This window comes from Hakea prostrata, chromosome 2, assembly GCF_041222555.1.
Source record: "Hakea prostrata isolate BN-2017 chromosome 2, UWA_Hpros_2, whole genome shotgun sequence".
Taxonomy (NCBI): domain Eukaryota; kingdom Viridiplantae; phylum Streptophyta; class Magnoliopsida; order Proteales; family Proteaceae; genus Hakea; species Hakea prostrata.
Window position 1 is genome coordinate 9,961,114 of NC_142601.1, and position 72,089 is coordinate 10,033,202.

General features: G+C 39.3%; 3 protein-coding genes across 3 annotated transcripts; all 3 read right to left on the reverse strand.

The window, feature by feature from the left end:
• Window positions 1-1,468: 1,468 nt before the first annotated feature.
• On the reverse strand, window positions 1,469-17,787 carry LOC149023670 (uncharacterized). The gene is made up of 5 exons (XM_089143347.1): window positions 17,488-17,787; window positions 3,706-3,837; window positions 3,190-3,554; window positions 2,608-3,125; window positions 1,469-2,495 (listed from the first exon to the last, which is right to left on the reverse strand). Exons 1-5 carry the CDS (start codon window positions 17,785-17,787, stop codon window positions 1,723-1,725), a joined length of 2,088 nt encoding a protein of 695 aa, XP_088999473.1. The 3' UTR covers window positions 1,469-1,722.
• Window positions 17,788-28,388: 10,601 nt separating this feature from the next.
• On the reverse strand, window positions 28,389-30,299 carry LOC149023671 (uncharacterized). Its single transcript, XM_089142832.1, has 2 exons — window positions 29,494-30,299; window positions 28,389-29,380 (listed from the first exon to the last, which is right to left on the reverse strand). Exons 1-2 carry the CDS (start codon window positions 30,260-30,262, stop codon window positions 28,608-28,610), a joined length of 1,542 nt encoding a protein of 513 aa, XP_088998958.1. The 5' UTR covers window positions 30,263-30,299; the 3' UTR covers window positions 28,389-28,607.
• A 7,982-nt stretch (window positions 30,300-38,281) lies between these two features.
• LOC149023672 (ATP-dependent Clp protease ATP-binding subunit ClpA homolog CD4B, chloroplastic-like) lies at window positions 38,282-54,300 on the reverse strand. Its single transcript, XM_089144198.1, has 10 exons — window positions 54,169-54,300; window positions 53,153-53,779; window positions 52,497-52,612; window positions 52,269-52,391; window positions 51,973-52,158; window positions 51,137-51,352; window positions 43,550-43,767; window positions 40,197-40,272; window positions 40,034-40,123; window positions 38,282-39,762 (listed from the first exon to the last, which is right to left on the reverse strand). The coding sequence occupies exons 2-10, from the start codon at window positions 53,715-53,717 to the stop codon at window positions 38,593-38,595; spliced, it is 2,760 nt and encodes a 919-aa protein (XP_089000324.1). The 5' UTR covers window positions 53,718-53,779; window positions 54,169-54,300; the 3' UTR covers window positions 38,282-38,592.
• Window positions 54,301-72,089: the final 17,789 nt, after the last annotated feature.

The following is a 72,089-nucleotide window of genomic DNA, read 5'->3' on the forward strand; positions in this document are numbered from 1 at the left end:
TTAACTTCATGTTAACAAGCTTTCTCATCAGAAAAGCTTTATTCCCAACTGTTTTCCTTTCATAGAGACTCGCTAACTTCTTCCAAAGTTCTTCCACCGATGTCTCATTTGCAACATGATGGAAAACACTAATGTCCAACCATTGTCGGATCGTGCCAATAGTTTTCCTATTTAATTTGGTCAACTCAGCTTCAGACATCTCTGATGGTCGATTAATATTACCTTCAACAGGTTCATATAAATCTCTACAAAATAATAGATCTTCCATTATAGGCTTCCAAATCAACCAAATTTGATCCATTAAGCTTAATCATAGTACTTGAGGTACTTTCCATTTTAATTTACACAAATATCAACCAAGCTCTGATACCACTTTGATGGGGCTAAACAATATGCTAGTGTAAATTAAAGAAACAAACACAACTGTAATGGATCAAGCATTTAACACACAAGCCACAATAGACACACAAGAATTTTAAAGTGGAAAAACCCGCAAGGGAAAAAACCATAGGACCGTTATCGGAGTACACGCAAAACTTCCACTATCACTAAATGATAATAACAATGGGTACACAATCAATATCCCATCTCTAAATAACACTAGAGGAACTCAAAATCACAAGCACATCATCAAATAAATGGAAACCAGATAGAATGGAGAAAAGTCACAAGAGAGGCTTCCCGAGAACTGTGGTAGAATGATATTCTGACCGTTGGATATGAAGAGCTAAGTGCCAAGACCATTCCCTTCAAATCTCACTTCATTCCGGCAACGTATCACCGTCGGATTCGCCGAAGAAACCAGAAAATCCCTTCTTCCTTTTCTTCTCTCGCTTCTGCTCTTTCTCTCTCCTGTTTTCTCTCTTTTCTTTTATTTTTCTTTCTCTCTCCTCTTATGCAGCTTTTTCTTTTTTCTTTTTTCGTTTCTGTTGTGTGGCAAATATATAGGTGAGGCGGCAGTAGGGTTTCTTTTGAAACCCTATTGCTTCACTTAAAGTTGGGCCCCACATGGCTTTAATGGGCCATGGGCCGGACCTAACAAAACTGTGAAAAGGCAGAAGGCGCAAGAAAGAGAAAGAGAGAGCAAGGTTTACATGGTTCGGTCGCAATGTGCCAGCTTATGTCCATGGAATAAAAGACTCTTTTCACCATATGATTCGTTTAATTAAACCATCTTTTATATAGCTTAGTTCACATCCTCTACAATTCCCACGCTGTGCAATTTCCTGTAATTCCTATGTTTGATTATGACGCATAGCAAATAATTATCCAATGGTCAGAATTACAATCCAACTAAGAATTCAATCTAATAAATCCCTAAATTTTCTCACAATTTCGTCTCTCCTCTTTTCTTTAGGCTTAATTTTAGGGATTTATTAGATTCAGATCCTAATTGGGTTCTAATTCTGACCCTTAGATAATTAAGTATTGCTATGTGTTACAATCTTATATAGGAATTACAGGAAACTGCACAGGTGAAAATTGTAGAGGATGTGAACCCGCTTGAGTCGTGTTGTGCACTGTTAATAGGACTCAAAAGTTCAAAAGCCAAAAAAAACAATCCAGTATGCTTACAAATCAGGGGAACTTATTTTATTTCTTATCATCCTGACATAGTCGAGAAACAATTCCAAACAAACCGGGTGAGAGTCATGGACATAACACATAGTCAACACAGAAGATCCATAGGCATTAAAGGAGGTCAAAAGATAGACTATCCGTTTACTTCTTGCAGACAATTCCATGGCCAGTTATGCCACTCCTGCAGTCCATGTTAGCATATTCGGATGAAGCTCTAGAGATTGAAAGTCCTCCTTGGCGGAAGCGAGCCACAGAGCAATCAATGGAGAACAGATCCGAGGAGAAGAACTCACGAACCCCACCCATCACCGGCATTGCCGCCGATATCTTAACCCTGCTGGTGTAGTCATTTCTATATGTCTGACCTAACACGCCATGCACGTCATTGCTCAAAGTGAAGAATTTGAAGCCTAACTCTAGATGAGCAAAGCAGTCATCATTAGTGATGCCATAGTTGTGAACCCTTGACTCTTCCTCTGTGATTGGGACAACCGTGGCCGTGATCCTGAAGTTTCCTTGAACTTCGAAGGTGATGGAGTTGGTGGAGCGTGTCCTGACAATTGAAACTGCTGGAGTGGTGGTGGATTGCCAAGATGCACCCTCGGACTGAGCAAGGAAGATGGGCTCGCCATCGAAAGTAAGGGTGAGGCGGTCGACAGAGTCATCCCAAGTGGAGGTCTTGAGAGCACCTAGGTAGAGACGGTGGGAGTCAAAGAGAACCCCTAAAGCCTGGACCCATGTGAAGTCCCTTCGCATGTTTTGGTTGCGACGGCCGATGAAGTGTGCATTAATGTGGACATTAGAGTCGGAGATGAGGCAGAAGTCGCGGTCCTTCTTGCCGTGGAAGTAGAAGGTGATGCCGTCACCACCTATGAATCTCGGATCTTGGCAAACTGCACCCGGCATGTCGCACTCTGTTTTAAGAAATACAGTCAAGTCATCAGTGAAAAGTGAGACGTTACAAGCTTGATCTAAAAACTAACACTGGAGGAAGAGTGAAATTAAGCATGAGAGAAATGAACTCACTGCATACGGGCTTGCAGGATACGCAATCGACTACACAATCTCCTTGGCAATTCGAAGGACAAGTGAACTCTTGATCATAACAACTGCTGTACTTCTTGACTTTGCATTTCACTTTCTTCTCTTTCTTAGGTGGAGCAGGCGTAGAAGGTGTAGGAGGTGGAGGTGGAGATGGAGTCTCTCCTTGCTGCGGAGGAGGAGGTGGAATCTCTCCTTGCTGTGGCGGTGGTGGTGGTGTCACTACAAGTGGTGGAGATGGAGTCTCTCCTTGCTGCGGAGGAGGAGGTGGAATCTCTCCTTGCTGTGGCGGAGGTGGTGGTGTCACTACAGGTGGTGGAGATGGAGTCTCTCCTTGCTGCGGAGGAGGTGGAGTCTCTCCTTGCTGTGGAGGAGGAGGTGGAATCTCTCCTTGTTGTGGCGGAGGTGGTGGTGTCACTACAGGTGGTGGAGGTGAAGGCACAATTTCCTGTGGTGGTGGCGGAGGTTGACTTGCTTCTTTGGGTGGAGGAGGTGGAGTCTCTCTGCGGGAGGGGAGGTGGAATCTCTCCTGGCGGGGGGGGAGGGGCCACGGGTGGCGGGGTGCGCTTCGGGGGGGGGGGTCTCTCCCGGAGGGGAGGTGGAATCTCTCCTTGCTGTGGCGGAGGTGGTGGTGTCACTACAGGTGGTGGAGGTGAAGGCACAATTTCCTGCGGTGGTGGTGGAGGTGGACTTGCTTCTTTGGGTGGAGGAGATGGAGTCTCTTGCGGAGGTGGAGGTGGAATCTCCCCATGTTGTGGCGGAGGTGGTGATGTCACTACAGGTGGTGGAGGTGAAGGCACAATTTCCTGCGGTGGTGGCGGAGGTGGACTTGCTCCTTTGGGTGGAGGAGATGGAGTCTCTTGCGGAGGTGGAGGTGGAATCGCTCCATGCTGTGGCGGAGGTGGTGGTGTCACTACGGTGGCGGAGGTGGACTTGCTCCTTTAGGTGGTGGAGGTGAAGGCACAATTTTCTGCGGTGGTGGCGGAGGTGGGCTTGCCCCTTTGTGTGGAGGAGGTGGAGTTTCTCGTTTGTGCGGAGGAGGTGGAGGTGGATGATGCTTGCCTTCTTTGTCCCCCCCATGACCGTTATCGTCTCCTCCATTGTTGTCTCCTCCATTGTTATTATCATCTCCTCCATTGTTGTCTCCTCCATTGTTATTATCACCTCCTCCATTATCATCCCCCCATTGTCATCCCTTGTTCTGGTTCTGATCAGCTGCAACAGCCACAAAAAGCATGGCCAGAAGAAGAACACAAGCAACCTGGCGCATCACTACCCTCCCCATTTTTTTTCTTTTCTCTGGCAACTCTATTTATTGCAGAGTTGCTTTGATTTGTATTGGAGGTTGTGAGTCCGGGACTTCCTTTTATACTAGTGTTTGATGGCCAATGACTACCTGGATAGAATGCAAAATGTAATACTACTCACGTGGCACAACTGCAAAACCTAAACAGCAAGCAAAATTTCACTGGACCTTCAAAACCTTGCTTCACTTAGGACCTTAATGAACTCTTTACGTGCATATGTTGGGAACTTTTAGCAAATTGGAACGGTGGTGATAGATTGGTTATATGGTACGAAAATAATGCTCTATTCGAAAATCAAGTTGGAAGGGATCTGACCACCACTCAAAGAAGCATTAGGTCTTAAAGTCAACTGCATACACACTTGTGGCCATAAAATCATATGCACTTGGTGCCACTTACATTGGGGGTCTTCGTTAGGTGCTCCTTAATTAATACACAACAATTAATTAATCTAAAGTATACAGTTTAGATTTTTGTTAGATTTGATCTTGACCGTATGCATCAACCAAATAATTTCCTTTACATTATTGTGGGTGTTAAAAATATTTTTCATAAGTGAATGCTTCTCATCTACTCTAGATATGACCTAGTCTATGGGGTTATAAGCTCAATATGGACCCATTGGATTATCCTCTTACACGAAAAAAAATAAGATATGGTACGTTGATTCAATCACCAGACATGCATGTAAATGGCATAGAAATGGTAAAAAAACGGTACGGTATGATTTTGGTATGTAGATGGTATAAAATTATACAGAAATGATTTATATATGGTAAATATCGTCAATACCGAATCTTTTTTTTTATATATATTTTTTTATGGTAAGAATCGATACCGCATCTAGAAACCAAATTTACATACCATACTGTACTGTGCTTTAAATGATTTGAGATGGTACAATTCTAAACGGGCATTTTCAATTTCGACATACAATTTTGGTACTAAATTGAAACCCTTACTAGAGGGTTCAGCCTTAAAATCTTGAAAGGTCACCAACCAATTGAAGGCTGTGAATAAACCCTCTAATCAACCACAAACTTCAATTATAGACGTAAAAAAATGCAAGTTCTTTTCTGGTCTACTGTGACATGCATGTTACTCATTAATTAAGATAACTAATACGTTTAATCTCCCTAAAGAGTGTCTGTTAGCCTAAGCCACGGAGAAGAATCCTTTATTTTTTATTTTTTTCTCTTCTTATTTCTTTTTCCTCCGTAAGTAAGATTTTCATCTTCTCTGAACTTGGAGTACAGAGCTTAGGCTGATGGGCTCATCTTTACAACCATGCAAAAAATTATGCGCCTAAAGAAATCTGCAACAATATTTTGTCAATTAATGGCTATCATCAATCAAAATACTATTGGAGATCTGTGCCAACTAAATCTAGTTTGGATCGTTTAGACCAAGTTCACTTTTAACCATGGTAGCGAGAACTATAGCTAAGAAGAAATGAAGGGCAGACCGATGTCCGGCTTGTTCTTATTAGAAGGTCGTAAACAAGGATACGGACAACCAAATATTCACAAAGAATCATAATCAAGTTGTACCTTGAATAGTTTAAAATAAGGAGAAACATTCTTGAGCACTGAAAAAGGCAATCTATTGATAAGAAAGATAACAGTCTCAAACACATGAAACCAAAAGTGTTTAGGGCAAGAGGAATAGGCCAAAAGAGTCAAGCCGGTTTCCACAATGTGTCGACCACAACGCTCAACAGCCCCATTAACCCAATGGTCAATTCAATTTCCATGTAGGAAAGTAGACACAGTTCTATACTCTCCACCCTAGTCACTATGAAAATGTTTTATACGCTAAGAAAAGAGGTTCTCAACAAGCAACTTGAACCTCATAAAAATGCCAACAAACCTCAGATTTAACACTCATAGGATAAAACCAAATAAATTTGTTAAAATCATCTACAAAGATAACATAATAGCAATAACCATCAAGAGATTCAACAAGGGAAGGTCCCCACACGTCCAAAAAATCAAGTCTAATGGTCCAGCAGAAACAAACTTGCAAGGGTAAAGAGGAAGTTCATGAATCTTCCCCATTTTGGCAAGCATCACACACATAAAGAAAATTTTCTAAGGTAATAGGTAAATCAAAACTACAAATTCAATTCTTAACAACTTTTGCGGCAGGATGCCCAAATGTGAGTGCCAATTTAAAAAAGAGGTCTTTTCTCCAAGTAGAGCTTTTGGAGAGGAATGAGTGCCTAAACTCAATTGATAAAGACCATATCCTTAACGCTGCCCTGAAGAAGACATCTCCCTGTTTTACGATCCTTTCCATAATACATGCCAGGATGAAATTCAAAGAGAACATTATTATCTTTGGTGAATTGAGATAGTGATAACAAATTCTTGCAAATAGATGATAAATGAAGAACATAATTCAACTACACCGGAGATGATGAAGAACTAATAGAGATATTACCAGTGTTATTTATAGGTAGACCAACACCATTCCCAACTTGAACACGATCGGAACCAGTGTATAGTTGAGCAACATGTAGGTTTTCAAGAGCATTTGTGATGTCGTGAGAAGCACCTGTGAAATCCCCCGGATTTCTAAACCTTTAACCCATGATTTCAAGACCGCAAACCCAGGCCTAGAGTCGGCGACAACTGTGGGCCATTCAAGTCTATCCCAAAGATTCTAAAGTGGACCCAATGCAAGTGGATAAACCTTGTGACGACTCAACATCTCTCCTAGAGTTTAAGAGGAGAAAGAAGATCAACCACAACGGTGTTAAAAGACAATTTTGACACGTCCATAGACTGAGGTTGGATAGTCCGATTGACGAGGTAAATATACACAAACGAAGATAATCAAAAGACCTTTATTTCAAGCCATAAATCACTGGATTCGGACCTTGGTCGAGGGGTCAACAAGGGCTAATCAATTGGACCGCTCGACCGCCCTCCCCAATGACGGGGCAGAATCTGGATTTTGTGTTTTAAAACGCTATTTTAAACTCCTATTCACTCCTACACATATTTTATAATGCTACTGTGAGGTTGAAGCTAGGGAAAGAGGAGAAACTAACTAGAAGAGTGGATTCCATCCACCCAAAGGCACGTAGTGACCTGGATCATCGCGAGAACATTGAAAAATGTAAGAATCTTTCAAACCCTCTTCTCTAAACCTAAGTTTGTGGGTTTTTCATCACGTACAATAAATGTGGGATTGCTGTAGTTGAAGCATGTTAGGTATAATGAATGCTCATAAATGTTGTATTTATGCTTCCCTCTAGTTTGTGAGTAGTTTGTGCAAATCGTTGCAAACGATTTCGCATTTTAGCTCTCAAAGACGCCCACGGGCACTCACGAGAGCCAAATTTTGGGCTTTTTGATTTAGAAAGAATTGGGTCAAATTGATGGTACCATTAGGACCCTATTGCTGCCAATTAGACATTACCAAAGTTTCGATTCGACTTTGAAATCAATGGTGAAATAATGACGTTTCGTCGAAACTAGGTTGAGAACGGCAAGTTTGAACCCATATGACAGATTGGGTTTTTGTGGGATGATTTTGGGATACTTTATGAAACCCATTTGAATTTTAATTAACATCTATTAATTCTCTTACATGATTTGGTTTATTGTGAGTACAACCACCGATTCTTGTGAGCAAAATTGTGACTTTGAGGAATGAAATCAAGTTGGAAGGTGATGAATGACTAACTAGGTCCTGTATGCTTAAGCATTCTTATTTTCATTCTATTGATGATATAAATTGCTTTAAATTAATATCTATCATGATATGCTTGTGTGTGACTTTGCGCGAACGGAAGGTAAGGTTACATGATTGTGTATTATTCTTTCTTTTAAATCTTATATTATCAATATGAGAATGATATGAGAATATATGAGAATGAAAGACATTGAATGAGATTATTCCTCTTATTCTATTTTACTAGTTGGGGTTGTGGGTTCGCCCATTACCCTAGTGACCTCATGGGATTGCATCTAGACCTAAGTACATGAATGTTAGGTGTCTAGAAGTGTTGGGCTAGGTATCCTTATGAGTGCTACTACCCTTCCGGTAGGGGTATTGAAGCCGGTTAATCCGTGATGTCAATGGTTGGGTCCTATGTGTCAAGCAGACCCACTATAATCATAAATTAGTAGGGTTGCATATAATAGATAAGGGCTCATGGGTGCTCAAGACCAGTAACCAACCCGTGAGAGGACATGGAGAGCATCTTGTCCATTATATGTGGATGTTCATTGGGTGAAGGAATGGAATCCAACATATGCCTCCCATTGAGGATACCATTCATAGGTGGGAATGTATCGAACCAAAAGGGCACTAAGCATGAGGGGAGATATCCGGACCATATGTAATACGAGACCATATGACCTTGCATTGGGCCTAGGTATAATCTTAACACGCACCAAATCTCATACCAAATGGTGATGTGAGAGAGTGGTGACTTATAACCCCAACCATGGCTTGACAGACTTTACCCAACAACCACAGAGAACCCAATAGACGTCTCTTGTTGAGGGAGAGTAATTAAGACCACCCAAAGGAGATTGGTGTTTTACTTAATACGTGTGTACCATAAATACCTCACGATAAAGTTAGTAGCATAATATCATAATCATGCATTTATTATATTAATTATTTACTTACATTATCATCTTGTGGACATGATGTGGAAATTGTGGTTGAATGCATGACATGAGTGTTAGTTAACCTCACTAAGGTATATGGAACTCATTCCTTTATTTGTATGTGTTCTTTAGACTTTTCTACATGTTATGGGGACCCCACTCCCATGGAGGATCCATTGCCTGTAGATTACCATGAGGGAGCAACCGGAGAAGAAGTGGATGCGCATGACACTTCATTCCCCTGTTAGGATTGCTCTTATGGATTTGGCTCCTAGTAGGGAAATCCTTAGATTATTTCGCTGCGAACAAACTATCCTCTTTTCTTTTCAAAACTCTGATTTTTATGTCTTTTGGATTCGAATCTTGGATAATTGTAATTGATATTTCAGATTTTTGGAATTGGATAATTGAACTTGATTTATTCTTGTCCTATTGATTATGCTGTATCATATATTTGTATGAAATTGTCACTAAACCTAGGTCTTGTCGTGTATCACCCCCAACGGGTATTCGAGTATGACCGGATCTGGCTAGGTGGGGTGTGACAGCACCATAATCAGGATACCAATTCTCGTCTGTAATAGAGGTACCAGAAAATTCTGAAACATTCACGGAAGGAGGAATGAAAACGGTACTTTGAATGGCATGATTGAAGCGTTGATAACAGTTTCTAACTCTATGTCCTAGCCGATCACAGATCTGATAGACAATTCTAGATCCAACATTACCAATATGAGGAGAGTGCTAACTTTGATGAGGAGAGCGATGGTGAGTGAAATGCCCTTGACCAGATCTGCCCCTTGGTGAAAGATGTCCTCTAGGGGCCTATCTTAGAGGCCGAATAGGAGAGGGTTGGCTGCTGGCCAGATTGGCCAGTGGTGAAACAAGAATCACGAGTAATAACTTCATCACATAAGCTAATTTCATGAGTCAAAGGCATACCTCTTAATTCATCATATGAAATAGGTGAAGTCCATGTAGTAATAGCACTCACAAAGGGAGAATAGTCGGTTCCCAAACCATTCAAAATACAGAGGCATAATTCTTCATCAATTATGGGCTTTCCCGCAGATGCAAGGTTCAGAAATAGTTCTAACACTAAGAGGATAATCGTGTATACTACTGTTACCTCGTCTAATAATTTGGAGCTGAAATGGGAGTTGCATAATTTGAGCAAAAGAAGCAATAGAATAGATCCGTTCAAGCTTCAACCAAACTTTATGAGAGGTAGTGCAGCCAACAACTTAGGCGTGAACAAATTCAGTGAGTGAAGCAATAATCCAACACATGAGAAGTTGATCCTGACGATTCCAATTCTAAAAATCTAGATTTGGCCAGAAGATGGTTGCATCATCTTTATCAGGGATGGTAGGGGATGGGTGAACAAAAGATCCATCCACAATATCCAATAAATCATAAGTCTTCAAAAGAGGTACGATCTACATTTTTCCATGATACTATGTTGAAGGTTGTTGCTTGTGTACCAAGATGTTACACAAGTGCACATGTCGCAATCAAGTAATAAATGATAAGTAGAGTATCGATCCCACGGAGAATTCTACCCTTAATGTTCAATGTAAAAGTAAAATTGAATTAAACAAGATTAAAAGGATTGATTTGTGATTAACTAACTAAATGACCAAATGATAGTTAATTAAACTAACGAACTAAATTGGAGATTGAGCAATAGAAGGAACTTAGTGAGTGAAAAGCGTATTGGGAGTCAAGTTTCCCCTCCCCTGAATTTTGTAATGCAAATACCAAAGTAATACTACAGCCCAAAATATGTCAAGAACCTGGAATGAAATGGCACAAAGGTATTTTCCAATACACATATGCTTAGCATCCTAATTCAACATCTACATATTCCTATGAAGAATTGAAATATGAATGCAATTTAAACCCAATCCCAATCATGGCAATGTGAGGTAATTGGGTATTCCTACCCAACCTACTAATTAACACAAACTAATTAAAGATTATGCTAACTCACACAATTCAGCAAGCATCTAGATTGCATTAACTTTCCAGTTAACTCAATCATAACAATCGTTCATGAAAGATTCATCAAGAACCGAAATTAATCAATATATATCATGCTGAATTCATTGACAACAAGTTGTATTGCAGTAAAACTAAATAGCACATAATAGTTACATCTCAAAATGCAGGTTTAGGTACTACTATCATCCCAACACAGTTCAAGTTTAGCCCATAATAGAATTCCAAAACACAGTAGTAGTTATAGTTAACATTAAGCTAGAAGATAAGAAGATAAAGTTATAAGAATGAAAAGAAACTAAAGCCTCAATGCTTCCACATGAGCTCCAGCCTTCTTCTCCAGCAGCCTTCCATGCTTCCGCACGAGTCCAGCTCTGGTTCTTCCTCTTGCTTCAGCCATGTATTCTTTCCTTAGCCGTGTCTTGCAATGTCCCTCCTTTCTCTTGCCTCTCTTCTCTTTCTTCCATAAGTGCATTCAATCATTAGGTTAGAATCTGGCCAAAGGATTAGAACTTTCCTCCTCAAATCAAGGGCTGAGAACAATCATGCATTTACAAGAGTAATGTCCTCTTAAGTTATCCCCTTCTGGTCATTTCCACTTGAATTGGATCTAAGAATATTCTGCTCCGTATTGCTGCAGCAAACTCTACAGCAAAGTTAGAGGACAGATTCTTCTCCTATGATGGATCTTCACCTACATTTTTCAATAGAAAGAAAAACAATCAAATTCATCCATAAATCTGAAGAGAAATTCATGTAAGAGTGACAATAATGACCTATACAAGATGCAACATGTTAAGACTCAATAAGATAATATCTAATGAATACTAACACTAAAACAAAGATAAAATACTCCTAAAGCAAGCCATCTCAAGTATAAAGTTACCAATCTTAACTCTATTTCATAGAGTTATCAAAGGCCATGATTTGTGCATGAATAGGAGAGAGAGAGAGAGAGAGAGAGAGAGAGAGAGAGGGAGAGAGAAGATCAAAGAGAGAGACGCAAGAAGAGAGAATTTACGTGGTTCAATACGTGTGACCTACGTCCATGGGATAATAGTTATTCTTCACTATTGTATCTCTAAATTACATGATTACAATTTATAAATATAAGAGTCCTTGTTCACCAGTAGTGTCACATCCCCCCCCCCCCCCCAATTAGTACCCTACCTGAATACTCGGAGGTGTGATCCACAACCCCGAAGATCAAACCTCAGACAATCATCCAACCATTCCACACAATAGTACAATCATGAACAAAAATTAATCAATGTATTAACATAATTAAAGAATTAAATCAAAAGTATGGATCTCAAAAGGATTTCAAAACAAATATCATAGTGCAGAAATGACATCAAATAATCAGAGTAACAGAGTGCAAAAGAATAATCAAATCCAAGGTATACAACTTAAAGGATAACAAAAGACCAAAATTGTTTTAAATATTACAAAAGTATGCATCCTTATGTAAAATGTAGTTTCTAAACACAAAAATCTTTGTATTGAGTACAGGCCGGGTAGACCAGCTCATGAGTCAAGCTAATCCTGGTACGCGCAATTGAGACACGAACATTCTTCACCGTGAATGTCATTGTCGCTAACACCTTGTACACCATATGAATAACTCATCGGGGTCTCGTATTCCTTGATCTCGGTATAACTACAAGAAAAGGGATCAACAACGGCACTTTGAGTAAGGATATAACGGTGTTTTTAGAAAACGTTGTAGTATGTTAAGATATAGCGACGTTTTCATAAAAATGTCGTTGTATGGTAATATATAGTGGTGTTTGCATAAGGTGCCGTTGTAAGTCATTTTATCACGGCGTTTTTTATAAACGTAAACGCCGTCATATATTGTCACTTTGTCATGTCATTTTTTAAGCGTTTTAAAGCTTTGTCACGGCTTTTTTTTTATAAATGCCGTCGTATATCGCTTTGTCACGGCGTTTTTTATAAACACTGTCGTATATCGCTTTGTCACAAATTTTTTTATAAACGCCGTTGTATGTCGTCACTTTGTCGCAGCATTTCACATTTCATTTTTTTTAGCGCCAAACTTTTTTGTTTTGTTGGTTTGTTTTGGTTTTCCTTAAAACCTGTTTTTTTCTTTTTTGCAAGACAAACACAGAGGAAGTCATCTCTGTTTTGGTCCTCTTGCAGAGTAAAGCCCAAGTATAGTGCCGGCATTTTGATGAAACACCCTCATATAACCCAAATTTCCTCCATCACAGTAGCTCTGCCCTTTTTTGGCTACCAAAACACCGCGCTTTTTTCAGTTCGGAAGACGAAGGTTTTTTCTTCTCAGATCGTCTCTCTTGCTCCCTCGGTTTAGGGTTTCTTCTTCTCATCTCACGCTCCCTATTGTAGTCATTCGCTGCCTCCCTCACTGCAAAAACTACTCGTCTTTCGCTGCAGAAGCTGCTCAACTCTCCACCTTCGGTCAAGCTGTTCATCAAAAGCTAGATTTGTTGTAGAGGCGAAAAAACGATTGCCAACTTCACAGGAACCACGCCTCTCCTCTCCGGCATTTGCAGGGAGTGAATGTTATAGTTTTAGGAATTAATCCTTGAAGTCAAGCAGAAGAATCAACCATCTATAATCGCATCTTACTTACATTTTTTCCTCTTCCCCTAAGCAATAATGACAAGCTATTCATGTATCTCAGGGAATTAAGATTTAGATTTTTTATTTCTATATTTTCCATTTTTAATCCATCCAGTTATCTGTCTATTTGTCTTACTCCTGTCTCTGAAGCATATTTTTGCTATTCCATCTTATCCTCGTAATCAATGTCTTACAAGAAATTATATTCTTCCCTACCAAAAAGTTGAACACTCAACCGAAATACAGATAGATCAGGCATGATTTTTGTTTTTCTTTTCTTGGAAATCTGATTTTTGCTCCTATCTTCTGTAATTCTGGTTGTTTTTGAGGGATTTCTGAATCCCAATACCTCAGATTATATAGAACCCCCCCCCCCCCCCCCAAAAAATAAACTACCTGTATGCTTGCTGGCTTCTTTCATCACGACAGCCTCTCCTACAATACAACGTATATGAGCGGCTGACTTTGCCTTCTCATTGCCAATGGCTAGCTACCAATTAAGAATGGATGATTAAAGCGTCATTCTATGTGTAATTGCTGACAATACTCTTTCGTCCATATCTCTCTCTCTCTCTCTCTCTCCAGCCACTAGAGAGAGATGTACTGGTATGTCCTTGTTTGTTCTCTCTCTCATTCTCATTTGGAAAGTAAGCATGGCATCTTCGTTGACAATGAAGAGATAAGAATCATGGTGGAGTAATTAGCCCTAATCTGTCCATTGAGCTCTTTAAGAATGTTTTAGGTAGAAAAGATGATCGCTGAACGACAAGTGAGATAGCCATATCACCACCACAAATGCACTCAACAATCATGGAGATAATAGATTGATGTATTTATTTACCAGAAAAGCTCTCTACTAGGTCTATACATGATCACCTTTTTTTATACGTATTTTGTATGTTCTCTTCTTTGAGTTTTTCCCCAAAATTAACCTCTCCCCCAAAACCACCACCACAGAAGAACAAATAAAACTCATCTTTCAACTTCAACTTCGAGTTCTGAACTTTCTTTGGCAGGATATTTTGTATCTCTGGTGTGATCTGCTAAACTTGTCTAACTTGGTTGACTTTCCAACATTCAAAGTATAACTAAGTTGGTTTACCTTGTCTTGTCTCTTTTTTGAGTTTTTTCCTCAAAATTAAGCAATGAAGTATCCTTATATATTGATATCCCTTTTCTGGAAAATTCTTGGATTGCTGGGCTTAACTCATGCAACTTCGGTTCAAATTTGAGTTATACAGAGTTATTAATGACTGTTTTGACATTGTGGGGCCTCTTTCTTATATTTTACATATTCTAAGAGAAGAGGGATATGAATGAATAAAAATCTCAAGATATTTAAGGGAAATGAAGGAATAAAAATCTCAAGACACTTTCTCTCCCAAAAACTTTTGAATATTATGAATTTGAGTTGATATTTAAAACTTATGAAGAAGATGAATGAACAAGGACAACCAATAGTTGGTGATGAGTCTGCTATTGAAATTTTTTGGCTTCGTTGTATCTATGTAATTCAATGATGACCCTCAGCCTTGTTACTTGGTTTTGTAAGAATGAAAAATTTGGAAGAATGCACAGATGGTAGGCAAATTCTAGGAAGAATGAAATTTGGAACTGCATTCACGACAAGCAAATGCCCAATCTCCAAATACTCAACTCTTTCACTGAATGTAAGAGATTTTTCTTTTATCAGGTGCAGTCACGGTAAAACATTTTGCCGAAATTTGGCGAGTTTTGGCTGGTTCGAATACAATCGAAATAGAAAATTCACTATTGGTGCAACCTAGATCGGGGTGAATGAGTTGCAACTAGTGGACTGCCCCAATTTTCCGGTTTGATTGGAAATATAAGGTAAATTGAAAATTCAAATGAAAATAAACAATACAATCAACCACAAGACAAGTATTTTATAGTGGTTCGACTTTGCAAGTCTACGTCCACTCCTCTCTTGACCTCAAGAAATTATTCCACTAGTGATTCTCTTTCAATACAATGGGTAGAGAACAAAACCTTTACAATCTTTGTTACGGGGCAAGAGCACCCTTTACAATCTTTGTTTATCCTAGGGCAAAAGCACCCTCTTCAATCTTTGTTCACGGACAAGAGCACCCAAAAGCAATTCTAGTCTACCTAGACTTAGAATTGAAAACAAGCAATTACAATGGATGGTTAGAGATTACCTAACAAGAGGTATGACACTTTACCTCTTGTGTGAGTGTGATGCAATGAGAGTTGTAAGCTCAATTGTAAAATGAATGCACCACCAACGCCTTCAATCACCTCAAGCTTGACTTCCACAAGCTTACTTAACACCTTAGTATGTTCTTCAAGGTTGAGTGAGGATGAGAGGCAAAGCACAATTGCTTTCTTGTTATTTGAGAGCTTAAGATTACTTGGGGAGTAGTTGATCAAATGTGAGGTTCAACCCTCTCAAAAGGGGTGAGTTGGGCTTATATAGATGGTCTTTGAGTGCTTTAGCCTAATCCCCAACGGATAGAAAACGGACATAATTTTGGTCCAGATTTCAGTCCAGATGGACGTCCGTCTAGAAAGTGACCGTTTAAAAATTAGCCGTTGAAGCTTAAGTCAAAATCAGACGGACGTCCGTCTGGTCAGATGGACGTCTGTCTGGCTTTAGCAAGCCAGACGGAATTCCGTCTTGCTCTCTGTGACCAGACGGAATTCCGTCTGAAGCATAGATTGCACAATTTAGGTGCAAATAGGGACTTGATTGGGTTTTTGGTATTTCTAGCCAACCCTAAGCCTCATACACTTTCCTAACATATCCTAGGTCAATCTAATGACATGATATGTGTATACTTGAGTGCAATTACATATGAGTGTACATGAAATGACTTAAGTCCTAATTTGCTAAGTCTTCTTGCTTGAGATTGAGTTGATGATCATTGATGTTCTTGAGTCTTCTTGTACTCCATTCTTCATGCTCATCTTGATTTAGACTTCATGTCCATCTTGGCTTGGTCTTGGCCTTGACTTTAGACATCCAGTGAGTTTGATCCAATGAGTTGGGTTTGGTCCACTTGCTTTCATAATAATTGGACAATCACAACTTGATATGGATATTAGTAATTTCATGTTAGTTATCATCAAAACTAATGAAGGCTGATGTGGCAATGCGGACATGGCATTTCCCAACACTCACCAAAATTGAATTTCTAGAAACCAATTTTTTTTTTAATTAAAAAAACTTATCATGGCGTTTCATAAACGCCGGCAATAAAATGAACTCTTAAAAACCACTAATAATGGCGTTTATAAAAATGCCGGCAATAAAATGAACTCTTATGTCTATTGAGGCATTTCAAAAACGCTGCAAAAAGCACTAATAACGACATTTATAAAAGCTGCTGGCAAAAAATGAACGCTAAAGTCTACACTAAAACGCCGTAACAAATCACTTTTAATGGAGTTTCTAAAAACACCAGCAATATAATGGCACTTTCCTTTTCAGCAGGGCGGTTAATAAACGCCACAAATATGGAAATTAGAACACTATAACGGCATTTCCTAAATGCCGGTAAATGTGTTGTCGTAAGTCACCATCACCGGCGTTTGCATTTAGTGCCACTGTTACAATCGGCTACAGTGCTTTTGCCAGCGTTTTTTGCTGCATTTTTTAAGCGCCGAGAAAGGTTTATAGCGGCATTTTTAGACTTATGGCGGCATTTCCAAAACGCCGCCGTAGGCCTATTTTCTTGTAGTGTCATCTGATTCTACAGCAACAAAGTCTAAAGCAATATTGTCCCCGAAGGGTGAGCTTAAAAGAACTAAGCCAGTAGTTCACATACAAATAACAAATTATAATCCAATTCAAGAACAAAGCATGATGCAATATGATATGAGACAAAATGCAAGAATGCAACTATACACTAATGGATGCTAGTCTCTAATGGCAGACACACATTAAGATAGAACACCAGCCTCCTCTGGGAAGGTATCCTCACTCTAATCTCTCACGGGTTGGTTACCGGTCTTGAGATCCTTAGCAAGGGGTCAAAGCATCCCTCTCGGACTATCACCATGGCTGGAGTTTAGGTCACCGCTCTCTCACTACCATTGGTATGAGTACTGGTGCGTGTCAGGATTATGCCTAGCCCAATGCAAGTCATGTATTGAGTCACATCAACCTCATGTCCTCTCATGGATTGTCTACCAGTCTTGAGCGCCCATGAGCCCAAGTCTATTATGATGTGACCCTACCAATGAATGGCCCTCACAATGTGGTTGTGTCCTCTCATGCAGAGCTAGGCTTGGACTATATGAGTTTGAGTCTGAAGAACCTTGGTAAAAATGTCAGCTACCTGATCTTTAGAGTTACAGAACTTTAGAGAAACATCATTTCTTGCAACTAACTCTCTAATAAAATGATGCTTTATTTCAATATGTTTAGCCCTCCCATGGAATACTGGATTCTTTGTCATGGCTATCATTGAACTACTATCAGCAAAGATTTCAGTTGCTCTAGATTGTTTCATCCCCAAATCGGTCAACAACTTCTTCATCCAAATTGCTTCGCATGCTGCTGCAGCCCCTGCCACATACTCTACTTCACAGGAGGATAAAGCCACTGTAGTTTGTTTCTTAGATCCCCATGTCACCATTCTAGACCCAAGGCTAAAGCAAAAACGTGTTGTACTCTTCCCATCATCCAACCCAATAACTGGTCGAGTACCCCCATCAACTTAAGGTTTCTTGTTTTACAAAAATAAATCCCCCAATTTAGAGTTCCTACAACATATTTTAGAACCCTTTTTGCTTCTCCATAATGGTGTTCCGTAGGGTTATGCATAAACCTAGATATCAAGCTTACTACAAAAACAATGTCGGGTTTGGTGTGACTTAAGTAGATAAGACCCCCAACCAAACTCCTAAACATTTTACCATTTGCAACTTCTGCCCCATCTTCTCCTCGCAACTTCTCATTGAATTCAGAGTGTGTCAATCTCCTTGCTGCTGCTCCCTGTATACTTCCTTAGAAAATTAGTAGCATATTTTCTTTGTGAGATGAAGATTCCATTACTGCACTACTTCACTTATGTACCCAAAAAATAATGGAGTTTACCTAGATCTGTCATCTCAAACCTCTCCATAATTTGAATTTTGAGATCTACAAGCAGTAAATCAATAGATGCCAAATAAATCATATCATCGACATACAAACAAACTAAGAGGAAGTCATCATTCCCACATCGTTTCACATATATTGTTGGCTCATTCTCACTCCTTTTGACCCAAACTGCAGGAAATAAGAGTCTATTTTCAAGTACCAGGCTCTGGGTGCCTGTTTTAATTCATATAATGCCTTCTTGAGCTTGTAAACCTTATTTGGACTTCTTTGGTTTGTGAACCCTTCAAGTTGAACTACATACACCTCTTCACTTAGATCACCATTTAAAAATGCTGACTTGGCATCAAACTGGTACACAACCAGCTCCAAATGTGCTACAATTGAGAGTAGAATACGAATGTGTTGGGAAATGTCATGTCAGCATTGCCACATCAGCCTCCATTAGTTTTGATGATAACAAACACGAATTACTAATGTTTATATTAAGTTGTGATTGTCCAACTCAATACGAAGGCAAGTGAACCAAATCCAACTCATTGGATGCTCAAGCCCAAGTCACAGTCATGTCAATTTGGACAAGTAACCTAAGTCAAGATGAGCATCAAGATCAAAGCACAAGAAGACACAAAAATCAAGTCAAGTTCAAGACTTAGATAAATTCAGGACTTAAGACACCTCCAAATGTATTCATATGTAATTGCACTCAATTATACACATATCATGTCATTAGATTGACCTATGACATATTAAGAGAGTGTATGAGGCTTAGGCTTGGCTAGAAATACCTAGAAACCCAATCAAGTCCCTGAATGCACATTACTGTGCACTCTGTGTTGCAAACGGACGTCCATCTAAACTAGACGATTGTCCGTCTGAGCCAAACAATTGTCCATCTAGTCACAGAGTGCCAAACGAAAATTCCTCTAGCAATAGCAAGCCAGACGGATATCCGTCTAGGTTTAAAGTATGCCTTAACGGCTACTTTGTAACGGCTTCCCAGACAAAGCTTCGTCTGATTCAGAAGGACGGTCGTTTGGACTAAAAACTAGGAGAAAATTCTATCATTTGGGAGGTTGAGCCAAGCAATTGAATGACATCTTTATAAGCCCAACCACCCCCATTTGAGAGCTTCTACCTTGCCTATTGAGTTATTATTACCTTACAACTCTCAAGCTCTCTTTGTGAAGAAGCATTGATTACCTGCCTTCCAACCACACTCAACTTTGAAAAACATTCCAAAGTTTTTAAGCAAGCTTATTAGAGTAAAGCTTGAACTGATTGAAGGCTATTGGTATTTCATTAGTGGTGCATTCATTCCTCATTTGAGCACTCATCATCATTGCATCACACTCACACAAGGTGTAAAGTGTCACACCCCTTGTTAGGTAATATCCTCCATCTCTTATATTGTGTTGTTGCTCAATTCTAGTCTAGGTTGATTAGAGTTGATAGAGGGTGCTCTTGCCCCATTTAGAACAAAGATTGTAAAGGGTGTTCTTGCCCTATTGAATATAGATTGTAAGGGTTTGAGCTCTACCCACCATATTGAAAGAGAATCACTAGTGGAATACTCTCTTGAGGCCAAGAGAGGGAGTAGACATAGACTTGCAAAATCGAACCACTATAAAATCCTTGTCTTGTGGTTGATTGCACTATCTTAATTACATTTGAAATTTATAATTTATCTTGTATTTGCAATTAAGCCAAAAAAATTTGGCAAATCCACTAATTGCAACCTATTCACCCCCCCCCCCCCTAGGTTGCTTAAACAAAATGGTTTCAAATCTTGCTACTAGAGAAAATGTTTCCTCAAAATCAATACCTTGTTTTTGTGAATACCCATTTACAACCAACCTTGCCTTGTGTTTTTGTAATGTTCCATCTGAGTTGTATTTGGTCTTGAATATCCCCTTCAAGCCAATTGTTTTTTGTTTTGAGGTAGATCAACCAAATCCCATATTCCATTCTTCTCTATAGCTGCAATTTCCTCTTTCATAGCATGCCTGCACTCCAACTTGTTTTCTGCCTCGTTATAACTATGAGAGTCTGATGCATAGAAAGCAAAGTGGAAGTGAAGATGAGGTAGAAACAAGTTACCGACCTACTATAACGTGAAAGTGAAGATGAGGAAGTACCTACCTAGGGATCTAGTCCTATGTCGAATAACAGCATCTGACCCGACCAACCAAGGCAAATTAGCCCCAAACTGGGAAGGCCCCTATATAGTCATCCAACAAGTCTAACCAAGAGCATATCACTCGGGTGACCTTGGACCAAAGAGGTAATTCCTTGGTCCCGGAACTCGAGCAATCTCAGAAAGTATTATCAGTAATGTAGACATTCTCCAATTTTGGTTCTTTTCCCTACATCTTTGTGAAGGGCTATGCCCTAATTATGACCTTTTATGATTTAATTACCTTAGACAATTTCTCTCAAAGGTGTTATGTTGCAAAACTTGAAATTCATCTCCAGTCGTTAATTGGTCGTGGCAACTAAGTTCTGGGTTGATCAAATAATAACTTCTCGGACTTTAAGCAAATACTTGTGGACAAGATGGTCCTCGTCCTTAAAGAGTAAATAATATCTGGAAAAGAAATCTAGAGATGCTTGAAATCCAAGTTATCATGCTCGGGGGGGGGGGGAGGAGAATGCACAACACTAGGCATTTAACCATGGCAACTTGGAAAGGTGCCTAAGTCAACAAGTTTAAACTTCAAACAGGATACCTCAACCAGAGGGTCTCGAGAAAATGCTGAAACAAGTTCGAGCAGACAAATGTTCAGTAAACAAGCTATCTACTCCAAATCAATTGAGAAATCAAGGCATTAAGCAAAGGAACGAGTATTATAAGTTACAAAGTTTATAGAAGTTCCTCGGATTATGATTGAGCAAATCAAGTTCAAAAGACTAATAAACACAATTAAGAAAGTTAAGAATATTACAAATTCAAATATCGACAAAACATTATCAACAACAATTCTAGACCATACTAGCCACAATAATTTAGATAAAAATCAGAAAATTTCAATCAGTCAGATCGTCGTTGTTCTCACCCTCATCACAACCTCTCTCCCCTAGCTGCTCCACGCCTTGGGCCCTTTCTTCGTCTGTGTCCCCAGCCTCATCTACTTGCTCATTGGTATCCACTGTCTAGTCACTCTTGGCTCTTGATGAAGTGCCAACTTTCAATCCCTCCTCAGGATCCGGCTCCCAATCGGAGTCAAGGAAATCCTGAACATCCACCTCCTTTGGTACAGGGAAGGGTGGAAGATCGAACACCCAGCCAAGACTAGGAATCTTTAAAATCATCAAAGATGCTTGAGCCAATAAAAATTTTGAATTTCTAGAGGTTGAGCCCTCACAACTCCCCAATGATTCCAAAAAAGGTGCACGCTAGCCAGAGTTGAAGGCTGACGCAACCACCTTGGAAATGAAAGCCCTACATTCGGCAGTCCAAACCCATCAACGGATGACCTTGCGACATAAGTCATTTGAAAGATCCTCGAAATTCATCGAGGACCTCCGGGAAAATTCCCCCTTCAACTCTTCTACCTCTGTTTTCACCATCAAGCTCTGCCCCACTGCCGCCTCCAGCTCCTTCGTCTTCTCCGCCTAAGCTCTCTCTTTTTTCTTCAGCTCCAATTTTAGTTTTGTCACTTTGTCCTCAGCCGCCTTAGATCAACCCTCCAAGGATGCAACCTTCCCAACCAACACAACCCCCTTATTTATCATTTGGTTGTTGGTCAACCAAAGGCTGGCCAACTAAGCTTCTTTCTCTGTCAGGTTGTTGGTTAGGTAGTGCACAACCAGGTGATCTTCACGTTCAGCCTCTAAACTCTCACCCAAATCTTGTGTCATACTGCAAAGCAACCTTGAAGTTGCAGAGAAAGATTAGTCAGGAATTTCATAAGTTCAGGAAAAAAATAAGGAAAACATTGTAACTTACTTAGTCATGACATTATGAGTCCTTTGAGATCCCCAATCTCGCACAAAAACTATTGGTTGGCGAGGAGAAGGACTCCTAAGAGCCAACCCCTAGAAAAGGCAGTCCCACTCTACTGGTTGTTGATCACGTATGATTCGGAGTTTAACAACCAAGAAGAACGAAGTATAGGAAGCTCGGTGGATCTAGCCATCGAGAGATCCATGCTCGGCAAAATGCGGACTTGGAGGCAGTTGGCTAGGGAGCTCGAAGTCAACCTCCTCAACCTACACCCTTGACAAATGGTCGGGCTACTTCTTCTTTTCTAGCCAGGGTGAAAGATCTATTGGGGGCTTGGATGAATTCCCCTTCTTGTGCCTTAGAAGTTTGACCAGGGGGAGGGGCATGTCTTCCTCTCAACGAAGTTGACCTTTGAGGTTTGGTCGGGCAACAAGCTTCAGCCTCTTTTATCTCTTCATTAGCCTATCGAGCACACTCCGCTGGACTGAGTAGCACTAGAGAATTCAAGACAAAACCCAGACCAATGCTAGATAAAGTACACAAGCTCAAAAAGAAAAATAACATAATCACAGGGGGGACACGTTAGGAAGAAACCCCCAGTGACGCAGGGGGCGCTGTTAATGGCATATTGGTTATTGTTCTCAATCGATAGCTTAAGGATTCACCCCTTGGCATTCTCCTCAGCATCACTCAGATCTAGAAAGTCATTGGATCATTTGGCCAATCTACGTGTCTTGGAAATTGGGAGAGGGTTGGTCAGTGGACGGAGAAAGAAAACTTGTGAACGCCATCCCTTGGTGTTCAATGGGAGTGGGTCATTCCCGACCAAGTTTCCATCCCAGCTACACTGGAAGGATGTGTGCTTTGACACACAAAACCACCCCGTCCTACTCCTGCTTCTTGGCCATAAAAAATGAAAAAAGAGTGCAAGAGATTGTCTCACTTTAACGTCTTTCCCTTGGCAGAACCTCCAAAAAAAATCACGCTCCACCAGCTTTTCGATGCCAAGTCCCTAGACATTTGGAAGTAGTTAAGGATCTCGATGAAGAGGGGTTGAGGGGGGAGTCGAGAACCGCTCTTTAAGGAATCTTCATAAATTGCAAACTCCCCTGGTCGAGGAGTGCATACTCCTTCGTGACTGGCCGGGACACGGAGGATGTAATTGGGAGGGATCTCATACTTTTCCTAGATATACTCTAGTCGGCCCTCGATCATATAGGAAGGTTGAAACTCAAGATTGGAGGTGGAGAGTTATAGTCAATGTGGTCCGGAGTAAGACCTTTGCTTTGTTCAACCGCATCCTCCTCAGGGGTTAGGCTATCTCTCCGTCATTTCCTTTCTACTTTAAACCTTGCTCGAGCACTCAAAATGGACTTACCACGGTCATGGATTTGGACTGGTCGAGGATGTGAGTCATGCTCAGATTCCTCCTTAGCATTGCCTAATGATTCTTGAGCAGACACAAATGCGCTTGACTGCTCAAATTGACCACTGGACGCCTGAGCCGTTTGACCTAACCACTCACTTTCAGCACCGCTAGTGGTCGGCAAGTCAAAGTGTTTCACTAGGAGTTCTATGGGGTTTAGAGACCATCATCTTGAACCTCTTAACCAATACCATCCCTACACTATAGCAAAGGTTAGGCAACCTAAGGGCCTGTTTGGTTACATGAGTCTGGAGATTTCAAATATCTAGAGATTTCAAATCTATAAAGTCGTAATTTATAAAATTAAATATTTGGTTGTGGAATGAAATCTGTGGATTCATCTTAAAAAAATTTTTGATCGACGTGATTTTTGTGAATGTGCAAATGTATAGCTTTTTTGAAATCTCTGGATTTCACCCCTTACCCATAAATCTACAAATTCACATTTTTAGTGTAAAAAGGTGAATCTCTAGATTTCGTGAATCTAGAGATTTTTACAACCAAACGGGTATAATTTCAAATTCATGAATCCAGAGATTTGAAATCTTTGGATTCATTAACCAAACTGGCCCTAAAAGTCTCTAGGCTTAGGGGCATCGGGATGAATAGAGACCCGAAAACGAAGATACAAAATGAAGAAAGAATCACAGCAAAATCCAAACAACAACAATCACAAAATAGACAAGATGGCCATGGTAAGCACTGTCGATGGCAGCAAAGAAACAAAGAAGTAAGGGGAGTAGGGACTTACTTGTTGAAGACCAAGAAGGAGCATAGCGCTGACAAAAATGAAAATTGTCAAAGGCCTTAAGAGTTCTCTAGTAACCAATGGACTATACGCACAAGAGAGAAGACAGAGAATAGAGAAACAAAATTGAAGAAAATGAAATAAAGAGAGGCGCTTTTTTATGTCCTCAAGGTTCTGATCCTATGGATCAAGATAAGCAATATTGGACGGCCCTTATATTGTGTCCTTTTGGATTCTACAGATGCCAATCTCACGATGTGGATAGGACCCATTTGAATGGTTGAGATTAAGGGCCCTTTCGAATTTCAAAAATCATTATGACACGATGGGACAACACAGCCACGTGGCGCATGCAACAGAAGCCTTGGAAAATGTGTGTCATCACACATGTGTAACGGTTGATTCACCATCAACGCACCTCTTCGTTACTCAAGGCACTGGTTAGGCATTAACGCAACAATTTAGACTTTTTCAATCAAAGTGTGACCTACTCGCTCAAACAGTAAGTTGGTCGGCCAAAGTTGAGTCCCTAGGTCTATGCATAAGGATACCGTGACCAAGTGACTGGGGGGCTAGTGACATGGTTGGACCAAACAAAAGACCAAGTTGGTCAAACCAAACAGCATGTCGTGGCCAGTAAGTAACGTGCACGGGTAGAATTGCTACCAACTCTCCCTAGATCTTCAGAAGGGACTCCCATATGAGCAAGGAAGGTGGAACCAGTGTTGGAGACCATGAAGGACTCTGCCACTAAGTACGCTAGGAATGCCTTTCATCGGATTTCCAAGAAGGTTTTGGGAAGAACAATTGTATGACCACGGTAACAGTTGAGCACTTATATAAACTACTACTTATTATTAGGCATGTACACTCTAGTCCACATTCTAGTATTCAAAACTATGCAACTTGCATTCTTCTCCTAAAGCTATGAGTATTCACTTACTTGATCGTAGGAGGCGTTCCTCCGTTAACCAGGTTGAGCACGTTGTTTTGCTGGTCAATTCGGTTTGCATTAACGAACAGGTTTTTTGAGCAACAGGGAAGATGATGGAAAATATTTTCCAATTATTTAACAAAATGATAGCATTTTTTTTTCCCAATGCAGGGTTGGTAGAGTGGTAAAGACTCACACTTCTTAGTGAAGAGGCTATCGGTTCGACCCTTGTGGATGACATATGTAATACCCTCATCCCCTATATATAAAAACTCTCCTGCTTTAGAAGAAGAAAAAAATGATGGCATTTTGGTCTAAAAACATTGTAAACTCTTCCATAGGCTCTTCGTCGCCTTCTTCTTCAATCTTCATCTTCTTCGCCTTGGGTTTATGTACCTACAACTTTGGATCAACATCTAACTCAAGATCCCAACGGCGAATGAGACGATGTCTGCTACCATCAATAGGGGCCATCAAAGTGGTCCACACTGGTGATTTCTGGGGATCATAGGGGATTTCACAGCCTCCAGGTGTTTGGAGTGAGTTGGCTGGAGTAGAGTTCATAGTGGTCAACCACAACTTGTGCCCAGAGACGTAAGGGGATTCTAAATCTACCCTCTAAGGGATTGGTTTAGATGGCAATCTCACCATGGCCGGTTTGGAAGGCGTGCTCTGCAGGTCCTGGAATCTGGGACCTGACATTTGAAGGAAACCTAAACCCTTGGAGGAAGGGTTCAGGAGTAGTGGTCTTAATTTTGCAGGGTTGTAAGCATCAACTTCTTTGTCATGGGCATAAGGAATGGGCACCAATTAGAAATATGAGCAGAAGCACTAGGACCTTGGTTGCTGGTGCTAGGACTAGGATCATCAGGCCTGCTTTACATGAAAGAGCTTGAGTTCCAGGAGGAACAAAATCAGGATGGTCAGCCTTTAAGGAGGATGAAGAGTCAACACAATCGTAAGATTGAAACAAGAATGGAAGTTTTTATATCCTGGAGGGAAGAACTAAACTTTTCGATTCAATGGTTAGGATTAAATAAAGACAAACGATCATGATAAAGGAAGACAATCATGAAGGAGGAATTAACCATTCGCACTCGTTCGAACTTCTGAGCTTCAATTAAATAAATTTTTCCTACCGAAGTGACAGAATCAAGGCCAAACATAAGAATGGATTGAAAATGGAGAACTCTATCTCTCAAAAGTTTCTTCAGAAAGAACAATATTCAGCTGCTTTAAAAAGACATAGAAAACACGATTTTATAGTGCCAAGAAACCCTAAAACAGAAAAGGAAATTATGAAATGCCACTAAAAATAGTTAAATACCCTCAAAATGATCCCAAAACGCGGAAAAAAACGACGTTTTGGATCAACATGACGAATTTCATCTCATTTCGAGTCCAAGACCCTGACTTACCCCATGTACCACTGCATATACATCAAGTTCTATTTGGAACACACAGATTTGTTTCAAGGGAGAATAGAGAGTCACTCCCCACAGAAATAAGCATTTCGGATCCTAACAACCAACGAGTGATAGAGATAAATGGCAAATCAAATGGGACTCCAATGACAATGAGGTGATGGTTGGGCAACGGATGAGCTTTCAGCATGTTCCCAGGTGACAATTATGGTGAAGAAGGAAGGTCGTATTTCAGAAAATAAACTTGAATACCAGCCATACGAAGCCATTAGATGAACAACTTCGAATTTCTAACCAATATCAATCAAGAGCTGAAGAAGATCAGGCATTGGGGATTTTTGTGGAGCACCTCACGTAAAGATACCCTCAAGTAACTCCTGATTAAGTCACGTGAAGGTATCTAAAACAAACCTGATTGGATTGCCTAAGCTGGACCATACGTAGAGAGTTAAGAGGTACTAGGCACTTAGAACCATCTACCAAAATGTAATCCTGCTGACCAAGGTTTTCGGTAGCTTTCAACTTGGTAAACAAGCTTGGGGGCTTGTGTTAGGGATAAATCATCCCATTACCGGTCCTACCCGGTTCAGCCAGTTGTTCACCCGTCTGGCCAACAAAACTAGAGAATCAATCATATGACAAAACAAATCTAGACCATACAAGGGCAAGGTAGATCCGACGGAAGAGAGCAAACCAACATACAAACCAAACAATATAACTAGGGTAAGTGCGGAAACCAAGGTAAAGCTAGGAATTCATTGAAGCTCTGAGCTACATTTTCTTTGAACCTTCATTGACTTGATCATCTGAGGCAGATTGCCAATCCCACTGATTGACCCGCCGCTAATGACTGGTGTTTGAGTGGATACAGGCGCAAATCCATTTTGGTGGAGATCTAGGTGCAACTCTCAAATCGAACCAACTCATTTGCTCGCATGTTGATCCGGCTGAATCAGACCTCCAAGGAAAATTTGGCAGCAACAAAGGTTGTCTTTCACATGAGATGTAGAAGAGGATTTGGTTGTGACAGGGAGGGTTGTGGGTGGGAATTGAGAAAGTACGATCCACAAATTTGGGAAGACCATGACTTGAATGCAAGAATCACAGTAGATGGTTGTTTCCACATAATTTAATGGTGATGAAGTTGTTGAGGGTCGGGAATGAATCAGAGGTAGGTTCAAAACCTGGGCTCCAAACGCCATGCTAAAACTTGTTGTTCATTTGAAATTAATGTTAAACTATGAGAGGCAGAAGGCACAAGAAAGAGAAAGAGAGAGCAAGGTTTACATGGTTTGGTCGCTTGCCATCTTATGTCCATGGAATAAAGACTCTTTTCACCATATGATTCGTTTAATTAAACCACCTCTTATACAGCTCGATTCACATCCTCTACAATTCCTACCCCCTGTAATTCCTATCTAGGATTATGATGCATGGCAATTAATTATCCAATGGCTAGAATTAGAATCCAGCTAAGAATTGAATCTAATAAATCCCGAAATTTTCTCACAATTTTAGGCTTAGTTTTAGGGATTTATTAGATTCAAATCCTAATTGGGTTCTAATTATGACCCTTAGATTATTAACCGCTATGCGTCACAATCTTGATAGGAATTACAAGAAATTGTAATGGTGACAATTGTGGAAGATGTGAACCCGCTTGAGTCGTGTTGTGCACCGTTATTAGGACTCAAAAGTTCAAAAGCCAAAAAAAGCATCCAGTATGCTTACAAATCAGGGGAACTTATTTTATTTCTTATCATCCTGACATAGTCAAGAAACAATTCCAAACAAACTAGATGAGAGTCATGGATAGAACACACAGTCAACACACAAGATCCATCGGGATTAAAGGAGGTCAAAAGATATACTATCCGTTTACTTCTTGCAGACAATTCCATGGCCAGTCATGCCACTCCTGCAGTCCATGTCAGCATATTCGGACGAAGCTCTAGAGATTGAAAGTCCTCCTGGGCGGAAGCGAGCCACAGAGCAATCAATGGAGAACAGATCCGACGAGGAGAACTCACGAACCCCACCCATCACCGGCATTGCCGCCGATATCTTAACCCTGCTGGTGTAGTCATTTCTGTATGTCTGACCTAACACGCCATGCACGTCATTGCTCAAAGTGAAGAATTTGAAGCCCAACTCTAGATGAGCAAAGCAGTCATCGTTAGTGATGCCATAGTTGTGAACCCTTGACTCTTCCTCTGTGATTGGGACAACCGTGGCCGTGATCCTGAAGTTTCCTTGAACTTCGAAGGTGATGGAGTTGGTGGAGCGTGTCCTAACAATGGAAACTGCTGGAGTGGTGGTGGATTGCCAAGATGCACCTTCGGACTGAGCAAGGAAGATGGGCTCGCCGTCAAAAGTAAGGGTAAGGCGGTCGACAGAGTCATCCCAGGTGGAGGTCTTGAGAGCACCTAGGTAGAGACGGTGGGAGTCAAAGAGAACTCCTAAAGCCTGGACCCATGTGAAGTCCCTCTGCATGTTCTGGTTGCGACGGCCGATGAAGTGTGCATTAATGTGGACATTAGAGTCGGAGATGAGGCAGAAGTCGCGGTCCTTCTTGCCGTGGAAGTAGAAGGTGATGCCGTCACCACCTATGAATCTCGGATCTTGGCAAACTGCACCCGGCATGTCGCACTCTGTTTTAAGAAATACAGTCAAAGTCATCAGTGAAAAGTGAGACGTTACAAGCTTGATCTAAAAACTAACACTGGAGGTAGAGTGAAATTAAGCATGAGAGAAATGAACTCACTGCATACGGGCTTGCAAGATACGCAATCGACTACACAATCTCCTTGGCAATTCGAAGGACAAGTGAACTCTTGATCATAACAACTGCTGTACTTCTTGACTTTGCATTTCACTTTCTTCTCTTTCTTAGGTGGAGCAGGCGTAGAAGGTGTAGGAGGTGGTGGTGGAGATGGAGTCTCTCCTTGCTGCGGAGGAGGAGGTGGAATCTCTCCTTGTTGTGGTGGAGGTGGTGGTGTCACTACAGGTGGTGGAGGTGAAGGCACAATTTCCTGCGGTGGTGGCGGAGGTGGACTTTCTCCTTTGGGTGGAGGAGATGGAGTCTCTTGCGGAGGTGGAGGTGGATTCTCTCCATGCTGTGGCGGAGGTGGTGGTGTCACTACAGGTGGTGGAGGTGAAGGCACAATGTTCTGCGGTGGTGGCGGAGGTGGACTTGATCTTTTGGGTGGTGGAGGTGAAGGCACAATTTTCTGTGGTGGTGGTGGAGGTGGGCTTGCTCCTTTGTGTGGAGGAGGTGGAGTTTCTCTTTTGTGCGGAGGAGGAGGAGGTGGATGATGCTGGCCTTCATTGTCCCCCCCTTGACCGTTATCGTCTCCTCCATTGTTGTCTCCTCCATTGTTATTATCATCTCCTCCATTGTTATTGTCATCTCCTCCCTTATTGTTTCCTCCATTATCATCCCCCTGGTTCTGGTTCTGATCAGCTGCAACAGCCACAAAAAGCATGGCCAGAAGAAGAACACAAGCAACCTGGCGCATCACTACTCTCCCCATTTTTTTCTTTTCTCTGGCAACTCTATTTATTGCAGAGTTGTTTTGATTTGTATTGAAGGTTGTGAGTCCGGGACTTCCTTTTATACTAGTGTTTGATGGCCAATGACTCCCTGGATAGAGTGCAAAATATAATACTACTCACGTGGTACAACTGCAAAACCTAAACAGCAAGCAAATTTTCACTGGACCTCAAAAACCTTGCTTCACTTGGGATCCTTACTGAACTCTTTACGTGCATATGTTGGGAACTCTTAGCAAATTGGAACGGTGCTGATAGGTTCACCCAAAGAAGCATTAGGTCTTAAAGTCAACTCCATACACACTTCTGGCCATAAAGTCATGCACTTGGGGCCACTTAGGTGCTCCTTAATTAATGCACAATACTTAATTAATGCAAAGTATATAGTTTAGATTTTTGTTAGATTTCGATCTGGATCTTAAGCAGCACCCAAATAATTTTCCTTACATTGTGGGTGTTAAAGATATTTTTCATAACTGAATGCTTCTCATCTACTCTAGGTAAGACCAAGTCCATGGGGTTGTAAGCTCAATATGGACCCATTGGATTATCCTCTTACACGAAAAAATAAGATATGGTATGTTGATTCAATCACAAGACATGAATGTAAACAGTGTAGAAATGGTAAAAAACGGTACGATATGATTTTGGTATATAGATGGTATAAAATGATATAGAAATGATTTATAAATGGTAAATATCGTTGATACCGCATCTTTTTTTTATAGATATTTTTTTATGGTAAGAATTGATACCGCATCTAGAAACCATATTTACATACCGTATTGTACTGTGCTTTAAATGATTTGAGATGGTACAATTCTAAACGGGCATTTTCAATTTCGATATACAATTTTGGTACTAAATTGACACCCTTACTAGAGAGTTCAGCCTTAAAATCTTGAAAGGTCACCAACCAATTGAAGCCTGTGAATAAACCCTCTAATTTGAAGTAAATCAACCAATGGGGTTGGCCCCAATCAACCAGAAACTTCAATTATAGACGTAAACATATACAAATTCTTTTCTGGTCTACTGTGACATGCATGTTACTCATTCATAAGATAACTAATACGTTTAATCTCCCTAAAGAGTGTCTGTTAGCCTAAGCCACGGAGAAGAATCCTTTATTTTATTTTTGGGTAATTTTCATCTAGACCCCCTAAGGTTGATCTATGTCATTTTTAGTCCAAATAAATGGACACTTTATATCTGCCTCCCCTGAGGTATCCAATAAGATCAATTAAGGGAGATACTAATGACTTTCTAAAATTCCTTCACCTTTGGGTAATAAGAAACTTATGAATCACACCATACCAAACATGCATGCAAAAAGCGTAAACCTTAGCCAACCAAGTAATATTTCAACCTTTGGGTTAGAATATACAAGGTCTCATATGTAACTTGCAAATACCATGAGACAACAATAACTTTCGAAAATTCCTTTCACCTTTGGGTGATAAAGAACTTCTAAATTATGCTTTCCAAAACATCATAATGTATTAACCCACATTTAAAAAAATTGAATGCAACAATAATCCTCGAAAATCTCATTACCTTTGAGTTAATGGAATTTCTTAAATTATTATTCATTCACACTTGAGTGCAAATATTAATATTACTTAGATAACATCACCTTTGGGCAAGTGTCACCAAACTTTGACTACTGTGGCAAACAATAAAAAGATGGGGGAGATGCCACTTTGGTGGATTACATTCCTCCTTTTATTATCTCCATCCAAAATTTGTAGTCGATAAGCAAAATATGCACAATATATTAATATAAAGCACAATCAGTAAGGGGTTAATATAAAATTAAATCTTTCTTTTCTTTCCTTTCCTTTCCTTTCTTCCTTTTCTCCCTTTTCTTTTCTTTTTTTTTTTTTTTTTTTTTTTTGGTCCAAAGCGAGACTGGGTGAAATTTTTTCTCCAAAACGAACCCAAAGCACCCACACAAGATAGGATTCAAGATCTTATCATCCCATATTATCAAAAACTTTACGAAAAAGAAAAAAAAACTTAAAAATTTCACGGATTAACAAGTCACGCAAAATATTACCATCCGCCCATTTAGATCCAATAGAAAACCGAATCAATAGAATCTAATTCCATAAAGATTTAGGATTTTAACTAAACCCTAAATCCTCCCATTGGATCTAATTCAAAATCAAATCAATATAATTTAGGGTTTTAATTAAATATTAGATCCTCACATTGGATCCAATCCAAAATCAAATCAACATAATTTAGGGTTTCAATTAAACCCTGGATCCAATCCAAAATCAAATCAACATAATTTAGGATTTCAATTAAACCATGGATCCTCACATTAGATCCAATCCAAAATCAAATCAACATAATTTAGGGTTTCAATTAAACCCTAGATCCTCCAATTAGATCCAATCCAAAACTAAACAACATAATTGGATATCTCTTTTCTTAAAAAAATCCTTTTAAACCATATGATCTATAAAAAAATTTGATCAAAACGAACAATCGATTCTAGTTTTGTAGGAAAGGCTCTGATGCCAATTGTTAGGCCTTCTAGTGTTTTCCTCAAAACCCTAATCAATAATAAAATCATGCAAGAACTAGAATATGATATTAAATTTAGAAAGTATTGGGCATACCTTACACCAGACGTATATTGAAGAAGATTGATGCAAACCTTGAATGCCAAATCTGCAGAGTGACGAAGCCTTCTCTAATCTCCACGTCTTTCTACCGTACCTCTTTCTTGTGAAGAGAGAAGAGAACAAAAGAACTTGAGAGATTGGAGGACCCCATCATAGCTATTTATAATAGCAATTCCAAATCCTAGTCTACTTTCACAATGAACCGGTTTGGCCCATCTCAAACCTAATGGCAGTGCATCGGCCCGATGTGTTGAGACCTCATCAATTATTAACCCCAGTAATTAATCAAAGCCCATAAATTGCCTAGGATAAACCTAACGGTCAAAGCTCAAAGCTCAGGGATGAAGAGAAGGGAATCAAGGAAGAGAGCTGCATTGACCCAATCACGGAAACCTTAATTGTAATAATCTCCTGATATTTCTAAAATAATGGTCTTGTCTTGTCTTGAAAAAAATCAGGTGAGAAGGGAATTGTGTTCGCAAACCCGAGGAGGAGGCGCAACCGCGGGGAGGTGTGTTCCGGCAAAACAGCTTGATCCAATCGATCGCCACCAACAGCTTGATCCAGTCTTGTAGGGAAGCATATGATTCGTTTGGTACGGAATGAACTGAACGGTCCGAGTTAAAGCCACTTAAATCGAGTCATAGCCACTTAAAATAACTTTTGTTGCACATGTTGATAATCAACGGTAGAGATCTAATCCAAGCTTTAAATTGAAATCGACCGTTCACTTGCTTGGAACAGTGCCACGTAGGAACTGCTCTCAAGCAAAATCCCCATTCTAATGGCAGATGGCATGGAAGAACTAGTGCAAATAAAATTGGATAACATCTACAGTTGATTTTTGGATCGAACTTCACTAATGCACAGGACCGTTCAGTAAGAAAAGAAATCATCTGATCGAAATCTCGAACAAGATTTCAATCTCGATCACTATTTTTCAACTGTCTACATCAAAAATTGCTTGAGATCCCAACCCAACAAAATGCTTGATTTTCCTCCGGTTTCAAGAGTTTGACAGTTAAATTAAGAATCTGATGGCCGGTTGAAGATAGTGCTTTCTCAGCATCGATGACACCAGTATCTAGATAATATATTAATACATTTTTTTACATATTTTATTCTTATCCAAAAGAAAAATATTGTTTGTTATTTAGAATGAAATAGGGTGGACAAAAAGAGTACTAATAATATATTATTTCCCATGAAAGTCCAAATAATTGAGTTTACCGGGAAGAGAATGGAAAATCATAAGAGAATCACCCGGAAAAGAGAAAGGAAAAAGAGGGAAAAAGAGGAGAGAAACGATTAGGGGTATTGAACTAATCTCAGTCATTTGATCTCAAATAGGACATGTAATGCAAAACTGTGAGAAAATGAATGGAAATTGGCACAGATAAAACTCTCACTTTCTGCATCTCATGAGTAAAAAAATCTCAAAGTCACTCTCAATTGGTTTGGTAAACTTCATGTCCCAGGTTCGAATCCCCTTTGCTCCTCTGTTTATTTTATTGGACAGTTATGTGTTATTTGATCTGGGCATGAGTCATACCGGCTTCTGTGCACTATACTAAGCCTCCAGTGGGGCTCGGCTGACAGGGCCAATGCTTGCGCTGGTCGTTCACAGGACTAATGCTTGCATAGGTTGCACTCAATAAAAAGTCAGAACATTGCGTAACAGGGGGCGCTAGGTCGCCGCTACAACATCCCCTCTTTTTCTTACCAAAAAAAAAAAAGAGAGTAAAAAAAATCCCATCATTTAAAGGTGAGTTTTTTAGACTCTGTATTTTGCTTTTCTCTATATTTTCATTTTTACTTTCTAGTCCATCATCTTACTTCACGTGAATTCCACAGTTTTAATCATCTCACCCTATTTTTTTCATGCAAATAAATCGTTGTGGGCCTATTTGGTTACTTGAGTCTGAAAATTTAAAAAATCTAGAGATTTCAAATCTATAGACTTCAAATCTGTGGAGTCAAGGTTCATAAAATTAATTGTTTGGTTAGCCTAAATTTTTTGAATGAAATCTATAGATTCATCCTAAAAAAATATTTTTGGAGTCATGGTTCAAATGTTTTAACACTTTTATAGTAGGGATGAAATCTCTAGATTTCACCTTATACCCATAAATCTACAGATTCACGTTTTTAGTGTAAAAAGGTGAATCTCTAGATTTCATGAATCCAAAGAATCACACAACCAAACAGGTATAAATCTCTCATTTATGAATCCAGATATTTCAAATCTCTGGATTCATGTAACCAAACAGGCCCAGCTTTATCTTTACGCCTATAATGCCACGGGGAAAACCAGGAACCGAATCAAATGTGATGAGAGGTTCCAAACGAAACCCTAGAATCAAGTTTCATACTGTCATCGTATGAGATGTAGAGGAGTATAATCCTCCACCCTAAGTGTTCAAATCTACTTGATGCCTCTGACCCAAGAACCCTAAGTGTTCAAATCTACTAGATGCCTCTGACCCAAGAATATTATTTTGTTTCTAGGGTTAAAAACCAAAGCAAATCAGGCTCAGAAAACCCACCAAGTTAGCTTTTGGGTTTAGAATTCTCAAACCCTATCATGATAGGATTGAATAGATTGGGTTGAGGTTGAAGTCCCTAGAATTCTAGGGTTGAGTTTAGCCTAGCCTGACCCCAACTCGGCCCATTGACACCACCAGCTATTCTATACTCAAATTACAATGGGCAGAAACCAGGACCAGAAAACTAGAGGCAGTTGAGTAGTTTTGGGAACAAATCTAGGTGCAAACAAAACTATGAACTCAAACTCAACTGCAACTCATGCTCTTACTCCTTGGGTCCTGTCGCAGTCATATATTTCTCTTTCAGATATTTCAGATATTTTATACGGATATGGATGCAAACCGAATTTTATCCGTTTGCTGAGCCACGAAATGCTGCAGCTGTGTCTTTCTCGAACTTGTCAATGAACATATAATTGGAGTTGCAGAAGCAGAACAAAGGGTTCTGAGAACAGTGTAAGAAAATTCTACCGAATTCTGTATTGATGAAACACCACAAGCGAAGAATTCTTGAAGACATCGATGCCTCACCAGCACCATTTAGTTCCTTTATGTTCAGTTCTCCGGCACAGATTCATCTTTCCACTGCGAACAACTTAAATGACAATTTGTCATCTCTCATTGAGACAACTGATCAAACACCATCAGGGCAACCCAACACGAGCATCGATTCCACCTCATTTGTTTTCGGAGGGGTGGTACTCCTCCTTGCGGTTTGCTTCGTGATTTTCCTCTCAATCTACGTCCACTGCTTCGCCGACGATAACCCACCTGACGGTATCCGAGGCCACCAAACACTCAGAGGTTCATGTTTTGGCATCGACCCTAAAATCATCCAATCTCTTCCTTTGTTTGCCTGCGACAGCAACGTCAAGGAGCTCGATGATTGTCCAATTTGCCTCACTGAATTCGAAGAGAAAGAATTGGTGAAGATGATTCCCTTCTGCGGCCACTTCTTTCATCCACAATGTATAGACATGTGGTTGTCCGCTCAGGGTTCCTGTCCTCTCTGTCGATCTACCCAGCTCTTCCGCCCTCTTCCTTCTCCTCCTCAGTTGAAGGCTATATGCGATGCTACATCTCTTCCGGGTAGCAGCAGAGATGTTTCCCTTTCAATCAGCATGGAGAGTGATGCTCAGCAGCGACAGGTGTTTCGACCAGTACCAACGCCATCATCATCAGCAAGTGTAACGAGGGCTAATAGCTTCTCTTCTTCAACTTCTTCCAGCGTAGGAGTAGGAGACGGAGATGGAGATGGCGTGTTTTCGCTGCGAAGGAGCACCAGCTTCTAGGAAGTCGCCGCCGAGATGCAACACTCTGTTCTACAAACGACAAAATCTCAACATTGTACAAATGCTATAAGAAGACATTCGAATCTCAACATTGTACAAATTCCTCAGTTCTGCTAGAAGAATTGTTTCTTTCTCTGTAAGTCCTCTGCCATGCACAGATGAAAGAAACATCCAGGTACTTCTACTTTAGACTGGAAAATGGCAATATCAAGCATGTTTTGAGCCGAATGGCACATCCAACATCACAAATGATCACTATTTTCCCTATCCTGGCATGAAGCCCTACCCACAAACCTAACAGCAAACAAAACCCATGTCCTAAGAAGTGTTTTCAATTACGAGGCTTTACACCCTACCTATGGTGATTTGGAGTTGATGTCACAATCTATAGAGGCATTACACTCAGTAGAGGACCAGCAGGGACCAGAGTAAAGTAAAGCTCAGTTGAGCAACAACTCATAAGATAGCATTAGACCCACCAACAAACTTAAATCAATGCATTTCAAATCTATATAGAAGCTTCGTGGGAATCCTCTACGTATAAAGGAGGATGTGGCTGCTTGATATGGGACCCAGTAGGGAAGTTCTTGGCTGCACTTCACTTGGCTTCGGCTATAGTGTTATATTCAAATTGTTAGGCTGCAGTTTGGACTCTAAATGGGGCTTACTAATTCCTTGGTTGCTTATGTAGCAGCATTTCTGAAGTCATACACTCACTCACTTTACTTTTTGGGTTTTTAGAGATTAGGCATGTAGCAGCATATCTGAAGTCATGCACACACTTTGTGTTTTGGGTTTTTTGAGATTAGGTACATTAGCAGACATGACAATTTCTTTGCAGAATTTTTGGCTAGAGGTTCTAAGTTACATGGTTTATCTAGTGTTTGGTGGTTGTCTCTACCCTCTTTCGTTGTAGACTTTCTTTACTTTGCCTCCTGGAGGATTTCTCTAGAGTGTTTAATATAAATTTTTTATTGACGAAAAAAATGAGTGCAGCTGATGGAAAGAATAATTTGTCAATGAATTAAATATGTATATTATTGTGAGATTAGAAATGGCTCACTGTTAAAGAATTTTTTGGTTTCGGATGTCTCTTTTCCTTCCAGTTTCTCATCTCCACTGGCTGGGAAAAGCCATCATCTGATGTTCCAGACTGAAAGGCCATACTAATTTTCTTGAGGTTGACTGAAAGAAACAAGCAGAAGAAACCACAAAGAAGCAATTTCCAGTAATCAGCTATAAGATCATAGAACTGGAGAGTCAGGATTGAGCTGATTGCTACTCTTCTCCCATTAAACAAAGAACAGGAAAACCTCGGTAAAAAAGGAAATGCCTCAGCAATCATAAGAACGAGTGAACAACACACAAGCAAGAAAACGTCCCCCCTCTAAGTTTGTCATGTCCAGAGTAAATATAAAAAAAAAACACAGCACAGAAGATATGCTCCCTTTTCTGCCAATCCCATCAACAAGAGGATTTGAGTTGCTTGAGAAGTAACAACATTAAGGTCCACATTCCAGAGAATAAAATGCAAAAAATATAAAGCTCAAGTTGACAACATTAGAAACTAAATCCAAAATGTGTCAGTGACTTGTGTACTGTTCATCCCCAGCTAAGCAACACTGTAAGTTGAAGTATAGTTTTTTCTCCAATGCCTATGAAAACAAAAACAACCATAAAAAGTAAAAATAAAAAAAAGGGCCAGTGCTTGGGGTGATGGTACAACTCTAAAATTTTGGCATCTACGAATCTACTTTCATCTGATCACCAATGCGTTTCTTTAATCGAAGAAAAAAACAAATAAATCAATACTGTTGGGTGATCAGTGTGTGGCAGGTTACAAAGGAATTGCAGGTTCAGGAATGCCACTGCTTCCATTTAGCACAGTCACATTTCCATCTGAATCAACATCTACAATGACAGAGTCTCCCTCCTTGATCTCTCCCGCAAGCATCTTCTCTGCCATGCTATCCTCCAGAAGTCTCATTATTGCCCTTCTCAGTGGCCTTGCACCATAGCTTGGGTTGTAACCTTCGTCAACCACTCTATCCCTAAATCTATCTGTCACCTGAAGCTCAATGTCCTTGACTTTCAACCGGTCAAAGACTTCCTTCAACATTATGTCTGCAATCTCCTTCACCTCCAATTTTGTGAGCTGCCGGAAGACAATCATTTCATCCAACCTGTTCAGGAACTCCGGTCTGAAGTACTGCTTGAGTTCCTCTGTCACTAGGCTCTTTATCCGATTATAGCTGCTATCCTTCTCATCATAGTCAAGATCAAATCCAATCCTCCGACCTCCCTTCTCAATCACACTACTTCCCACATTTGATGTCATTATTAAAAGCGTGTTCTTAAAATCCACAGTTCGACCCTTGCTATCCGTCAGCCTTCCATCTTCCAAAATTTGAAGCATCATATTGAAAACATCAGGGTGTGCCTTCTCTATCTCATCAAAGAGGACAACTGTGTAGGGGCGCCGGCGAATAGCTTCAGTCAACTGCCCCCCTTCAGCGTACCCAACATAGCCAGGAGGTGACCCAATGAGCTTGGAAACTGTGTGCCTCTCCATAAATTCACTCATATCCAACCTAATCATTGCCTCCTCAGATCCAAAGTAGTAGGCAGCCAAAGACTTTGCCAATTCAGATTTCCCTACACCAGTTGGGCCAGAGAATATGAAGCTAGCAATAGGGCGGTTTGGATTTTTAAGCCCAACACGAGCACGGCGGATGGCACGACTTATGGCTTTGACAGCTTCATCCTGACCAATTACCCGTGTGTGAAGCGTCTCTTCCATCTTTAGAAGACGGTCAGACTCATCACTCGAAACCTTTTCAACAGGGATACCAGTCCAGGATGAGACAATATGCTGAATATCCATTTCGGTCACAACAGGACCCACATCACCAGCCTCACTCTCTGCCTTGCTCATCTCTTTACCTTTGTCTATAATATTCCCAATCTGAGTTTTGAGATCCATTTCTCGATCCCGCAACTCTCCTGCCTGTCAAAGATCAACAAGGTTAACCTATACTAAGATACAAATGTCTAGGTAAGCCAAAATAATTGAAGCTAGGAAACTATCCAATGAGTTCAGAACAAAGACAGTGCTTTGCTGAAAATTAAAAAAATAAATTTCTTGCTAAGTATGACAATTTTCTTTTCCCCTTCTTTCTGGTAATTTCCATTTGACAAAGACACAGTATAACCACAAACTTTCCCCCCTCTTGATCCAAAAATATAACCAAAAGTAAGAAAACAAAATATTGTAACACCTTTTCAAAGTCTTGGCTGCGAACGGCTTCATTTTTCTCCTTGGTAATTTGCCTTAGTTCTTTCTCAAGCTCCCTAGCTTCCTCAGGTATCTGCAACAAACAAAGCATTCACAACACTACAAGTGAAGGTTTTGGTAAGATCAGACCACGAACGCGGACATACCTGTGCATGATGAAGCCGCACACGAGAACCAGCCTCATCAATTAAATCAATTGCTTTATCAGGAAGGAAGCGGTCACTTAGGGCAAGAAAAAATCATATCAGAATATGAAAAATGATCTTGAAAAAAATAAAAGAATAAATTTTACTCCTATCACAAGTTGATAAATTAGGTGACCAAATGGGACAAACTCAGCATCATAGCAGAACCTCAGTTATACACTGAAGGCACAAGCTTCAAAACATGGCAGCTAATTTCTCACGGTAAACCAAGGACTGACAAGAATAACAAATAAAATCAGAAGATGACCAGTTTAAACAGACCCAAAACCATAAGAGAACAGTCACTAAAAAGCATTAATGTATTTGCCAAAATCCCAGATAGATTTACAAGGTTTGCTGCAGCATGAGAGATACATTAGTGTTCAAACATCAGAGCATGCTATCTTAGAGTTCTGGCAAAAAATAAAGCTATTCATCAACGGGGGGACAGAACACTTGTTGAATCCCTCCTTCCTACCACTGGTTACAAAAAGCTGAAAAACTCATTCAGATTAAAGTAGTAACCACAATGCATGGCACCATGTAACCAACAGGTCAATCTTGGGGGAATACACCAATTTATCTTACTTTAAGAAACATGAGAGCAAGATGGATTCTGTTAATTAAATTACACAATCCTAACACATTCAACTCAGGGGAAAAGGGAGGGTCCTAGCCTACACATCTAATATTTCACCACAATTTCAATTTCCTTACATGTGTTGGTTAGGACCTTCATTTTTCTAGATGAAACTGTTAGGATCGTTAATCTAATTTAATTAATCAAAACCCATCTCACTCTCATGTTACTTAAAGTAGGATAAAACAGTGTATCTCCCTGAGATGACCCGTTGCAACATGATAACTTGTGCTTGTGCCAACTATTTTTTTCCTGAACAAGTTTTTGGAACTTCACCAATTGTGCTCAAAATGTTAAGATCCCTGAATTAGTTTGACAATACTGGCCATGACCAATCTAATCCTTATTACGATTAAACAGTTAAGCTACAATGAACTGTTTCACTACTGACCACTAAAATCCTTTCAGAACCTAAGTATAGTGAACCCTAATCCAATCATGTCTAATCTCACCACAGCTCTCAAAAGTTGTTTGAGTGCAGACCATATGGATAATCCAGCAAGTGATGAGCCCACCTCAGAGATTGGAGGAACATATCTTCATCTGGTGGTGAAATATGGCAAAATTTGATCTGAGATCTTAGTCATATTCAATAAGAAGAAAATGGCAAATCGCCTACATTACATTTTCATTCTCACTTGTTGCTTACTTTTCTTCCCTTTCATTCTCTCCTCTGTCTTCTTTTCTCTCTTACAGTTTTCACATAGACTCACCAAATTGTACAGCACAAGCAAATGATATCATTAAGTATAATGCCAACATGATTAATCACCAGACAGAATTATTTCCAACTAATTTGAAAAGACATTCTAAACAAATTTCAGATGCAAAAACATGATATCACAGAGCAGAGGTGACATATTGCCAATTGACAGCAGACAAAATGAGCAAACAAGTCATCATGTAGGATGCCTAGATTATTAACCTTTTTTTTTTCTTTTCTTTTTTTTTTTTTTTTTTTTTTTTTGGGGGGGGGGGGGGGGGGGGGATGTATAAGACGCCTAGATTATAAATCACCACATAAACTATTTCAATCCAATTCCAACAACAACATTGAAACAATTCCTTTGTAAACACAAAGAGGAGGAGCTGGAGCAGTGTATAGCCAATTGACAAGACAGCCTAAGAAGAGGGATCTCTGAAAAAAGTGAAAGGGGTTTATGGGAATGATGAGTTTACATATTTCTCATTTGCATTCTACTCTAGGCACCATTCCCTGGGCAAGTAGTTGAATTTTTTTTATTTTTTTCTTTTTTTGGGGTTTGTGTAGTGTGGGCAATTCTTTAGGCAAATTTTGAGCAATGGTACTCCCACACTAATGGTAGAAGCATTCTCAGAATCACTCACAAAAACATTTTTGTATCAAGCAAAGTTAGCATGCAATAGCACTGGGCTTCCATCGTCTTTGTGATGAAAGATGAAAATGCAATACGACATTGGATGCAAGATATCTTGTTTTTTCAAATAGGCGAGACGAGATGGAGGTCGAGAGCAGAGAGTTGGGATATCTCGATCGAGATCTCGCCATACCTTGCCCTAAATCTCGCTTTAACTCTCAATTTTGGCCTTTTTGTGGATTTCAACTGGATTTTCACTTGCAACTACTCTTACCACATCTACAACATCAAAGGAAGATCAATCATTCTTTGTTTGTCTTATGAACTTATGATTTAATGACTTATATTGAACTTCTAATGGTTGTATAATTTTATTATTTTATTCTTGAAAATTGAGATTGTGATACTCATGGATAGGATTTTGATAACATTTAGGTTATTTGATGCATTTGATACACTTGCTTTTCATTTATATGCCTTAAAGGTTCTATATTACATGTTGTATAACCTTGCATTTCCCTAATCCTACAACATTTCAGTTTCACACTATGGGTAGACTTAGAAATCATACATAGGGTTGTTTTCTGACAAATCCAAAACCACCAATGTGTTCAAAAGGCCTTAAATTGGCTAAATATCAAGTTTCAAACCAATTGGGACCCTAAAACCCACCGAGATGGGCCACTGAGTTAACGCAAAAAAAATTGTATATCTCGACCGAGATGTCGCCAAGATGGTCGAGATCTCGGTTTTCCAAGGTGGCAAGATCTTGCTCAAGAGAGAATCTTCTACCATGGAGTAGAAGCAATGTTGGATAACAAAAAAAAAACCATGCAGTGAGTACATGGTGCACCTTATTTTTCAGTTGCCTCCTTTTCTTGCTTGAAAATATGAAGGTAAAAATCTGTATGTGGAAACCCACAGTAGACATTGAGAAAAATTCTAAGTACTAACAATCTCTTTGTTCTAGGAGTTTCATATTCAACTTCTTGAGACTTATGAAATGTAGCGAAAGTTTCACCCCTAGGCTCAATCGTGAAGCTTCTAGTTGCAAACTTTATTTTTCACATATTATGTTATACTGAAAAAAAAACTAATCAGATACAGATTAAAGTATATAATCCCTTTGGAATATAAGTTAGCTTATAAGCATACCTTACTAATTAGTGTGCATTTTATTATAAATCTCAACAGCATCTAGATTAACCACTCAATATTCAAAAATGAGAAGTTAAGACTGGAGCGCTGCACTACTATACCGATAAGTTAGCTACTTCAGTTAATTATTGAGTATCAGCCACTATGAATATGGCACACTAACACGCAAAACAACACACCTGATGTACTGATGTGAAAGCTGTGCGGCAGCAACTAGGGATTCATCCGTGTAACGTAGCTTGTGGTGAAGTTCATAACGCTCTCGCAGACCTCTCAGTATCTGTATGGCTTCATCAACAGAAGGCTCTGGCACTTTTACTGGCTGAAATCTTCTTTCCAAAGCTGGGTCTTTCTCAATATGCTTCCTGTATTCATCTAGTGTTGTGGCACCAATGCACTGCATCAATTAAAAAAGATTATGCCTCCTGTTCATTCTGATACACTAGATTTTTAATATAGTTGAGGTTTGAGAACAAACTAATTGACCACTGCTAATCTAGACTAAGATCATAACAGTCTTTTTTTCTTCTCTTTTTTTTTCTTTTTTTTTTTTTTTTTTTTGGGGGGGGGGGGGGGGGTTGGTGGGGGGAGAGAGAGAGAGGCCAACTCACAAGAGATAGCTAAAGGTAGGTTATGAAGACATGACTGAATAGTGTAAGTCAGCAATTGCAATTAATTATTATGTCTAGAGACCAGAAAGAATTACTGCTCTAGCCTGAATTGAATGAGGGCTAATGCCAAGATCTTTAAAAAAAAACAATTCAAATGGGTTGATGGAAGAGGATTGTTGAAAATTCAATAATAGAGCTTATGGAGTAAAAGTGCACTGATGTCAAATGGGGAGTTGGAAATTTTGTTTGGCTATGGGGTTTAGATGGTGCAATATTAAAGGATCAAGAGGCTATGCGTGAAACTAGGACCCAAACCAATATCTAAGGAGAAAGTTGCTTATAGAGTGTGATGAACACATTTATGTGTGAAAGCTTAGGGCATAAAACATGCATTTTGTATAATTAGAATAGCACTGCCTTGGGGTTTTGTTGTTCAAATTCTATCTCTTGATCTCCTTCTACTGCTAATTTCTGTTCTTCTAATGTAGCTGCTATTCTCGTATCACTTCTGCCACTTCTTCCACTTCAGCTGCCTTCTTTCTTTTTCTCCCTAAACTGCTCTATCTCAGGGCCAAATTAGTGGAAAAGAGGGCAAATAGATGACGAAGAAGGTTTAGGGGTGGGGACCTTGGCTCTGATACAAGATCTTGCAGGACACTGAATTGGGCCTGCTGGCTTCCATGGGAGGGGAATTAGAGGTATAGGAAGAGGAAGAATGGGGGAAGTAGAGGCAGGGGGAGAGAATCTCACATCTGTATTCAACCTATAATTGCATCCAAGTAAAAGCTACTTAGAAGAAGAAACAAAAATCCTAGTTGAAATCAAAATCAAAATTCAGACCAAAACCTAACTCACTCTTACATAATAATACTAAAACGAAATGATAGACCATTAATAAATGGGTCTATTACCCATCAGAGAAGGATGGGCCCCAGGCCTGAGATGTGAAAGACACTTAGGAAGCAGTTGGGGAAAGTGGGAAGGGGGCAAAAAGTTACAGCAGAGAATCCTGTAGAAGGGGAGGAACAGGGTGAGAGGAGGATATTTCTGAAGTATTGAGTGAAGAGTTGGCCACCAGGTTTCCTGTCAGAGAAGGAGGATTTGCACCTCCTGTTGTGAGTTCTAGACTTTCTTCTTTCTATTTCCTGTTTTTCTTTATTAACCCCAATCCAGTCTGCAATATTTAACATCCAATTCAGAATACAACACTGCCTTAATGTTTGAAATTTTGGGTCTCTATCAAATTGGCATCAGAGCATGTACAATCCTTGGGGCATGGTCAGATCACAAATGGAGGGTAGAGTGGATGAATTGGAGAGAGCCATGAGGGGAGTGACTGAACCTATGTCCAGTTGGGAGACGAAGATGGAATCTCTAGTCCAACAAGTAGAGAGAAGCGGACAGAGGCTTGAAGTCCTTGATAACTTTATGGGGGCATGGCAAGGCAGATGCATGGGAAGGCAGTAGAGACTGAGCAAACCCAACTGACAACAAGATCAGAGACAGACTTCCATCAATGCAAACTGCAGGGGGCGAAGCAACATCCGGGTCACGACCCGAAAATATCCAATCACAGGGCGCTGATGATCGATTTGAGCGACAGGAACAACCATATCGTCAACTCGAATTACCAATCTTTTCAGGTGAGGATCCAATGGGTTGGTTTGCCATGGTCAAGTGTTATTTCTTGACAAATGCTACACTGGAGGAGGGGAAGATTCAGGCAGCTTTGGTGCATTTTGAGGACACTGCCCTTTGCTGGTTTCAATACCGTGAGAAGAGGAAACCCATAACATCATGGGGGCAATTACAGAATGAGCTCCTTCAACTACAATTGAAACTCCTCAAGAGGAGTTGGTTACGCTGAAGCAAGTTGGAACGGTTGCTGAGATTAGGAAGAATTTGAGGCATTGACAGCTGCGGTGGGCCCCATGGATGATGAGTGGTTGAAGGGCATAATTTTAGCAGGCTTAACAGCTGAAACCCAGCTGAATTATGCCTTTTTGCACCTCCGTACCTGGACCGGCTGATGTACATGGCCCAGTGTATTGAATCAAAGAATTGAGCCCTTAATGGCCCAACCATTACTAACACTTGACAGCCCCAGTTTTCAAATAGAGGCCCCTATGCAGGAATTAAACAAGGGCCCACTAGAAGGCCCACAGCCTTATCGTCTTTCCTCCAGACCTCCCCCAGCAGCGCCAGCAACAACTACAGAGCGAGAAGCCACCCTGCGCAGGCTGCAACAGAGCTGTATGGCCGGCAACAGCATCAAAATTCCTCTTACAAGGACCTGCCATACTCAGAATGGAAGGAAAATTTTGATACGACGCTCTGTTTTCATTGCGATGAGAAATACCACCGCAATCACCAGTGCAAGATGAAGCACCTTCAAGTGGTACTCCTAAAGGAAGACGGCAGCATTGGTAGCAATGGTAGCAATGGAGTGGAACAAACACCAGAATGCCCGGTGAAATCTGCTGCAAATGAAGAGATCTAACTCTCCAGCCATTCAGTTGTGGGGATCGATTCCCCAAAAACTTTCAAAATCAGGGGAGAACTACAGTGCATTGAGGCCAGGGTCTTAGTAGACAATGGCAACCCCCACAACTTCATCGCCCACGAGCTAGTTCAGAAGCTCCAACTCACTGTCCAGCATCAGGGGTTCCAGGTGCGCCTCGGGAATGGGCAGCAAGTGTGTGGCAAAGGAGTTTGTCGAGGGCTCCATTTCACATTGCAAGGGGTCACGACAGTTGAAGATTTCTTTCCATTCCATTTGGGTAATGTTGATCTTCTCCTAGGTGTGGCATGGTTCTCTACACTGGGTGAAGGTCATAGCAACTGGAAGCTTCAGACGACGAGTTTCAAGCAGCATGGTGAAACAGTCAAACTAAGGGGGACCTGACTTTACTGCAGATAAAGACCACTCTTAAAGGAGTTTTGAAAGTTGTGGAAGCCAGGGATGAAGGATTTTGGTTACAAGCACTTCTAACCTACAAGTTTGAAGAGGCATCATCAACAACGGATCTGCTGAAGCTGCTTTTGGAGGAATTTCAGCAGCTACTCCGAGACCCAACAGAGTTGCCTCCGCAGCAGGACCATGACCATTCCATTTGCTTGGTCACCAGCAACCAACCCCAAACATACAACCGTACCGATACCCACATTCTCAGAAGAGTGAAGTATAACGAATGGTTGCGGAGATGATAGCCGCAAGGATAATACGAACTAGCAACAGCCCTTACTCAAGCCCCATGTTACTTGTAAGAAAAAAGGATGGTAGCTGGTGCTTTTGTGTTGATTACAGAGCCCTTAATAGCATCACCACACCCGACAAGTTCCTATACCGGCTATTGATGAGCTGCTCAATGAACTAGGAAAAGCTGATGTGTTCAGTAAACTCAATTTGAAGTCAGGGTATCATCGAATCAGAGTCGTTGAAACAGACATAGGGAAGACAGTTTCCAAGTGCTGATGAATTTCCGTTCGGCCTCACCAACGTCCCAGCCACTTTCCAAGTGCTGATGAATGACATTTCCAGACAGCAGCTGCGGCATTATATCTTGGTGTTCTTCGATGACATCCTAGTATACAGTCCGAATATGGAGGAGCACAAACACCACCTACGCACCACATTCAAGCAGCTAACAGCTCCAAGCTGATTGTAAATAAGAAGTGTTTGTTCGCAGTTCGGGAGTTAGAATATCTTGCCCACATCATTTCCAGCAAAGGCGTTGTGGCAAACCCAAAGAAAATCCAATGTGTCGCGGACTGGCCACACCTAAGACACTCAAAGAGCTAAGGGGATTTCTAGGTTTAATCGGTTACTATTGGTGATTTATTGAAGGCTATGGAATGAAGACAGCCATCAAGAACTTTGTGGCTGCCTGCGATGTGTGTCAGCAAAGCAAATCCAATTGATGATGCCAGGGGGACTGCTCCAACCTTTACCTATTCCGGAACAAGTGTGGAAAGACTTCAGTATGGACTTTATAGGGGGCTGCCAAAAACAAAATGGGGAGACACTATAATGGTGGTGGTCAACAGGTGACCAAATATGCACATTTTATGGCCTTGAGTCCTTGACTCATCCATATTCAGCCAACGAGGTAGCTATAGCCTTCAGCAAAGAGGGGGTTTGCTTGCATAGGATGCCATGCTCTATTGCCCGAAATAGACCACGTCTTCCTCAACCATTTTTGGACAGAACTGTTACACATCTGGAACTGAACTGAAGTTTGGCAGTGCTTATCATCCTCAAATGGATGGCCAGGTTGAAGTAGTGAATTGAATACAAGAAACTTACTTGCGCTGTTTCTGCACCAGAAAGCCACAGGACTAGTGCAAGTGGCTGCCATGGGCTGAATACTGGTATAATAACTCATTCCACAGCACAACAAAGATGACTCCTTTCAAGACATTGTATGGAAGGGAGCCACCGGTGTTGTACTGTTGTGAGCATGGGCATTCAAAAGTGGATGAAGTTGATGCATATCTCCAAGAAAGGAACCATATTCTAGAGGAGCTGAAGGCCAACCAACTCAAAGCACAACCCAAAGGAAGCACTATGCGGACAAACACTGTAGGGAGGTGCAATTTGAAGAGGGGGATTATGCTTTTTTACGCATTCAGCCCTATCGGTTCAGGAACTTAGGAAATGACCCAATGAGAAACTCGGCCCCAGGTTCTATGGCCCTTATCAGATTGCAGAACGCATTGGACAATCACATTCAAGCTGCTGCTACCACCCAAATTTAAAGTTCATCCTGTGTTCCATACATAACAACTTAAGAATTTGGTTGGCCCCACAAAAACACCACAGCCACTGCCACCATGCCTAGCAGAGGACTGGGAGTTACAGATGCATCCGGAGGCACTGCTTGACACTCGATATCCAGCGGCAGACACTTGGAAGTTCTCATCCAGTAGAGATCCTTGCCACCGTCTAAGAACACATGGGAAGATTTCTTTGAAGTTGCAAAGTTGTACCCAGAATTTCACCTTGGGGACAAGGTGCAACTCCAGGGGAGAGTATTGTTAGACTAAAATTAAACAGGTCTATACCCGTCAGAGAATAATGGGCCCCAGGCCTGAGATGTGAAATACACTTAGGAAGCAGTTAGGGAAAGTGGGAAGGGGACAAATGGTTACAGAAGAGAATACTACAGAAGGGGAGGAAGGGGGAGAGAGGAGGATAGTTCTGAAGTATTGAGTGAAGAGTTGGGCCGCCAGGTTTCCTGTCAGAGAGGGAGTACTAGCACCTGCTGTTGTGAGTTCCAGATTTCTTCCTTTTATTTCCTGTTTTTCTTAATTAACTCCAATCCAGTCTGCAATATTTAACATCCAATTCAAAATGCAACACTGACTTAATATTTGATATTTCAGGTCTCTACACAAAATAAAAGACTAGAAATTAAAACTGAAACAAAATATTGATGAGGACATCAGTGGACAATTTCGAGTTTACCAGCGACGCCGGCATAGAGATCATTCCACAACAGAATTAATGTGGATGGACGATGAGTTCGAAGGCTATCAGATTGCTAGGGTCCTATGGTTCGATGAGGAGCACTACACTATCGGCAGTTTGTCATGTTATTTTCTTTAGGCTCAGTGGGTTGGGTATTAGCTTGCTATTGGTTTTATTTTTATTTTTATGTATTTTTATTTTTATGTTTGAGTCTTTGTGGGCTAGGCCTAGAGTATATTATGGCCCAATTCTGAATTAGTTTGGGTTTGTGTTATATTTGCAACTTCAGTTGGGGTTATTTTGGGAATTAAGAATGTTGGCTTGGGAGAGATTAATAATATCATTTAAATCTTGTATAGGACTCGTTTTGGCTTCAATGAATGAATTAAAACAGAAGATTTATCTCTCTCTCTCTCTTGCACAGATCTCTCTAGTGTGGTTTTCTCTCTCTCAGGTAAGTCCTCTCCTTTCCTCCTCCTTTCTCTCTTGTGTGATCAGACTTCTCTCTTCTTCTTTTCTTCCCTATCTAGGATAGTTGCTTTCTTCTTTCTTCTCTCTCTATCGATTCTCTCTATACTTCTCAGTTTTCTTTTCTTTCCTTTTTTTTCTTTTTTTTCCTTTCTTCCTCTTTCCCTGCTATTCTGTCCATCATAATTTTCTTTCTTCTCTGTCGTACCTATTTTTTATTTCTTCTTTTCTTTCTCTCCTTCTCTATTATCACTTCTAGTACAGCAGTCTTGTTGTAGTTCTCCATTCTAACCCTACTGTCCATTCCTGGGTTTCAGCATTGCTTATAAATATTTTCTTTTCATTATTTATGTTCCTAGATGTTTTCTAACCCCTGTTTTGCAGCCAGGACCAGCAGGTAACTTTATCAAGTCTCTCTTTGAATTTTTTTTTTTATCTTTCTTCCTTTGCTGTAGTTTCTTTAAAACAAAACTTCCACAGATTCCTTTTCATTGTAAATTGCTGAATTCATTGTTAAAAACCTTATTTGACTAGGACAATTATTTTCTTTAGATTTCTTGATATTCTTGCATTCAATTGAGAGTTATGGTGCCAATATCCCCATCCCCTTGTTTCCCTATTGATTCTTGTTTAGTTGTGTTCAATAGTTAGGACTTATTGTGTTTTTTTCTCTGCTTTAACTGTCTTATATGCATGCTTAATCAAAATTCAGGTGCTGCAATTCCTTTTTCTTTTACAACCTGTCAAGGATAGGTGTCTCATTCTAAGAGTCTAGTAGACCACTTTGTAGGTCCCCTAGTTTCTAGGGTTTCCCCTACATCAAATATTTAATTAAGTCCAACTCTTGTTGGACCAAAACACATTAGACAGTTCTTTTTGGGGTTGGACCAGAACCAAATACAACTGCATCAACCATTTATGAAGTCAAAAAAGTTTGGCGGAACAAATGACATTTGCATTCTTAAATTCAACTAACTGAACCATTCTATACCCAAATAACTCCATGACCGGTCATTAAAAATGTGGTTCACCATGTGAACCTGCGCAATTAAGAGCCAAAAAGAATTTCCTATAAGGATACAACTAACTTCAAGGTATGTTTCCAGATCATTCACAACATTACAGAAAAGGAATAAGGTAATTGTCGGTCTTCAAAGACCAGGAAGTTCAATCAAATGCATGTTGACAGACTTCATGCATAAGCATGAAGAAGTTACCTGCAGTTCACCTCTTGCAAGAGCTGGTTTTAAAATGTTTGCAGCATCGATTGCACCCTCTGCAGCTCCTGCACCAATTAAAGTGTGGACCTCATCAATGAAAAGTATAATCTCATCACTTTGTTTAATTTCTTCCATCAGCTTCTTTAGCCTTTCCTCGAACTCTCCACGATATTTAGTACCAGCAACAAGAAGGCCCATATCCAGGGTAATCACCTGAACATCACAAACACAACGTTGCATAATTATCTTATTAATGCAGATGAAGCAAAATAACCATAACCATCTATAGGCGGCCATCTACTTCTCTAGTCAATTTGTATCAGCGTGAAGGATGTGAAAATACAGATAGTATGTTGCTTGTACCCCCCCCCCCCAAAAAAAAAAAAAGATGAGGAACAATCAGTGGATAAATTTAAGCTCCATCACTCATTTTAGTTTCGGAGGAACAGTGACATTTAAACATCAGAAACAATAAGCTTAAACAGAACAGGCTGTAGGAACAATTTACTGATTTGGAACAACTAAATTACACATAGGTATAAGGTTGCCTTTTCAAGATTGCAATGCCATATATTTTTTTTCAATCAGAATTGAACCCTGAAAATAGTATTTTCTCTCTCTTTTTTCTTGGGGGAGTGGGGGTACCAAGTCTTCCAAGATTGTTCCACAGCATCATAAATGACTTCTTGAATACTCCACCTGCGTAACTGATAATAATTACTATTCTTTATATTTATACTCAACTTTTGGCACCTAGAATTCATGTCAGTGCCAACAAATACACATTATGTCCAAGCTAATTTTCAATACCTATATTAACTTCCCAACCTCACCTTCTTTCCCTCAATTGTTTCTGGAACATCACCATTGGCAATCCGTTGAGCAAGCCCTTCTGCAATTGCTGTTTTTCCAACACCCGGTTCACCAATAAGACATGGGTTGTTCTTTGTACGTCTACCCAAAATCTGGGTTACACGTTCTATTTGGGGTTGCCTTCCAACAACAGGATCAAGTTTACCCTACAAAATTAGGAAAATCTTTTTTTAAGGAAAAAAGAAGGAACTTAGCATACAGCTAGCCATTATAGAACACATAAATGAATGTCATAAACAAAAGCAACATGGTGCACCTCCTCTGCCAGCTTTGTCAAGTTAGTACCATACTCCTCAAGTGTTGGCATCTTATTACCACCGCTTCCACCACCAACACCAGCACCAACAGCTTCTGTGCTCTCGCCAACCATACGGATAACCTACGGCCACCAAAGTCCGATAACAATAGAATAAGATGATGATGTTGGATACTCCAAACTAAATTCAGGAGTATGCACAATGACATAAAAGCCTATTTTGCTTGCCTGGGTACGAATGTTATTTGGATCTGCACCAAGGTTCTCGAGCACACGTGAAGCAACTCCTTCACCCTCACGAAGCAATCCCAAAAGCAAGTGCTCAGATCCAATATAATTATGACCTAAGACATTTAAGAATAAGATATAACCATTAGGGTTTTCAGACTTAGGAATAGAGAGCAAGTTTCGATGTACAAAAGACCTCATGCAAACATTGTGACCTTATTATTGCAAACTATAGTTAAGGAACCGTAAATACAGGAAATTATGTACAACAAGCTCATTACTTCTCCTTCAAGATGATCTCAAAAACGAGTTCTTTTCCATCATTCAAGGTGGATATATGTAACATTTCAGACAGGTGTTTGTCAGTAATTAGCATGGAGGGGTTGGTTCCGGCAATTTTTTGAACGCACAAAAAAAAATTGACTGCTACCCCTGCTGGCAGCCAAGGAATTGGAATTTTAAAGGGTACTTTGTAAAGCATAAAAATCTATGAAGATACTGATGAACCCAAAGAACTGCACTATTCCATTCCACTGGCTTCCAGCAGGGATCCTAGCACCCATTTTCTCCATAAATTGGACAGGAAAAGGTAACCGACAGAAAAGGACAGGTTACATAAATTGTACTTTTACTGAAAATGAGGTTCAGAAAGTTACCAAGCTGCCGGGCTTCCTCCAAGGAAAGTTCTAATACACGCTTTGCACGTGAAGTAAATGGTATCTCCACTGCGACAAATCCGTTGCCCCTACCAATAATCTTCTCCACTTCCACACGAGCATCCTTTAAATTGATACCCAAGGATTTCAGAACTTTTGCAGCAATACCAGTTCCTTCACCAATAAGACCCAACATAATTTGTTCAGTCCCAACAAAATTGTGTCCAAGCCGCCTGGCTTCCTCTTGGGCAAGCATAATAACCTTAATAGCCTTTTCTGTAAAGCGCTCAAACATTGCTACAGCTACCCCTCGGCTAGCCTTCCCTTGTGAAACATAGAGAGCAGCAGCCATCTTGGAAAAAAAATTACAGTCCGACCTTCCCATGTTAAATAACGCATTAGATCCTCGCAAGCCCGAAAAACTCAGTAGTCTCCTGGAAGGAGCTTGCACATTACACATCATTTTTACACTCTTCTTGGTCTTCCGTGAACCTCGAAGTTGGCCATTACTCTCATCGAGAAATGCAGTGGGGAAGTTTGTCGAATGAACTATAGCCCTAGCCATAACTTCCAGCGACAAGAGAACACCCTAGAGAACACCCTACAATCTGTATAATCTAGCACTTCCTGCACATATGAACATCCAGAATAAAAAATTAACAATAATAAACAGTAAAAACAAAAAGGAAGCACCGAAAAAACATCAAATACTGTCGAGCCTTATGAAAAAATGCATTAGAGTAAAAGAATGAGAAACACAGATTCTTCAATTCATTGTTTATACAAACAATAAAGGAATAATATCAGGTCAATCAGAGGTCACACGCGTGAAGATCACAGAAGAGGATTATCTTCCTAAGGAGAAGAACCGATTCTCACATTCCTGTTGAGGATTTGAATCATCAACCCTTTGTTCTAGAATCCACCACCGTCCAAACTCCAATCTTAATTAATGGTTCACCAAAACAACACATACCTAAAAGAAGAAAGAAAATGTCTTGCAAACAATGAATTACCTTTAACAGAGCTGGAGAGATGCAGAGGAAACACAACTAAGAAAGAGATTTCTTCAAACTTCCGATCTAACTTCGGGTTTCACGGTGAAATTTCCCCTTTTTTTTGATTTGGAGATTTCGATTTGGAGACGGCGGTCACGTCACTAAGTACTTTTCATATGTACGTTTTTACCCTTCGAAGTAAGCACGTGTTTTAAATGGGAGAATCAGCGCAAAAAGGTCTCCGCTATACACTTCTCTTTTTGATATTCAAAAAGTTGCCAAACAAATATGAGATATATCAAATCTTAGAGTTTCATTGAAGCAGTTCCTATTATCTTGGAATGATGGCTGAGTTATCAACTTCCTATTATTTCTGAATAATGATGAGCAATCTAAAATTTGAGTGGCTCGTGATCTTATCCTTTATAATGCTAAATATACTCATCCTAATTTATCAACGGGCTATTTTAGGGCTAGTTTGGTTACATGAATAAATCTCTGGATTCACAAATGGGAGATTTATACAAATGGGAGATTTATACTTGTTTGATTGTGTGCATCCTTGGATTCATGAAATTTAGAGATTCATCTTTTTACACTAAAAACGAGAATATGTAGATTTTAGGTATGAGGTGAAATTCATAGATTCCATTCTTACTATAAAAGTGTTAAACATTTGAACTATGACACTTTAGATGTTTTTTTATGATGAATCTAAGATTCAGGCTAACCAAACAGTTAATTTTATGAACCATAACTCTATAGATTTAGAATCTTTAGATTTGTGAAATATTTAGACTCAAGTAACCAAACAAACCAACAATTAATTAAACCCCTATATACTGAGAATTTTTATCAAATAAATTTAATTAATAAACTAAGGGTTCCATTTCTTTGAGATGGATCCATACAGTTGTTTTAGATTTTGGTAGCAAATTGTTTTTAGTAAGGTTTTTGAAACCCTAGCTCAGAGTCGAAGTGTAAAATCATCCTTCCTTTCGTTATCAAAAAGGTAAATTGTATCTTGTCATTTTCCTCCTCATCATCCAACTATAGTTCTAGGCTAGCCCCCTTTTCAATCTCCAAAAAATAAAGAATTGCACCATATCTCTTCATCTCTATAGTAAAGTCACTTTCAAAGATGCCTCCAAGGAAATTACCATACTTATCCATAGGGGTGTCAACGGTGTGGTTTGGAGCGGTTTCGAGCCGGGCCTAACTGTTTCGGGCTGAAAAACCCTCAACCCAAACCAGCCCATTTAAAAGATAACAGTTTCGGTTTGGTGCGGTTTGGGTTCGGGTTGACTAACGATTTGGCTTAATGGTTTGGATTCGGTTTGGCTAATGGTTTGGACTAAATTAAAAATCAATGTTGAAATTTATTTTTATTTTTTCCTCAACTCCAAATCCTAGTTTCTCTCACACAAAACTACAAAAGATTGAGGATGAAGACTCCAAATAGATCCAACGATAAGTAATGGCATTAGCTTGATCCAAACCACTTAAGAGTTTTTTTTTTTTTTTTTGGTAAACACTTAAGAGTTAAGAATTATCAATTAAGACTTTTAAATTTTAAAATAATAAAACTAAATGAAATTTGAAAATTAAAAAGTTAATGATTAAGATTAAGACTTAAGACTTAAGAGTTATCAATTAAAACTTTTAAATTTTAAAATAATAAAACTAAATGAAATTTGAAAATTAAAAAGTTAACGATTAAGATTAAGACTTAAGAGTCAAGAGTTATCAATTAAGACTTTTAAATTTTAAAATAATAAAACTAAATGAAAATTGAAAATTAAAAAGTTAACGATTAAGATTAAGACTTAAGAGTCAAGAGTTATCAATTAAGACTTTTAAATTTTAAAATAATAAAACTAAATGAAAATTGAAAATTAAAAAGTTAACGATTAAGATTAAGACTTAAGACTTAAGAGTTGTCAATTAAAACTTTTAAATTTTAAAATAATAAAACTAAATGAAATTTGAAAATTAAAAAGTTAACGATTAAGATTAAGACTTAAAAGTCAAGAGTTATCAATTAAGACTTTTAAATTTTAAAATAATAAAACTAAATGAAATTTGAAATAAGACTTTTAAATTTTAAAATAATAAAACTAAATGAAATTTGAAAATTAAAAAGTTAAAAACTTAAAACTTAAAACTTAAATCGTTAAACGTGTTAACACTCAACTCTCAACTACTCAAACTCAAGTCTCAAACACCGAAATTCATGGATCATTAATTACATTTAAACAATACCAAAAAAAAATTAATTACATTTAATATTTTAATTTTATTTATGTAAAAGATTAACGGGCTGGGTCAGGCCAGCCCGAAACCGTTCGGGCTGAGGACCCTCAGCCCAATTACGGCCCATTAAGGATCGGTTCAGGCCGGTTCGGGCTATAACAGGCTGGTTCAGTCCGGTTTTAATGGTTCGGGTTGAAAATTGACACCCCTACTTATCCAGCTCCTTGAGTTCTACCAAAATAAACCTCTTTCAGATTCCACTATTCATGAGGAATTGGAGCTAAAAAAGCAATTGGAATTTGAACTGCTTGCTAAGGAGAAATTCTAGTGTTAGTGCGGTAGCACCCCAGAGTTCTTTGGTTGACAGAGAGACCGCAATACCTAGTTCTTTCATGCCTACACTGCTCAACGAAGGCAGAAAAACTCCATACGCAAAGTGAAGAACTCTTTAGAAAACTCAGGCTTCAGGATGAGGACCAAATTAAATTTGAGATTCACACTCATTTCTCGTCTCTCTTTACCTCATCATCTCCCATTGATTCTCATAGTTTCCTGCTTAGTACCTCTTCTTGCATTACAACTTCAGATAATACTGCACTTTGTGCCCCTTTTTCCCTTGAGGAGATAAAGAACATATTTTTTGCTCATGAAATGGACTAAGGCCCATGGGATTGATGATTTACCCACAAGATTATTTCAAAAACATTGAAAATTTATTGGGGAGGACCTCATTCATGGGGTGCAACATTTAGGAGGGGACACATGTTGAATAGCCTTAATAAGATTGTGATTTGTCTTATCCCAAAGAATAAGAACCCCCAAGTTGTTGTCCATTATAGACCTATAAGCCTCTGTGTCACTCCTTATAAAGTCATAGCAAAGTGTCTTGCTAATTGTCTCAAATCGGGGTCTATTATTAGCCAAACCTAAAGTGCCTTTGTCCTAGATCAAGCAATTTCTGACAATATCTATTTGGCACATGAGTACCTTCATTTTCTTAAGTAAGTCTTAATCCAAATCCCTTATATATGACTCTAAAACTCGACCTTTTTAAGACCTATAACAAATTAGAGTGGTCTTCATTGAGGATACTTTGAAATACTTGGGCTTCGCCGATCAATGGGTTCAATGGGTTATGCAATGCATCACTATAGTCTATAATCTCCTTCCAAATTAAGGTTAACGAGTCTCTTTCCCGTATTATTTTTTCCCAAAGGGGAATCAGACAGGGTTGTCCTCTTAGTCCCTACATTTTTATCCTATGCCAAGAGACCCTTACCCAAAGACTCAGTGTTAATAGAGGGATTCCCAAACTGTCTAGTATTAGGATATCTTTATGTGGCCCATAAATTAATCACATCTTCTTTGCTGATGACTGCGTGTTACTCTCTCATGTCTCACATCAAAATGTTGATACAATCACCATTGCTTTTCAGGAATATGAACAGGTGTCAAGTTTACACATTAACCTAGACAAATCAGCAATTCTATTTAGTAAAAGGACTCCTTCAAATCTTAGATTGGATATAGGAATGCTTTTGGGGCTAAAAGAAGTTCAATCACATGGAACCTATCTTGGTTAGCTTTCTTCCATAGGCAAATCTAAGGTACAAACATTTTCTTTCATTTTGGATAGATTTAACTCAAAATTATCCAATTAGAGAGGGAAGCTTCTATCTTTGGGGGGAAAGGAGGTCTTGATTAAAGCGGTTGTATTTGCCTTATCAGTCTATGCCATGTCTTGTTTTTTAATCCCCAATAAGATTTGATATAGCATCACCCAAAAAATCAAAAACTTTTGGTGTACTAAGGCATAAGCAAAAGAGAGGTGGCCTCGGATTCAAAAGTGTCCATTGTTTCAACAAAGCCCTCTTAGCAAAACAAAGTTGGAGATTGTTAACTACCTGGCACTCTTTGTCACATCCACCCAGCCGGTACCTTATCTGGTATTTTCGGGATGTGATCCACAGCTTGAAGATCCAGATTGAGCGGCCATGCCTCCCACGTACACGATAACATAATCATGAACAATATAATCAATGTTTAAAGTAAGCAATAAACAGATCAAATGAATAAGAAAAGATAATTAATCAAAGTGCGGAATTATCAAGTATCAACTTCACATAATAATGATCTCAAAGAGAAAGAGTGATCAGGAGTCACTCCTTCAATAATAGCAAAAAGTGGTTAATCAAACTAAATTACAAATCCGTATCAAGAGTAAATCCATAATAGTTAAAGACAATATATCCAAATGTTTACAGTCATCCAGGGAAATGGGGCACTACGCAAAGGTTTCTTCTATCCTAATGATTGTTTCTTCGTAAGTGTGGATGAAGTGAACCCAACGTGGCCGCTCCCTCACCATGGTGGGGCTAACCCTGGTACGAACCATAATCCTCTTCGGCACAATAATCCTGACTCTCATCGTATCCATCACCCGAAGGGTAGTATGCGGGATCATAGCTCGGGTCGTAGAGTGTGCCATCAGAGTCTTTTACACCTGCAGGATAATCTAACAAATTGCACAAAAGGAATGAGTTCAAAAGAACTTAGCAAGGCAAGTCGTTTCATAATACACAGTTCATTCGATATAAGTCATGATATGATGCAAGATGATATGAGACAATGATGATATATGATTTTAACCCTAAGTATGTTGGTCTCTAAGGTAGACATGCTTTAAGCCATAGCACCATACTTCTTTAGGTCGTCTGTCACTCCCCCTCAATCATACAAGATATCTTGGGTCTGCCGGGGTAATTGGGTAAAGTCCTCATCAACCATGGCTAGGGGTTAAGTCTCCACTCTCTCACATCACCATTGGTATAAGTACTGGCGCATGTCACGGCATAGCCTAGCACAATGCAAGTCATCTACTCAGTCGTATCATGTCAGATCCGGATACTTTCCCTATGGCACCGACCAACTCGGTTCCGTATCCTTCACACTAGAGTCAACGTATCTTATGGCACCGACCAACTCGGACTACGGACTCATCAACCCTATTGGTCATCCACAAATGGTAAACAGGAAGCTCTCACGTCCTCTCGAGGGTTGGTTACTGGCCTTGAGCGCCCGTGAGCCCAGGTCTATCCATTTGCAACCCTACCAATAAATGGCCCCTTTCGGGTATCCGCAGTATGATTCAAGTCCTCTCACGGAGTGGATACCGGTCTTCAGTGCCCATCAACCATACTCTACCACGAGTTGTTCGGTCTCAATACCCTTCCGATTCGGGTCTGATACGACAAGGAAGAATCCTAACCATACACCTAGACCATCCTATGTATGTCATCCAATAATCTGGGAAAGTGTCGATGGACACCTTCGGAGAATATCCCATACTATTCCCTCTGATGTCCACGGACAGAAGTGTCGGAAGGACACTTCCCAATCCCAAGTCATATGTAGTCAATCACAAGCTCAATCTCATCATATTGTTCATAATCAATAATTCATCATATAAACAAAGACATATCATAACATGATTGATCATATACGAAATCATGAAGTATAATTAAGCATGATATTCCGAATGACATGTAACATACTATTACTGATAAGAATGTATGTAAAAGTCATGCATGGTAAAGAAGTACACATAGGAAATATATTTACTGAATTCTCAAAGCATAAGCATGATTACATAATTAATGTACTTGAGTTAATGACCGTCCTTACCTTAATCGAATCGTAAATAAAATCAATGATCACCAAGAATAGTCCCAAAAATCAGTGTTGGTACCCTAGACAACATACAAGTAACATCAAAGAAGAAAACAGTCGAATTGGAGGTCAAACGAATCAATTCGGCCAAGTATAGGGATGTTATCATATCTTGGTTGACTGGCTTGGTGGACAGTCGACCAAGCAGTCGACCAAGACTTGTTAACCATGGGCAGAATTGAAAACTTGATCTGAAACTGACATTCCGGTGCTCCGATCAACACGAAATTTGGAGGGCATGATTATAACAATATGAGGATACTACACACTAAATTTCATGACGATCCAACGGTCCAATTAAAAATACCCAAATCGAAGCCTTATGTTCTATATGATAAATATCAAGAAACGAATTGGAATTGATTGAAATTGTAAAGAATGATAGGAATCAATTAAGTGAATGGTAAGAATCAAATTAGAATCATGAATTCATGGTAATCTAGACCTAACATGCATTTACATATCAGTTTGAATCAAGACAAGGTTGAAATGGAAGGAATCAAAGTAATGAAACGTAAGCAATCCTAATTGAATCATAACATGGCAAGAATGGGGTGATAATCATGGGATTGAATGGGGAAAACTCATGCTTAAGTGTTTGCAAGGTTGTAGCACTTCAACCATGGTCTTAAGATCATAATTTGGTAGAAAATGAATAGATTAAAAGAAGAATAGAAGGAATCATACCTTGAGTTGATGATTGATGTGCAATACTAATGATTGGAGTCAAAGATCTTCCTAAACACCAAGAAAAGCCCAAGAGAGTGTCCAACTTCGTGCTCTGGAGTGCAAATGATTAGCTTAGGTCCTCATTCACGAGTTCCAAAAAGGTAGGGGCAAAATGGGAAGTGATTTTGTAAAATTTCGAAATCCATTACTGCTGGTCAACTGGCTGGTCGGCTGTCAGTCGACCAAGGCATGACAACAACTTAGAACATGGAATTGGAAGGCCAGACAGATCCGAATTGAGTTGGGTTTTCTCCTACAAGTCAATCAACAAGTCTAGTTTCAAGAAATACCTTCGGATTGATCACGGGGGTCCAATAAGTGCTTCAACTAAATCAATCTTCATCGATGCGCAGATTTTCACTCAACACCGACAATGTGCTCAAGTAAGGGGCATCATTGTCAATGTTTATAGGCTCTGGATCAAGCATCGAATCTTCAACTACGAGGGCCCACAAGTCTCTTCTACCTCCACTTCGGGTCTTTGGACCTGCAACAGTATAAATCCGGGTCGGGTCAGGGTTAGTATAAGGCCGGATTTTACACTCTTTGGGCCCAAGTCATGTTAGCCAAATACCTTTAAGGTAAGTCTTTTTTTAAGATAAATATCCCCTCTTCATGCTTCTGGATATACTAGCATGGTTTTTGCTATGTATGTTGATTATTCTTGTATACTTAAGTTAATGCATCAGGTTTTATACTAGCCTATCTTACTTATCCAATATTTTATATGCTTGGTACTAGCATAAATCCTATTGTTGCCAAGATCAAGGGTTAAGGACAAATATGTAGCTTTACATGGTTGTACTATACACATATTTGTCCTATACACCATATAGTCCTTTATAGATTGTGCCAAAATCCTTATGGTTATGTCAAGGTTCACAAAAATCATCCCAAAGTTTTACATCATTTGAGTGTGAGACGGATGATAAGAAAATCACTATTTGATTAGAATTTACATATGAAGGAGATTTTTCTCCTTATTTCTTTTCTTCTTTTTCATGACTTCAAATTCAACATCTTCTGGAGGAGGTATGATGTGTGGCTGTGAGGAGACCTCTAGGTTTATAGGCCAACTATGGCTTCCTTCTTTATGCAGTATGGTGCGGATTTCACTTATAGTTCATTCTTTGAAATTCTTAAGGAATTGTAGTGGTTCTAAAATTGTTTCTATTCTATAGCTTTAAGGAGTATTATGAAGTTGTTGCATTAATTTGTTGGGAGCTTCATCATGTTCTTTAATTTGTTGGTGGAGCTCTAATTTATCTTTGTGCATTTATAATCTTGAGCTTGTTGAAGAACTTTCTCCTTCTCAGCATTTTCTTTCTTAAGATTTGTGATCCTAGTTGCTCAGGAAATAAGTTCTTTAGAATTTTTCCTTTTTATTACTTCAAATTGATCACAGAAAAGTTTTATTTGTGTCATTGCTATAAATGATGGTTATGCTGATGGAGCAGCCCTGAGCTTTAGATCAATATAATAGTTTGGCCCAAGGATGAGTTTGGCTTGCATGGTAGTTTCTTTGAGTATTTCATATCCCTTGTAATGAGGAGTTGGACTTGGATGGCTTGTATTACATCTTCCCAATAATAAAAAAAAAAGTCTTTTGTGTTGTCTTCAAAAACTACATAAAACTTTGACTTTCCTTTTAGTTAGAATTTCGTTTGAAGAGAATTCTTCCACACTCAGATTAGTGAGTGGGAGATGTATATTAATATTATATGAATTACAATTCAGATATTTGAAATTTTATCTACAACTTGTTGATACTTTAACTATAACGTAACTCAAACTCTTCTTGATCGGTTGGAGATAAAATCAATCGAGGATAGAGCCAGTTATGGTGGATTTGAATTTGAATTTGAATTTAAAGACTTATTCTTTACACTCCCCCACAAGGTCATTAGTTGAGAACAGACAGTGAGCTTGGACTTTAAAATTTTGAATCTTGGAGCAGATAAGCCTTTAGTGAGAATGTCTACGATTTGGTCTCCTGTGGGAACGAATCGGATTGAAAGATTTTTGGTGGCGATTTGTTCACAAACAAAATGATAGTCAATCTCGATGTGTTTGGTTCTTGCATGAAAGACCGGATTAGCAGCAAGGTAAGTAGCTCTAATATTATCGCAGTATAGAGTTGGTGCAGAAGTGACAACCCCAAGTTCAAGCAATAGCTGACGTAACCATATCAGTTCAGCGGTAGCATTAGTAACCCCTTTGTACTCAGATTCTCTAGAGGAGCGGGCCACAGTGTATTGTTTCTTGGAACTCCAAGAGATCAAGTTAGGGCCCAATTAGACATAGTAAACACAATAGCCACTTGTAGATCGTCGATTAATAGTTGAACCGGCCCAGGCTGCATCCTCAAGGCAGTGAGAGAAAGATTATGTTGGTGCAACCTAGAGGGGGGGTGATTAGGTTGCAACTAGTGGATTGTCCCAATTTTTCGGTTTGTGCGGAAATACAAAGTAAATTGAAAATCCAAATGAAATCAAACAATGCAATCAACCACAAGACAAGTATTTTATAGTGGTTCGACTTTGCAAGTCTACGTCCACTCCTCTCTTGGCCTTAAGAGAGTATTCCACTAGTGATTCTCTTTCAATACAATGGGTAGAGATCAAACCCTTTACAATCTTTGTTACGGGGCAAGAGCACCCTTTACAATCTTTGTTTATCTTAGGGCAAGAGCACCCTCTTCAATCTTTGTTCACGGGCAAGAGCACCCAACCAATCTTTGTTCACGGGCAAGAGTACCCAAAACCAATTCTAATCTACCTAGACTAAAATTGAAAACAGTTACAAGAGAAGGATGTTACCTTAACAAGAGGTGTGACACTTTACCTCTTGTGTGTGTGTGATGCAATAAGAGTTGTATGCTCAAGATATGAAATGCATGCACCACCAAAGCCTTCAATCACCTCAAGCTTGACTTCCACAAGCTTACTTTAACACCTTGGTATGTTCTTCAAGGTTGGGGAGAAGGTGAAAGGCAAAGCAAAAGGCTTTCTTGCAATTTGAGAGCTTTAGGATCACTTGGGGAGTGGGTGATCAAGTGTGAGTGTTGTTACTCTCAAATGAGGTGAATTGGGTTTATATAGAGCACCTTTGAGTGCCAAAACCCAATCCCCAACGGATAGAAAACGGACACATTTTTGTCCTGTTTTTCAGCCCAGACACGTCATCCGTCTCATCCGTCTCAAAAGTATCCGTTGCAAACAACTGTAGAGGATATTCTCTTTAAACTAGCCGTTATAGTCAAATCTGAGCCAGACGGACGTCCGTCTGCCCAGACGGACATCCGTCTGGCTTGGACTGGCTCAGACGGACATCCGTCTGGACTGGCTCAGACGGACATCCGTCTAGCCTGGACTGGCTCAGACGGACATCCGTCTAGCCTGGACTGGCTCAGACGGACATCCGTCTGCCAGACGGAAATTCCGTCGGGCCTTCTGTTGTTTTCTGAGAAACAGAGTTATCAGTACAGACGGACATCCGTTTGCTCAGACGGCTGTCCGTCGGAACTCTATTTTGCTGGCTTAAGTTGGGGCTGGGACATGGCTTGGGTTTTTGGACTTTTTGGTCAACCCTAAGCATTGTACACCTCACTAACATGTCCTAGGTCACTCTAGTAATATGAATTACATATAATTGATGCATTTACATGAATGTGTATGCGAGAGTGTCCTAAGCCCTAATTCAACCTAAGTCTTGATCTTCGACTTGATCTTCGACTTGATTTTGTGCAACGGTCTTCATGTCCATCTTGGCATGGTCATCTTGACTTAGACTTCATGTCCATCTTCATGTCTATCTTGGCATGATCTTGGCTTTGACTTGCATATGGCTTTGACTTGGAGTTGGTCCACTTGTTCTCATCTTTAACTAAAACATCATAACTCAATATAGCCATTAGTAATTCATGCTTATTATCATCAAAACCAATAGAAGCTGATGTGGAAAATGCTGACATAGCATTTCCCAACAATCTCCCCCTTTTTGATGATGATAAACACATGAATGATTGGAAAATATGAATGATAATTAATAGCAAATAAACACTCATTCATATGCATGTTATTTTCATGTTTTTCCATGGTGAATTCTAATTCATGTTTGTTATCATCAAAACATGGTGAATTCAAGTTTCATGTTTGTTATCATCAAAACCAATGGAGGCCGATGTGGCAAAATGTTGACATGGCATTTTCCGACAGATTAGTTGTTGGCCAAAATAGAATTCGATGGGATGGGATCTCTTTTAGATAACGAAGAATTCGCTTAACTGCAGCCCAATCATCAATTGTAGGGCGATGCATATATTGACAAACCCTATTGATAGCAAATGCTATCACACCCCAACCGCCGGTCTCGGTTACCCACCCGACAACCCGTGGGAGTGATCCGTCATAGGATCCACGGTTTTAGTCTATCAATAATAATAAATGCAAGTAAAGACAATCATGAGCATGACTAAGTTCAATAATTCAATGAAATGATTACAGGAGTCCAAATAATCTAATAAAATAATCAAGGAAAGAATAAATAATCAAAATGAAAATGAGTTCAGCAGAAGCAATTAAAAAGAGTTATATGATTTTCTTTCCAGTTTCTTTCTCTAAAGCTAAAAACTTAGACTCAAGTTTATCAAGATGAGGGGTTCTCCAATTCTCCTCCATTCGGTGAGCAAACTGCCTGGCAACCTGTCTCCTCCGCCCATCAATGGGTGCTATAAGCGCATTTCATGCACTCGTAGGAGCTCCCACACAGGCTATCTCCATTTCCCATTGCCGGTGCCACATCTTCTTCATACGGGAAGGTTCCTTCATGGGAAACCAATCCATCTTCCGACGTATATCCTCCATCTATACAAGCTAATAAAACATAGACAAATAAAGTAATGAGTTCTGGAGAACTCAGTAAGAACAAACAATGATTCCCATCCATATGTCAAACCAATCAGAAAATGCATATATGATATGTATGAATGCAAAGTATGAATACTGCTAAGATCTAACCATGCAAGTCTCTAACAGTTGACATGCTTTAAGATATACACCAGCCCTCCTTTGGGTAGGTCTAGTCACTCTAATCCGGCAAGGACTGGTTACCTCTGTAGGGATCCTGGGTAAAATAGAAAGTCCACACATGGCTCTCAAACCATGGCTGGGGTTAAGTTAACACTCTCTCACCATGACCATTGGCATGAGTACTGGCACATCTCGGGGTTTCCAATCCAATGCAGGTCATAATGGAAACATACTACATTAAGTCCAGATACGTCCCCTATGGCACCAACCAACTCGGTTCAGTATCCTTCGCAACCTAGGAATAAAAACCCTCACGAACTGGTTACCGCTATTGGACTCCATTCCATAACCCTATGGTCATCCACATATTGTTGGGGCGGAATGCTCTCATGACTCCTCGCGACCCCCGGTCCGTCCATGAGCCCAACCCTAACATATGCAACCCTACCATTTATATGACCAATAGTGGACCATTGTCACTGGCTTCAATTCCCCTACCGAAAGGGTAGTAGCATGTGGGGTACCTAGCCATGCAACTCTAGACTCTACCTAGTCATGTCATCCAGTAATTATGATAGTGCTGGAGACATCAGCAAGCATGTGTCCCATACCACAGCCCTCTGATATCCCAAGCTAGGATATCCCAATGGAATACCCCTTCCATCAGAACCACAAACCATCAACCATTATCATATCATATTCATAATCAACAAATTATAAGTAAAGACAGTACAAACAACGACCATATAATAAGATCAGCATGCTAAACAAGGTTACAGCATCATATGAAATGAAAGAATAGTAATAACAGATACTGGACTAGCATGTTTAAGTCATTTCATAAAGATACGATTGTATGTCCTTACTTGTAATTATGTAGAATTCCTCTAACTTGTGAACCAAGAACAATTATAAGACTTCTATATGAAACAGAGAACACATATATATAGGGTTACAATAAGGTATAAGTTGAATGAACCACATCGGATCAAAACCAAAAGTCATTTGGTCACTGGAAACCATCCGGTCGCTGGGCCGGTCGCTTGGGCTGAGCGACCGCCACTAGTGACCGCCCCAAAAATAGAGAGTTTCAACCCGAAACTCAAGCTTCTGATCATCCGATTTCAATCCGAATTTTGAATGATCATAGTCCAAATTTTAAATCTATCGCTCCCATAACCATGGGTGATACTAAACCTAACCAATGACATCAATTTGGTTATCCAGAATCCTCCCTCTTGATTAGATCATCCCTTTTCACGAAAGTAGGGTTTCGTATTCGGATTTGATCTCATCAAGATCATCAAAAAGGTAGAAAATGCAATAGAAGGATCAAGAACAATTAAAGGGAAACACTAATCTACTTTTATCATAGCTTAAAGTGAAGTAGGAGTGAACAGGGAATCACTTACCTCAACCAGATCATCTATGAAGGATAGTAGAACCTTCTGGAACACTGACATCACTTCAGATCTCCTTCCAGCACGTCTCCATAGCCATCTAACCTCCAAAAACAGTAATCTCGAATATAATATTCATAAAATAGGTGAGGGTTACTATTTATAGAAGTCTGGGGGCAAAATAGGGCAAAACCTCGCAACCAAGACTAGGCGATCTCTTGGTCTAATCAACCGCCCCTAGCAACCGCCCCCAAGTATATTGCTATACAAGGGTGGTTTGCTCAGGGGGTTGATGTCCAAGTACAACTTAACCCTAATGAACACATGGGGGAGGTCTTACCTTCAATCCGGACATCTCCAGACATCACTTGCCTTCCAGAAGTCAAACTACCAAGCAAGGCAGGCTCTTCATCAAGAGAATCCAGATCCATGGGTTCAGGGTATGGATCATGGACTTCTATTCGAACATTCCACAAATTTACCCGGCTAGACCTTCAGGTTCTCGAACCTGCAATACGGATCCTAGGTTAGAAATTTGGGGGTTATTACAAATGCTATATCAAGGCGTGTGAGAGTCAAATACTGAAGGGCACCCACTATACTTCTATATTGGGATGGATCATCATAGAGGGGAGGTTCCTCAATGGTTGCTTTGGTGATGGAGGTTGAGGTTACTACTGATTTTGCTTCATGCATATTGGTCCTTTGCAAAAGATCTAAAGAATATTTTGACTGGCAAAGATGTAAACCGTGAAATGAGCGAGTGACCTCGACCCCTAAAAAGTAGTTTAAGTCACCAAGATCTTTGATGGCAAATTCCTTGCCAATGGCCACAATGACAGAATTAACCTTAGAAGAACTAGATCCAGTGAGGACAATGTCGTCCACATATACAAGAAGATAGATTGTTTGATGTGTTGGAGTATGAAAATATAGTGCCGTATCAGATGAGGACTGTGAGAATCCAGAGTAAGTAAATAACTACCAAGCCGATGAGACCATGCCCTAGGGGCCTGTTTTAAACCATATAAAGCTTTTTGAGGTGACATACATAAGTAGGTCTCTCTAGATCAATGAAACCTTGTGGTTGAACCATGTAAACCTCTTCAGATAATTCACCATTTAAAAATGCATTTTGAACATCCAATTGGCGAAGAGTCCATCCTTGGGAAACTGCTAGCGATAGAATCAAGCGTATGGTAGTAGGTTTGACAACGGCACTAAAAGTGTCAAAATAGTCAATTCCTTCACGTTGATGAAATCCCTTGGCGACCAAACATGCCTTATAACGTGAAATAGAACCATCACTGTTTCGTTTGATTTTGTAAACCCATTTATTTCCAATCAAATTCATGTGGGGCTGATGAAGAACTAGACTCCAAGTACCATTACGTAAGAGAGCATCAAATTCATCACTCATAGCAAGCCTCCACTTGGGGTCTTTACTGGCAGTGGTATATGAGATGGGTTCTGTTTCAGGATTATCAACAAAAAAGGTGACTAGGAGGTTCAGTTTAGAGATGGATTTAGGATGACCCGTTTTGGATCGGGTTTGCACATGGTAAGGTTGAGGTTGAGTTGGTTGGGATGGTGCAGGTGAGTTATGGGCTAGGGCTTCGGGTAGGTTATGGGCTAAGGTTTCGGGTGCAGGGAGAGGTTGAGATAGAGTTTCCGAAATTTCAAATTTTGAATTTGAATTTGAATTTCGATTGGAAAAGGAGAGTTCAAAATTTGAATTTGAATTTGAAGTTCGAGTGGGCCGGGTGGGAAAATTCAAATTTTGAATTTGAATTCAAAGACTTATCCTTTACATTTTCTATGTACGAGCATGATCAAAAAGGAGAGTCACTTGCATTGAGAGCATTTGCAATTGTTAGCTGAAGTTTTTTGTTGCTAACACCTATGTTGATAGATTGCCATAAGTTGTCAAGTACAATATTTTACTCATCATTGATATGATATTCATTGTGGTTGGTGAATGTCATGTTTGTATTTTTGAAGAGAATATATGGATTAACTTGGATAGTCTCTAGGGGAGATTGTGATATTGGCAAACCTACAAACAAGCTTGTATTTTGATTATGAGTCCCAGTAACAAAAGAATATGATGATGAGACATTTGAATTGTCTATGACGTTAGAGGGGAAAATCCTCATTTGAGCAGATATGTTAGTTGTACTCGAAGGTTGTGATTGATTTGTTATAGGGAGAGATGATACAAGTAAGAACTCTTTCTATTGTTCTTAAAAGAGGGATGACCATCTCTTAAGAAAGGTTCTTAAGAATTCATCCTCCTGTAATATTATGCAAAAAAATTAGCTAGTTCATTTTGCCTATAAGATAGAAGTAATTGTTGAAAACTTGTTGAGGAATCTCCACGAACACGTAAATGATTGTTGTAATCATAATACTTCTTCAGAGCTGAAAATGTACCAGAGGTACTTTCTTTAAGGTATTTAGACACCCCAATTTATGCAATACAAGTTCTAATTGTGTCTTCACCCCAAGATCAGTCAGCCCAAACCTTGAAGGTTGCACCCTAGAAAGGTTACTTAAGGTGTAATTAGGTTATGTTCACTGCTTAACAGAATAACAACAAGGAGAGAGAGAGAGAGAGAGAGAGAGAGAGAGAGAGAGAGAGAGAGAGAAGAGGAGGAGGAAATTCAGTGTCTAGAATGAACTTGAAAATATGTTTATATAGAGCCCCAAAGGCTATGGGTGAAAGGGTAAGGTCACCTCTCTTTGTGATGGTACCAATTCAGCTCAACTCCCTTCACCTTCAGGAATGTACCTATCCAGCTGACCTCCCTAAAAGAAAGTGCTTTTCTAATGGCATTTCCACGTTTTCACCCAGTAGTGGGCTTTCCAGAATAGGGCCCATGACAAGTCATATAGAATTATTAATATTGATTAATACATATCTATATAACCATGGCTGGGTCATAACAGGGTTTAAGGTTGATTCACATCACACAGGGTTCGATCATTAACCCAAAGTAATATCACAAGGTCATTACTATATATAAACGATATAATCAGCTCCTCTCAACCCGACATGGGACTAAATAAAAACCATAGGATAAAAGACACGATTGAAATATATATTTATATAAAAATATAAAATAATATTAATTAAGTTTTAAACATATTTACAACAGTAATTTCATTCGATATATATTTAATATCATATTATATATAAGAACTTGATTATTAATTCTTAAAAATAAGTTGTCTAGAATAGATTCTAAGGGTTCATTATATTGGATTCCACCAATCTTTCGTATTATGATGTTTAATTATGACTGTTTATCCTATATATTTTCTTTTTTAGTTTTTGGATTTTTCTTAGCATTGCTAGTCTATCCTATCCACTTATTATGAATATTTTAAAAATTGATTAATCCTGGATGGCACATCAACTGTTTTATTACCATTACCTTTCATATGTTCAACTTTGATTTGATATCCTCTATTACAAAAATATGTCTAAGTATAACTCATCTTCTATGTTGGATTTTTACTTTTATTATAGTTTTATATGAATTCATTATGGCTTCATAGTCAATTTTTATAGTAAATTAACTATATAGAAGAAAGATTTCCATTGATTCAAGTCCTTTTTATGAGGGCTTCTACCTCGTATTCGAGTGATGTTTTGACTTTGATAGAAAATTTTCAGAATTATATCTACATATTTGTTTAGTAATCTTAAAGTGATTTACAGATTATTTTATTTCGAGGACAACTCCCTATCTTTCTTCACATTCATCAGTTTTTTAAATTCCATAATCTTTGTCTGTAGGTGATTTTAATGGTGATACATTTTTAAATAATTATTTTATTTTTTGGATAAATTTTATATCTTGATTATTCCATCTATATTCTCCAGTTGAAGAAGTTTTTGATATAATGGTCATAATATTCTTCTTAAATTAGGAATAAATGATCTAGCTATTTCTTAATCCTAAAAATTACCTTATGTGAATAATATTAGGTAATTTATCTGAAAATTTTAAAATTTTTTTGTCAGTATAAGGTTGTAATTTTATTGTTTTTTCTCCTAATCCCATTCCTAAAAGTTTTATATATGTTTTTCTATTACTATTTTATTTTTTGACATAACCATCACATAATTCATAAATTCTGAAAATATAATTTGTAAATGATTAATATGTTATTGGGGAGCTTTAAACTAATATATTATCTATATATCCTATAGCAATAATTTTATATTTTAAAAATATTTCATCGATTCTTTTGTGAAAAACACTAAGGGCATTTTTGAGACGAAAAGACATTACTAACCATTCATAATGTCCTTCAATTTTGGTGAATGCTATCATATATGAATTTGTAGTGCATTTTTATCTCGTGGAATTCTGATTTGCAATCAAACTTACTGAATATTTTACAGTTTTATATATAGCTAAGAAGATAGTATCAATCTGAAATTTTAGAAGCATTTCATATTTGTTATCATTTAATATTTTATAATGTATTACCATTATAGTTTCTTCTTTGATTTGTTCATCATGCTTATACACTAGAATGTTTAGAGTTTGATTTTCTTATCAAATTATATTTTATAAGTTCTTTCATATGTATTTTAAATTATTCGCTATTGTTGACTATATATTTGGTCTTGTCTTTGTTTATTTTATGTTTGGGTTAATTCTTTTCAATTTGCATGATGGTTTATTTATTTATTTATTTATTTATTATATTTTAATGGATTTTTATTACTTATGATATCTATTTTTTATGAATTTCTTATAACTTATTAGATATTTTTATTTTT

Bases quoted from the DNA above. Each gene is read 5' to 3' on its own strand.
- LOC149023670 (XM_089143347.1), bottom strand. From the start codon at position 17,787: ATGGTGACATGGGGATCTAAGAAACAAACTACAGTGGCTTTATCCTCC. The intron at 3,555-3,705 runs GTCATGGGGGGG...TAAAGGAGCAAG, and splicing joins CAATGGAGGAGACGATAACG to TCCACCTCCGCCACCGTAGT. The intron at 2,496-2,607 runs GTGAGTTCATTT...TTCTTAAAACAG, and splicing joins ATCCTGCAAGCCCGTATGCA to AGTGCGACATGCCGGGTGCA.
- LOC149023671 (XM_089142832.1), bottom strand. From the start codon at position 30,262: ATGGGGAGAGTAGTGATGCGCCAGGTTGCTTGTGTTCTTCTTCTGGCC. The intron at 29,381-29,493 runs GTGAGTTCATTT...TTCTTAAAACAG, and splicing joins ATCTTGCAAGCCCGTATGCA to AGTGCGACATGCCGGGTGCA.
- LOC149023672 (XM_089144198.1), bottom strand. From the start codon at position 53,717: ATGGCTAGGGCTATAGTTCATTCGACAAACTTCCCCACTGCATTTCTC. The intron at 51,353-51,972 runs GTGAGGTTGGGA...TGTGATGTTCAG, and splicing joins AAACAATTGAGGGAAAGAAG to GTGATTACCCTGGATATGGG. The intron at 40,124-40,196 runs GTATGTCCGCGT...TGTTTGTTGCAG, and splicing joins TGCGGCTTCATCATGCACAG to ATACCTGAGGAAGCTAGGGA.